At 44.4% G+C, this 71,208-nt stretch overlaps 1 protein-coding gene, 1 long non-coding RNA gene, 2 other non-coding genes and 2 pseudogenes across 6 annotated transcripts; 3 read left to right on the top strand and 3 right to left on the bottom strand.

Moving 5' to 3' along the window:
• Positions 1-5,582: 5,582 nt before the first annotated feature.
• LOC142434845 (heterogeneous nuclear ribonucleoprotein A1-like 2) lies at positions 5,583-6,521 on the bottom strand (annotated as a pseudogene).
• A 2,205-nt stretch (positions 6,522-8,726) lies between these two features.
• On the bottom strand, positions 8,727-16,896 carry LOC142433703 (large ribosomal subunit protein mL39-like; annotated as a pseudogene).
• UPF3B (UPF3B regulator of nonsense mediated mRNA decay) lies at positions 16,799-37,652 on the top strand. 3 transcript variants are annotated; one of them, XM_075538729.1, is made up of 11 exons: positions 16,800-17,050; positions 17,995-18,101; positions 18,288-18,394; positions 21,049-21,147; positions 24,967-25,077; positions 26,083-26,126; positions 26,561-26,743; positions 27,142-27,180; positions 29,063-29,223; positions 31,279-31,579; positions 36,684-37,652. In XM_075538729.1, exons 1-11 carry the CDS (start codon positions 16,895-16,897, stop codon positions 36,831-36,833), a joined length of 1,458 nt encoding a protein of 485 aa, XP_075394844.1. In that variant the 5' UTR covers positions 16,800-16,894; the 3' UTR covers positions 36,834-37,652. The 3 variants fall into 3 exon arrangements, with proteins under 3 accessions (XP_075394845.1, XP_075394844.1, XP_075394846.1); XM_075538731.1 differs by having other exon boundaries at positions 16,924-17,060; XM_075538730.1 differs by lacking the exon at positions 27,142-27,180 and having other exon boundaries at positions 16,799-17,050.
• Positions 34,910-34,982, bottom strand: LOC142435332 (small Cajal body-specific RNA 18). Its single transcript, XR_012781407.1, has one exon.
• An 8,052-nt stretch (positions 37,653-45,704) lies between the features above and the next one.
• On the top strand, positions 45,705-48,615 carry LOC142434504 (uncharacterized). Its single transcript, XR_012781155.1, has 3 exons — positions 45,705-45,885; positions 46,994-47,097; positions 48,386-48,615. It is a non-coding gene; the product is annotated as an uncharacterized LOC142434504 (long non-coding RNA).
• Positions 48,047-48,176, top strand: LOC142435324 (small nucleolar RNA SNORA69). Its single transcript, XR_012781400.1, has one exon. It is a non-coding gene; the product is annotated as a small nucleolar RNA SNORA69 (small nucleolar RNA).
• Positions 48,616-71,208: the final 22,593 nt, after the last annotated feature.

Consider the following 71,208-nt stretch of genomic DNA (forward strand, 5'->3'; position numbering starts at 1 on the left):
ATTTCTCCTCTTTTTTCCCTGAGTGCGTTGATTGCTATATATTGCCATCTGATAATTGCTCTTGCTGTGTCCCCATGGTTTTGGTACAGTGTATTATCATTTTCATTTGTTTCAAGGAATTTCATAATTTCACTCTTTGTTTGATCTATTACCCCTGTTTTTAAGTACTATTTTTTAAGTTCAGTCTCCATGTGTTTTTGTCTCTATGTTTCTGTATTTTCTAATTTTGATTTCTAGTTTTATAGTGTTCTGATCTGAGAAAATGGAGTGTAGGATCAATATTTTTGAATTTGTTAAGGCTTGCTTTATGTTCTAACATGTGATCTTTTCTAGAGTATGTTCCGTGCATGCTGGAGACGAATGTATACTGTGTTGTTGTTGGGTGGAATGCTCTATATATGTGTAAGATGTCGAGCTCATGGATTGTGTGGTTTAGCTCTTCTGTTTCTTTACTGACTTTCTTTCCTGATGATCTGTCTTTCCTCGATAGTGGCATATTGAGTTCTCTTACTATTATTTTCATGTTGTTTATTTCTGTTTTCAACTCTAAGAATTTGATTGATGTATTTTAAGGATTTTTCATTTGGTGTAAATGTTTATAAGCGTTACCGCCCGCCACGCACCCCCACCCCACCCCGTGCCCTGGCCTGCCACGCACCCAGACCCACCCCGCCTGTTTATTGACATTATATGTTCCTGTTATATTGTTCCTTTAATCATTACGTAGTGGCCATTCTTGTCTCTCATTATGTTATTTGTCTTGAAGTCTATTTTATCAGAGTTTAATATTGCCACTGTTGCAATAATATGAATGTCATTGACTTAGTAGATTTTTCACCATCTTTTTATTTTGTCTGTTTTTGTCTTTGTGTTTAAGATGTGTCTCTTACGGGCAGCATATACATGGATCTTGCTTTCTAATCCAGTCTGCTACTCTCTGTTATTTGATTGGTATATTTCATCTATTGTCATTATTGATGTATGAGGGTTTGTTGCTGTCATTTTGCTGTGTTTGGTTTGGTTTCGTTTCTGTGTGTGTGTGTGTGTGGTTTTATTGGTATCTTTGTTCCTCCTCTATTTCTGCCTTCGTTGATTCTCTGTTCATATAAATTTGGCTAATCCTGTTTTTATGAATTCTTTTAGTTTTATCTTGTCTGGAAATACTTTTATTTCTCCCGCACATTTGAGGGATAATTTTTCTGGACATAAGATTCTTGGTTGGCATTTTTTTTTCTTTCATAGTTTTATATATGTTATTCCATTGTCTTCTTGCCTGAATAATTTCTTTTTTTTTTGTCATGAAAAGGTGGAACCAAAATGCATGTTTATTAAGAGGTCAATAATATTAACTAAGAAAAGGTAGCATTGCATTCACTCTCAGTATATTCCCATAATTCCCAGTGATATTTCTTCAAACATAAAATTTGAGTGTGTCTGGAAAGTTTCATAAGATTCAACTGAAAAACCTGGGAGTCTGTATTCTAAATGTTAGTGGTCAGTTCTACTTGTGGACATAAATGTGTGATTTTAATTTTTAAGTGCCTGCCACACCGAGGCAAAACACTAAAGGGGTGCAAGAGAACACCAAGGGAATGGAACGGCGTGGTCCCTAGGGAATGCTGAAGGTGGAATTTTGGGCCAGGGAGTGGTGCCCCAACAGCCTGGGCTGGAAAACACTCCCAAAGGCCAACAAACAGTCCCTGAACCAACCACAAGCTTCTCCTTCTTGTTGTGTTTTTTTGTTTGTTATTGGTTTGTTGATGTTATTGTTGTTTTGTTTTATTTTGTTGATTGGTTTTGTTCTGTCTTGTTTTGTTTTTTCTTGTAAAAAATCATTTTATTAGGGGGTCATACAACTCTTATCACAATCCATACATACATCAATTGTGTAAAGCACATTTGTACATTCATTGTCCTCATCAGCCCCTGGCATCAGCTCTTCATTTTCCCCCCTCCCTCCCCGCTCCCCCCTCTTTCTCCCTGCTCCCCCTCCCTAATGAACCCTTGATAATTTATAAATTATTTTTATTTTGGTTTACATTTTATCAGGGGACCAGACAACTCTTATCACAATCCATACATATACATACATCAATTGTATAAAGCACATCCGTACATTCCCTGCCCTAATCATTTTCAAAGCATTTGCTCTCCACTTAAGCCCTTTGCATCAGGTCCTCTTTTTTCCCCTCCCTCCCCGCTCCCCCCTCCCTCATGAGCCCTTGATAATCCACAGATTGTTATTTTGTCATATCTTGCCCTATCCGGAGTCTCCCTCCCCACCTTCTCTGCCGTCCGTCTCCCAGGGCCTGAATAATTTCTCCTGCGAAGTCTGAACGCATTATTATCTATTTTCCTTTGTAGATGACTTTTCTTTTTCGATGATTGCCCTCAGGATCCTTTCCTTTTCCTTGAACCTGGTGAGTTTGACTAGAGTATGTTGTGACATTTTTCTTTGGGGATTTATCATATTTGAGGGGCTGTCAGCTTTTTGAATTATTTTCATCTCCTTTGTGACAATGGGCAAACTTTCTCCCAAAATTTCTCATACTAACTTCTCTTTAGATTTTTTGTGAGTTTCTTCTTATTCCAGGATGCTGATGAAATGTAGGCTATTTCCCTTCATAGTGTCCCACATCATTCTCAGGCTCTCTTCGTATTATTTTGCTTCTGTTTTGTTGCTGTTCATTGTTTCTCTTACCAATTTTAGTCAGAGTGATTTGCTTTGAGCTCACTCATTCAACTTTCCTTTTCTTCCATTCTATTCCACAGGTCATTTAAATTTATTTTGTTACCTGATTTTGTTATCGCATTACTTATCTTCCATTCCTTTTAGTTTAAGAATTTTAGTCTTCAATTTCTTCCATTGTTCTTATGAGTGTCCTCTGCATTTTTTGAAAGTATGTAACCATTATTCTTCTGATTTCTGTTTCTGGTAATTCCAGGGCCTCTTCTTTGGAGTATTTCATTGTGTTGGATGACTTTCAGTTGTTTTTGTTTGTTTTTCTTGAATTTTTTTTTAAGTTTACCCTAGTTGACTGCTGTTTCCTCAGCTCAGAAGTACAGCTATTCACGGTATGTGGAGTGCTGGATTATGTAGAGGTAGTTGGCTCTACCTAGTGACAGAGGAGAGGTCTAATGTTAGCTGGAAAACATACAGTGGTGAAATGTAGGAAAGTGGAAAAAGATGGGTAATTTGGGAAGGTTTAGGATAGAGCAGTGGGAAGAGAGGGAATAAAATTAAAATAATGATAGTAATAGTAAGTGTCTGTCTGGATAGGACAATAGATTTATAAAAATAATAGGAAAATATATTTTAGGAGGGATAATCATAATTAATAAATTTCATATAATATATTTTACAAGGAAAAAGAGACAAAAAAGAAAGGGAAAAAGAGGGAAAAGACTCAGTTGTGCCTTGGTGTGTGTACTGAACTTTTATGGCTATGGCAGTGTATATATGGGTGTTTCTATGCCCTCCAAGGGGGGGATTCACTTGTTTGGGTGTGTTTTCCAGAATTTACAGACCAGCCTTTTTCCCCCTGGGATGAATCAATCCTTATTCTCAGGAAGAGGAGGGTGGGGTTGCACCTAAAGAGGACACTGCAAGAGTAAGTGGTTGAGAACTAGGAATAAAATGTATTACAATAAGCCCCTAATAAAATGTTTTAAAAATGTATGAAAATAGAACAAAAGTTAAAAAACCCAAAGAAAATAAAACAATGGAAAAACGGAAACCACTTGTGGGTGGGGATTCATGCTTCCCTTGTCCCACAGTAGTGTGCTAGCATGTACTATGTAGGGGAGGTAGAGCAAGTTGGGGGAGGACACAAGGGAACACAGCAGAAAAGAAGGAAGAAGGAGGAAAAATGGTGAGAAGGGAAACTTGGGTACTGCTTATGTCTGCACCAAGCTGCCCACGAAATCTGTTATCCACCCGAGTCCCCAGAAGCCATCAAGGGAAGATATTTGGCTGACTGGGTTGCCTCAGAGGCTGGGGGAAAATTGGCTATGCTGGGGAGGAGTAAGGCTCACAGAAGGGGCTCATGCGGCGGGTCAGTGGTAAAGGGTGTCTATGATCAGGCATTGCTGCCCTCCCAATTTTAGAAACTTTGATCTACATGGCTTTTAAGTTGAATTTCTTAATTCAAGAAAGTGCAGCATACCCCTTCTAGTGGAACCTCGCTTGTAGTTGAGATCTTCCCGGGCTTGTTATCTGTCGGCCATATTTCCCTAAGAGCACATGATAATCTAGGCCATAAATCTTTATGGGAGCAGAAACCCTCATCCTTCTCCCTATGATCAAAGTACTGGCTTTGCAGTCACCAGCCAAATAAACAACCCATTACCCCACCAGGGTTCTTTGTTAATATAAAAAGAGAAGTTAAAAATTTTTCTGTGTGGAGCCATTTGGAGAGGGTCAACAATAATGGTGGTACAACACAGAGTATAATCAATGGCACTGAATTATACATGTAGAAGTTGTTGAATTGGTAAATGTTTTGTTGTGTATCTCTTTGCCACAATTTTAAAAATTACATAACTAACGAGCACAGAGAAAAAGAAAATGTTCTAAAATTGATTATGGTAAAGATTATACAATTCTTGAAATAATTGAGCTATTGAATTGTATAATATGTGGAAGAAGTGCCAATAAAACTGTTTAAATGTTTTTTAATTTGCAACCAAGAGAGAGAGAGAGAGATGTGAATGTTATCATGGTGGTAAGATCTGAATTAAAGAATTGGAGACTCCAGGTATTGTTTGAGAGGATGCTATAGTTATGCATTACCTCTAAAGTTATGAAAAACCAACTGTATATATTGAAATTTTAAACAAATAGTAAAAAGATTGTTTAAAATACGTTTAACCAAAAATGTCTTCAAGAACAGCTAAATTACAGAAATTAGTAATGGAGATTATTTTAAAAAATTAAAATTGAATGATAATACAACACATTAAAAATCCTGTGAGATCTTTGAAACTGAAACAGCATTTCACTAATATTATTATTCTATCTCAGAATATATATTATATCTGAGAGTTTATCAGTATGTTTAAGATAACTGTCATTTTTAATCTAGGTTGTTGTTAAACTACTAGACTTGGACATGTCTTTTAGACTCACAAATCAGTACTTAGCTTACTAGCCACCAACATAAACAAGAACAAACAATTCACTTCCATTGAGTCAAGTCCTACTCACAGTGACCTTATAGAACAGGTAGAACTGCCCATGTGGGTTTCCAAAACTGTACCTTTTTTTAGAAAGACATTTATTCAGCATCATGATCAGACATTTAACAATCAACAGCATGGGTGCAAAAAAAGAGAAAAAAAACTTCATTGAATCCATTTGCTGGAATGCTCTACACTTTCTGTAGAACAGAAACTAAAATAACTTGTTATACAATTATTCACAAATACACTCCTCAAGTTCATTTGCCCATACACATGAGTACTGTCTAGAACATGGCTCCCACCACTGTTCTTGGCAGAGTTCACAAATCTGTTGTGACCTGTAGCTTCCCTATCACTTCTCTGGCCCTCCTCTCCTGCTAAGCTTTGTTTCCCGGTAGTCATTAAAATCTCCTGCCACTGCCATAGCTACTGCTACTGCTTGAACCATCACAGCCACCTTTGTTTCCTGGTTGGTAAAGTATTGACCTTTGCCACCGTAAAGGCCAGAGCTTCTGTCCCCAAAGTTTCCTCCCTTCATCAGTCCAAAATTAGATTGATTGCTGTAATTGCCAAAATCACTGTAGCTTCCATCACCTCCCAAATTGCTTCCATCATTACCAAATCCGTTATAACCATCCCCACGGCCTCCATATCCACCCCTGCCACAGCTGCCACCACATCCACTGAAGTTTCTGCCCCAACCAAAATTGTCATTCTCACCAAAATCACCTCCTCGGCCACCACCACCGTATCCAGAACCACTTCAACCTCGTTGACTGGAAGAGGCACTGGTGGTCTCTGGCTTCAACGGGGCTGTCCTTCCTTCACAGTTGTGGCCATTCACAGAATGGTCTTTCTGAATGACAATCCTATCTATGGAGTCATGGTCATCAAAAGTCACAAAAGCAAAGCCCCTCTTCTTGCCACTGCCTCCATCAGTCATGGTTTCGGTTACTTCGATTTCCCCCGATTGCTCAAAATAGTCTCGTCGGTGGGGGTAGTCAGTGTCTTCCTTGATGGCACCCACAAAGGTCTTTTTCACAGTTACATGGGCACCTGGTCTTTGCGAGCCTTCTCCAGAGACAGCCCTCTTTGGTTCAACATGTCTTCCACCCACCTTGTGTGGCCTTGCCCTCATGGCTGCGTCCCCCTCCCCCACAGCAGAGTGCGTGACAAAGCCAGAGTCTCTGGAGCGCTGGGTGTTTGGCTCTCTCCTGACCACCCAGTCCATGAGGGCCCCCCCGTTGCTCACAATGCCTCCACAGAAGCTCATCTGTGGTTTCTTCGATGAAGACTTTCCGCGGCTGTTCAGGCTCTTTAGGAGACTCTGACTTAGACATGAGCGCAGTGGAGCAGTGGGGGTGCCAGGGACCCTAAGGATGCTCCCTCCAAGGTGTCCCTAGGCAGGAAGCAAGACTGTAACTCTTTACAGGAGTAGAAAACTTCATCCATTCTCCTACAGAGTAACTGATGGTTTCGAATTGTTGACTTTGTGATTAGCAGCCCAATGCGTAACCACTGCACTGCTTGGCCTCCTTTTAATAGGCGTCCGCTGACTTCAATTTGGTCTTGCTTCTCACTAATGTCTGCTTAAAAAGTAAATCCTTTGAAGTAAAAATAACTCACACTAAACATAAGCTAGTCATAGCTCTGCTTTTCATTTTGTGCCTGAACCACTTTAGAGGCTGCTGTAATTGAGGACACCTCCTCAAAATCGTGTTAGCAAACACATAAAATATGTAGGATTGTGAAGGAAGCAAATGTATAGAAAGAGTTGTCTCATAAACCGTAATTTCAAAGTAGTGGGGACAGTGAGATATTTTAAGAGCTTGGCAATGAATATAATACAGGGTGAAAATATCTGTGATTTCAACATAGCCCTCTTCATTTAAGTTGTAAAATGGGAAATTGCAAAGTTGGCGAATCCCTAGGTCTCACACAGAGCTGGTGCAAGGGCCAAAGGAATGAAAACGAATGGCTGTACAGGGCAAAAGCCAGCTTTTTCATGATTGTTTTTGTCATGAGGAGTCACCTAAGTGTCACCTCACTCTCACCAGGCTTACTGGTTAGATAGAGCCTGGTGACCCCAGCACTATGACCTTTAGTCACGCTCCATTTCTGGAACCACACTCATTCCTGAGTTGGAATAATCAAACATTTGGGATCAAAGGGCAGCATTTGCCAAAGGACCAAGTTCAGAGGGTTAGGAAAGAAGTAGGAGTGGAAACAGGAAACACAAGGAGGGAGTGGACCTAAGTGATGGTACAACGCAGGGGATTGCAGTGGATGAGCTGAAACACAATGTGTATGGATTGTTGAAAGAAAACTGAGGATCTGCTCTGTGAACCTTCATCGAATTCACAATAACCAGTTAAAAAGAAAGGAAGGGATCACTATGGAGCACAGTTTTACTCTGACACCCAGGGAGTCACTATGACTTGGAATCAACTCTATGCCAACTGGTATTTTTCTGGTTATGACCTGAAGAGATTTGCATTTTAGAATAGGAAATATACTATAGAAGGCTCTGGAAACGACTGCAGAATCCAAGGGTGGCTGACTGTGACTGGGCAGAGGGAGGTCACAGAGTTTATGTACCAGAACCACTAGAGTGGAGTACTATGGTCCCCTGGAGACCACCAAGCACTTGGGAAGAAGGAAACCAAAGAATGCGATGGTGGATGTAGGCTCTTAGTGTAGGTATAGGAAGGCACGCCTACTTTGTTATCACTGCAGGCCTGGCCTGTTAGAAAGACTGAAGTGCATTCCCATGAGGGAATGGGGCTTTTGCTGGTATTTGCTTCCAGAGACTCCAGGCCAACCTCAGGTTCTCTTCTAAGTACCCTCTAAAGAATAGATAGTTGGGTCCTCAGAGATTTCCAAGGTGCACTGGGGTCTATCAAGGGTAATCTCGGAACTATCCTAGGATTCTTGTGCAAATACTAGACCTTTGTCTGTAGCTGTCAGGTAAACTAAATCTCTATGTATAGATACTAGACTTGGTTTGGTTTTGATCTCAGTACATAGGGATCCAGTAACCAACCTCAAACTTTGAATCCAGGAAGTATTTTGAATCCAAGCTTCACCTACCGCATATGGAGCCAAGCATGACCTGGATACATTGCATCCCTCGTTAATTTCTCATGTCCTGATCATACTCTGTACAGAACTTTCTTAAATTCTGTGACTACACCATGACTTCAAATCTGCTACTCACTCCCCTGGAATAATCTTTCTTTTTTCCCAAGTATGCATGCATGAATAAACAAACAAACAAACACATAAAGTGTATTTCAGTCTCAGTAGATAAAAAGGAACCTTGGTGAAGTGGATAAAGTGCTGCAACTGCCAACTGGAAGATTGGCAGTATCCAGCGGCCTTTGGTAAAGATTATAGCTGTGGCAACCCCACAGTTCCACTGTGTTCCATAGCGTCACTTATCTTTAAGAGAATCAGTCATCTCTCTTGCAGAAGTAATTTGAGAATTAGTAGTAATTTGGGAAGCTTTTACCTCCAAACATGAGTTCTCAATAGTAAAATTAACCCTAACCAAGATTGAACGGATCAATGGCTGCCCTCCTCTCTATCATATAATTGAAGGATCAATATATTTTGAAACTCAAACTCAAGAAAAGCAGGAATGGAATTCCTAAAGTTAGTTTCAAGCCAACCCTGTACCTGTGATGACCTCCTTTATTAAAGGTCAAGATGAAGCTGACTGCACTCATAAAGATTTATAGCCTTGGAAACCCAATGAGACAGAATTAACTTGATGGCAATAGACTTGGTTTGGTTTTGGTCTCAATGCATAAGAACTCTCTAAGTTCACATTAGAGAAAGAGGATTCACCTATACTTATTTTTCCCAAATGTTTTATTGGCATATAATTTATATATCATACAATTTAATAGTTCATTCAGATCAAGAAGAGTTGTAGTACAATCATCTCCACAGTTTTAGAACATTTCTTTTTTCCCCCCAAACCATTTTACTAGGACCTACTCCGGATATCATGTCATTTCATAATTCAATAATATCAAGCAGTGTTGCACAATAGCTACCACAGTTTCAAAACATTTTCTTCCTTCTTGAAACCCTTGATATCAGTTCAACTTACCCCATCTTACCCCCCCAAAAAAAACCCATAATTCTAGTTATTGTCTTTATAGATTCAGCTATCCTGGGTTTCATATACTGAAAAACATAGAATAATACATAATAGAGTCAAGAAGTCTGGGTTAGTCCAGGTAGACTAAAGAAACAAATTCATAAAAATGCATATGTGTAAGAAAAAGGTTTATATATAAGAGGAATTAAACACTGAGAAAACATCCCAGCCCAGTCCAGATCAAGTCCATAAGTCCGATATTAGCCCATATGTCTGTTACCAATCTAAAGTCCTCTTCAGACTCATGAAACATGAGACTCATGCAATGATGTCGAATGCAGGAAGATCATAGGCCTGTGAGTGGAAGTCTTCTGGATCCAGTGGGGTTGTAAGCATCTCAGTGCTGGTAGGCGTCTCTACGTGGCTTCTCCGGCTCCAAAGGTTTGGTTGCATCAGGGCAGATCCATGTGTAGGGCCATGTGTCTTGTCAGTAAAGCGTCTCCAAGGAAGTGAGTAGAGTGAGAGAATTATCTCCCACCTCCAAGGAGGAAAAATCAGATTTCCCAGAATCCTTAGGGGAAACCATGGCCACACAGAAGCCTCATTTGCTATGAACCGATTGACAGAGTAGACTCCACCCCATTCACTCTTAATCCTCTCATGTCCCAAATTGACACCAGATTATGTAACTACCACAGTCTACCAACCATGACAAAATACGACAGAGATAAACCACAATTTGAAGAAAAAAACCCCAGAAAATATTAAAAACCAGATCAAGCATAAAGTTTATCAAAAGGTAGATAAAATGACAAGGTTTTAAACGTTCAGTCCAAATTATATTTTTATTCTACTGCAATCATCTCACCAATACTCTCTGTCTGATAAGCAGATCATTCCCATTCTTTAATTACGGTTAAAGGGAAATCGCCAAAGGATTATTCTCTGTGTAGATCCTGCAAATGTATCTTGGGTTTCCACTGTCATCATAACCTTGTGTACACCAGAATATCGCCATGTTAGCTCCTTTGTATTTTGATGATGTCATTTGCAATCTTTGGATTATGGATGTTGGTATGCTTCTTCCATGTAGGCTTAGTTGATATCACACTTAGATGGCTGCTTGTTTGAAAGCAAGCCTTTACAACTCCAGATGCTATTCTGATAGCCAGGCACCATCTATTTCCTTCAGCACACTTTGCTATAGCACCCATATCTTATGTGTTCCTTTCATGAGGGCAGATATTGAGCAGGGCCATATTGTAAGAACTAATTGTCCTTAGATTGGAACTAGGATTAAATGTGAGCCTCAAATCCATTCCTGAATCTTTGTTGTTTGTTTGTTTTTCTCTGCCTCTGATTCACATTTGAGACATCCTTGTTAATTTGTGGTAGAGAATATTATAGATCATCTCCCTGGAGTACAAAGACCTTCTTTTATAGTGTCATTGATTAATCCATGGTACTAGTTTTAAAACACTATGGAGAAAGAGAGATGGAAGTAATGTAGTTTCACTACAATTCACAATACATGGATTATCGACTTTCCCCGAATAAATCCTTACATGACTGGGCGCTATTTGCACATACATCAAGCAAAACTTGTGATAATATTCACTGGCAATGTCAGACACAGGTCTGCCAGAATAATACATATCTTAATATAGTAAGTAGGGTATTGAAGTAGTAAGTAAATGTTAGTTTGCCTACTGGCAGTTCAATACCCTTGGTATAGCTATCTTCTGCTTCTTCACATGCCATGTAGTTTCAGTCTTAAGTCCTCAGGTGACAGGTGTGTTTGAGGTAGAGCCTAGTACACCCAGTTGGGGTTTCCACATCCCATTCCTCTGGTATAATCTGTGGAGTGTGTTATGTATCTTGAAGATCCAGGGTTCAATGTTCCACTGTTCTATGGCGCATGGCCTGGATCCCCAGTGGGTATACAGAGCCTCGGAACAATGTGGCTTATTAGGAGCATAGTAGCAGGCATACTCCCACCTTAGGGCTCTTGAAAGCATTGTTAGTCATTTTTTCCCTCTAGGAAGTTGGTCCTCCCCACCTTTTCTACCAACAGACATGCACTTGCTTTTCAATGTGGTTGTTCGTATTTACAAGTCCACCAGCAGTGTCGAAGGGTTCCAATCTCTCCACACCTTCTCCAGCATTTGCTGTTCTCTATTTTTTTTTAATTTGGCTATAGTTGTGGGTGTTAGATGCCATCTCATCATTGTTTTGACTGGCATTTCCCAGATGCCTAGTGAACTGAAGTATGTCTATTGGCCATTTGAGTGTCATTCTCTGTAAATTGTCTGTTCAGGTCCTTTGCCTACCTTCTCAGAGGGTTATTAGGGTTTTTTCCTTGTTGTAGGCTTATACTAGACAGTCTATTTCAGTAATCAGTCCATTGTCCGTCATGTCATTGCTAAATATCTTTTCCCAATCTGTGGGCTCTCATTTTACTCCTTTGATGCAATACAAGTGCTTTATTTTTAATAGGCCCCTTATCTATACTTTTTGTTTGACTTTAATATCTGTGAAAGTTATATGATTCTAGGGTATTTTTAAGCTTATTAGATTTACTTACAAAGTTATAAGTGTGATATTTTTCACTCAGAATTAATGTGACCCCTCCAAGGATCCTATTTTACATTAAAAACTTTTTAAATTGAGAAATTCACCTTTATTTCCCATGAAATTATATTCTGGACTCATATTTTTTATTATCTCCTGATTAATATCATCAAAACAAAATTAAAACCAAATCTTTCTCCCAAATTGCTGACGTTATGGTTAGCAGGTTAGTAATGCACTCTGCCCCCATGGCTCTTATGTCGCCAATGTGGTGGCTGTAAGGTGCAGCCCTGTGGACAACAAAATGAAACACTGCTTGGTCCTGCGCTATCCTCAGAAGTGTTCTTTTTTCTATATTAAAAAAACCTTTTCTTTTGATTTCCTATACATATTGAAACTGCAGGGAGTTTCTATGTAGACGCACTTTCCTCTGTAGGTTTGGTCTGAATTTCAGTTACCAATTTCGGAGGTCTTATCCCATTGTAAAATGTGCTCTTAAGTGAGTAGGTAAGGAGAGACTGTGGAATCTCAGTACAGGACTTGGCTGTGCGGCTTGGAGATTGTGAAATGCTTACACTTCATTCTGGAAACAATGACTTGTTCTTGGAATAAGAGGGCCCTTTCTAACAGCTATGAAGTCACCAAATCGGTGTAACTTGACTCTTCTCTTGGGGTTCGGAGATGCTTTCTCTTTTTTTGCAATCTATTTTGCACTCATTGTGCCAACATCTTTCTAAAGCTACTTTTACATTCACTTTCAACATTTCAAAGGGAAAATCTTTGTACATGGAAGTTTGAGCATCTTTTGTGAAGGAAGGAACCTCTTTTTCAGGCCTCTGATCCAACATCCTAGCAGAAGGCTCCAGCAATTACAGGCCTCTCTGGAGCTCTGACCAAATTGCCCACAGACTCCTCTTTGAATGTTCGCCCCATCACATCACCAAAGTGCCAATAAGCCTCATTCACTTCTCTTGGATCTCGATCTTTAAAAGTTAGAAATTTAATTTCATAGGACTTGCTCAAAGGCTCCTAAGGCTGTCCGTCAACAAGAACCGGGGAGGGACTTTTTGCAGTGCCACTTACTTAAATGCATGGCACAACTATAAGGGGTTGAGAGGTTCTTATTCATCACAGAGACAGTGCCAGGGTAAATTTTCCCAGCAGGTTTTACATTCAATCTTCTCAATTCTAGGAACTGCCTGCTTCTCTCTATATTAAAGAGTACGTTTCGCATTTCTGTCGATTTGGTTGGTGACAGCTGAGAAGCTGATGAAGTTGCTCTCAGTCTCCAGCCTGCCCCATTACCGGGTTCCAGACCCCCAAAGTTATTGCCTCCACAGCAGCCAGGGAACTTCTCACAATTGTTCTCATGTTTAAGCCCTTTGTTACAGCCACTGTGCCAATCTATCTTGTCAAGGGCCTTCCTCTTTTTCATTGCCCCTCTACTTTACCATGCCATCAAGAGACGCGGAAAACAGCTGGTTAGCATCTTCTGTTGTAGTCCTTGACGGTTGGGAAAGTATTTCAAATAGTAAGTCTCCTTTTCACAGATGAGTCTGAAGTTCTCAAACACATATTTAATGTGGATAAGGTAGAAAATATTACCCTTGTCTTCACAGGTAGCAGTAGAATCAGCAGTCACTTATGTGAAATAATTTCTTTCTTTCTAATTATATGACTCCTTTCTTAATTGTTTAGGATTAGGGTAATTTCAGATCAAGAATTGTTTTAAAGAAGATTTAAGTGAAAATTACATTTATCTTGAAGCTGAATGTTATATTACTAGTTATCATGTCTGTATATTGAACAAATTAACAGGGAAACTGGATTATATGACATAGAGGAACATGGCATCAGGATTGGAGGAAGGCTCATTAAGAACCTGTGATATGCAGAGGACACAATTCTGCTTGCTGAAAGTAAGGAAGACTTGAAGTCCTTACAGATGAAGATCAAGGATTGTAGCTTTCAATATGGATTGGAACTCAATATAAAAACAAAAACAAAAATCCTCACAACCAGATTAACAGATAACATTATGATAAATGGAGAAGAGATTTGAGTGGTCAGGTTTTTGTCTTCGTTGGATCCACAATCAGTAGTTACAGAAGCAGGAGTTAAGAGATCAAAGGATGCATTGCATTGGGTAAATATGCTGCACAAGACCTCATTAAAATGCTCAAGGAGGTCACTTTGAGAACTAAGGTGTGCCTGACCAAGCCACCGCAGTATGCATCACCGAGTATGCATGTGAAAGTTGTACTATTGAATAAGGAAGATGGAAGAATCATGGATGCATGTGAATGGTGGTGCTGGAAAAGAAGATTGAAAGTGCCATGAACTGCCAAAAGAACAAACAGATCTGCCTTGGAAGAAGTACAGCCAGCAAGGAAGTACATGGAATTTCGTCCTGTGTACATTGGACATGTTATCAGGAGAGACCAGTCCTGGGAAAAGGATATCATGCTTGGTGAAGTAGAGGGCGGCCCTCAAGGAGATGAATTGATGTGCTGGCTGCCTCGGTGGGCTCAAACCTAACAAATGTAAGGATGGCGCCAGAGCAGACAGCATTGTGATGAGCGGGAAGCAACCCATCAGCAGTGAACACTACCAGGCGGAGTTGCATACCAGGCAGTCGGTCCCACATGCTGCCCACAAGGAGTTTCATTTGTGAAATGAAGTCATCGAAAAGGGGCAGTGAAAAAGAGGAAGACTTTTGACAAGATGGATTGCTACAGTGGTGGCATTGAAGGGTTCAAACATAAGGAAAATGGCGAGGCTAGTCTAGGCCCAGGCAGTGTTTCGTTCCATTGTGCAACAGGGGTTGCTATGAGTTGGAGTGGACTCAATGACACCTCATAACAATCACAGATGTATTGAAAGCAGCCTGCTCAATGAAGGCCAGAGTAACACGTGAGTAGAGAAGTCTTTCTTCTGCTTTTCTAGGATGGAGCCCCCAACTTGATATTGCCCACCTTGGAAGGTGGACCCAGGATTATTACATTGAAATAGCGAGGTGCTTTGGGGTTTCTTTTGAATCCGTCCTTTCTTCTCAGGTTGGGTTTTTACGAATAATATAAAATTCGACTTTTTTTTTTAAGTGGAGAGGAGGGTAATTCTTAATCAAATCATGTTGGGGTTTGCTTTTTTCACCCTTTCCTTCCTGCAGGGCATCAACACTACGATAAAACCAAAAACCAAACTTACTGCCATTGCGATGATGCTGACTCACAGCAAGCTGATGGGGCAGGGTAGAATTGCCCTTGTGCATTTTTGAGTGTGTAACTCTTCCCAGGAATAGAGAGTCTCATGCGTCTCCCCACAGAATGGCTGGCAGTCTTGAAGTACTAGCCTTGCAGTTAAGGAGCTCTGGTGGTCTAGTGGGTTACATGTTGGGTTGCTAATCACAAGGTCAGCAGTCCAAAACCACAAGCCGCACTGAGGAGTGAGAAAACTGAGGCTTTCTACTCCCAAGAGGAGGACAGTCTCCTCAGAAATTCACAGAGGCAATTCTACCCTGTCTTATAGGGGCACTATGAATTGACATCCACTCATAGTAATCAGTTTTTTGTTTGAGCCTTGTAGTTAGTAGGTCTAATCTACTAAGCCACTGAACAAAATAAAACAAAAAACTCACTGTCATTGAGTCAATGCCAACTCATGGCGGGACCCTACAGGTTGGGATAGAATTGCCCTCTTATCATTTCCCTAACCCCAAGATGATGAAAATAAATCCCATACAGTTTAGTCATATTAGCCCACAACACACCCTGATAGAATGGATTCCATATAAACCAAAAAAAAACAAACTCACTGCCATCGAGTCAATTCCGATTCATAGCGACCCTATAGGACAGAGTAGAATCGCCCCATATAGGTTTCCCTGTAGGACAGAATAAAACTGTCCCCTTTAGTTTCCAAGCCTGTAAATCTTTATGGAAGCCGACTGCCACAATTTTCTCCCACTGAGTCATATGAACAACAAAACAACCCACTGCTATCAAGACCATTACGACTCAAAGCGACCCTATAGGACAGGGTCCAGCTGCCCTGTGGCTTCCCGAGGCTGTAAATCCTCATGGGGGCAGAAAGCCTCATTTTGCTCCTGAGGAGCTGTTGGTGGGTTCAAACTGCTGACTTGGCGATTAGCAGATTTTAACTTCACCACCAGTGCTCCTTTGCTTAATTATATTGCATCATTTAAATATCAATATCTTGGGAGTGTTTATTAAATATGTAAATTAACTATGAATCCTAACCAATATAAGAAAAAAAAGTAAAGCGTCTGCAAGTGTATTTTCAAAACAACCATCTCACTGCCATGGAGTCCATTCCGACCCCTAGCGACCGTATAGGGCAGGGCAGGACTGCCTTTGTGGGTTCCCAAGATTGAAACTCTTTAAGGGAGTAAAATGCCTTGTCTTGCTTCAGCGGAGTGGCTGGTGGTTCTCGAACTGCTGATCTTATAGTTAGCAGCCCGATAGAAATCATATTCCTAATGAGGTAACTTTGGTGAAGGTTGAGCTTATCCGAGGGGGCTGGAAAACGAACCACAGCCTGCAGAACCAATAACTTGCTCTGAAAAACACTCAACTTTCCTGAGGAGAAGATTCCGTTTATTTACAAATAGGGACTCTTGAGTAATCCCAGCCTTTGGCCAGAAGCGTTGTAAGCCGGGATTTGTAGTCCAGAAAGAATCTGCCTATTTCAAGATGGCAGGTAAATAATGAGGTACGGAGGAAGGAACGCCGCGGGAGTGGGGGCCGTGGAGGGATTGGGGGCGGACGGGGGCGGGCATTCAATTCGCGGGAAGTAAAGATCAGGTGTTAAAATCTACGGGGGGCGGGGGGGGGAGGAGGCTGAGCCTTCTGAAGTGTCGCGAGATCCTGGCGCGGCCCAATGGAACGCGTGGCCGGGCTGGTAACTAGGATCGATTGTTGGGGGCGGAGCTCTGAGGGAGCTGGGCGGGCTTCGTAGCGGCTCTGCGGCCCAGCGGCGGCGGCGGCGGCGGCGGCGAGAAAGCCAGCCAAGACCATGAAGGAGGAGAAGGAGCACAGGCCCAAGGAGAAGCGAGTTACCCTGCTGACGCCCTCGGGGGCCACGAGCAGCGGCGGCGCGGCTTCGGGCGAAGGCGGCAAGGGAGACGACAAGCAGGACCGCAACAAGGAGAAGAAAGAGGCGCTGAGCAAGGTGCTGGCGGGTCGGTGATTCTCGAGAGGGTGGGACAGGTCTGCCGCTCGGAGGGGATGGGTGGGAATCCTCGGCTCCCCTTCCCGCCCAGTGGCTCCCTCAGCCCTGGGCTGAATGAAAACCGCAACCCCCGCCTCAGCCGAGCGCCCGAAAGCCGCGAAGCCCCTCCCGGCCAAGCCTCGCTCGGGGTGGGAGTGAGGGGAAAAGGGGGGCTCCCTGGATTGGGGAAGGCTTTCGGGGTCCAAGCTCGGAGGGTGATTGTCGGGGATGGGGCAACTGTGGCGAGAACGCAGAATTAAAAGGCTTATTGGGGAGCTTATGAAGACGAGAAGGGGGCGGTACTTGGCGATAGTATTGGTGGGGGCCGTTGAGGGAACGCGCCTGAGGAAGACCAGTGGTCGCGCGGTTGGGGGATGGGTGGGGGAGGCGCGGACGTCGGGAGCCTGCTGTGTGGGGAGTAATCGGAATTTTTGAGGTAATCTCACGTCTTTATAAGAGTTTTGAATTCTTGAAACTGAGCGAGGAAGGATTTGGGTTTAAGATGTGTAGAACGCGCGGCGAGGGGACGAAATACGGTATCGAGAGTTGGTGACACTCCCTGACGACCAGAGTTTGTTTCCTGGGTTCTTAACAATAGATCTGGTGACAAATGGGTGATTAGAAACAAAAAGGCGTGGAAGCCTCCTAAACTGCTGGGGCTGTGGGTTCAGAAAGCTGACTGCCTCGCGTGTAAAGAGTTTGGGGTTGGTTCCTTTCAAATGTAACGCCTTCATTAGGTTTGCTTGATTCTGCCCTTTAAGCTTGCGAAGGAGATTGTTACTGGTTTTGGTTTTGGTTTGCGCTTTAATAAGCCAAGCACTTCGTTCAAAACCCAGCAGGCTTCTCTCAGGTACGCAGGGGAAATTGCTCTGCAATTGCTTGATTGTCCTTATTCATTTCTTAAGGTGGTTATTCGGAGATTACCTCCCACTTTGACCAAGGAGCAGCTTATGGAACATCTTCAACCTATGCCCGAGCATGATTATTTTGAGTTCTTTTCTAATGACACTAGGTAAAGGGGGGGAGGGGGCAGTGTGTGTGTTGGGGGGAGGGGGACTCCATGAAAAGGATGCCTTCTATGCTTTGCAGCGACTAATTCATTCCATTTGGGATTTGAGGCTGCCTATTTAATGTGTGTTATTGTGATTCAGCCAGACTCCCTGCAATCATATTTACATAATTGCTCTCCTCTCTGTAGTCTGTATCCTCATATGTATTCCAGAGCATACATCAACTTTAAAAATCAAGAGGACATCCTTTTGTTCAGGGATCGCTTTGATGGTTATGTATTCCTGGACAATAAAGGTGAGTCCTTGGAACCAAACTCCAGGGTAGGTTCTTTGTTATTGAAGGGTGGGGTGAGACTGGGATGCACGTGTCTCTTCTTTATAGCTTTTTGAAAATTTTGGGTGATAAAGGGTTTTTACACATGTGAGAACACTCAGAGGTCCCATGTCAGAGCCCTGTAGGATTTATTTACCTGAACTGTCTGTGGTTTAAACAACTGGATGCAGTTGCCACTGTTTTCCTGTGTGACTCTTGTTTTGGGGCCCTGGATCCAGATGGTAATGTTGTTTTGATTATTTACTGGTTTCAGCAGTGATAACGTAAAAAAAATGGCCCTCCAAACTTGGGTGGCAAGTTTTGCCTTCTTTCTTCTCATGTGGGCTTCCATCCTTTAAGACACTAGTCCCCAGTGGGATATTGGGACACATTTTCACTCAGTTGTATGTAATTAGATTATCAAACCTGGTGATCTTCCCCCATTGTATCCACAAGGGCGCAGTCTACAGGGAAGAACAATTTCTGCTGTAACTCTTCAAATTATTATCCACAAAACTTGGGACCCCTGGTGTCACATTAGGGTGCTACCCAGGAGGTAAGCAGTTTGAACCCACCAGCCATTCCACAGCCGAAAGATGAGGCTGTCTGCTCCCATAAAGATTTACAGCCTAGGAAGTCCACAGAGGCAGTTCTACTCTGCCCTGTAGGATTGCTATGAATTGGAATTGACTCCATGGCAGTGAGTTTGGGTTAGATGGCTTAGCGGATTGGCATGTTGGGCTGGTAATCTCAAAGTCAGAGGTTCAAACACACCAAACCGTCTGAGGGTGAAAGATGAGGTCCTCTGCTGCTGTAAAGATTGACAGGTGCAGAAACCTAAAGGGGCACGCCTGTTCTGCCCTATAGTGTCACTGAGTCGGAATCAATTCAGTGGCAGTGAGTTTGATTAGATTGGGTACCAGATTTAGTCAGACTGTCCATGCTGCCATTTGCCACTTTGCACTGTACAGTCAAGCCGAGCAAACAGTGTGCCATTTTCTTTAGGGTTTTTTGTTGCCCCCTGCCCAGAGTCCTCCCTGCAAACCAACCTGCTCTTCCACTCCAACTTTGCTCTTCCAGCAGCAGTTAGCAATGAGTTCCATATTGCTTCGCTTAAGTTTTCATCTTTTTTCTAGCCGCCTCATTTCCAGTGATGACTTATTTTATTATGTTTTAATGTGTTCATCTAGACCAGGCGTCCTCGAACTACGGCCCGCGGGCCACATGCAGCCTGCCAAGGACATTTATCCATCCCGCGGGGTGTTTTTGCCCCGTTTGATTTTTTACTTCAAAAATAGAAGTGTGCAGTGTGCATAGGAATTTGTTCACAATTTTTTTAAACTATTGTCCGGCCCTCCAATGGGTCTGAGGGGCCGTGAACTGGCCTCCTGTTTAAAAAGTTTGAGGGCCCCTGATCTAGACTCACTAACACGTCACAGTTGATGTCCATGCCATCTAATGTTGGGGCAACCACTACCTCTAGACTTAGAGGATTTTCCATGTTTTGTGTGACCGCAGTCTACTATATTGCTATGATACAATCAGTTCACTGCCACAGAATTGATTCCGACTCACAGTGACACTATAGGACAGAACAGAAGTGCCCCTTTAGGTTTCTGCAGCTGTCAACCTTTACAGCAGCAGAGAACCTCATCTTAAAATAGTGATTTTTAAGATAACTTTAATTTTTTTTTATGTCCAAACTCCTTTGCCTAGTGTTAAGTGTTCTCCATGGTCTGGCCCAATTACGGTTGTTCACACTTTTTCCAACTTTGACCTGATTTATGAATTCCTTTATGAATCTATCATAGTTATTAAGGTATTCTGCTTCAGCATTCGTTAAACTTACTGCCACCAAGTCAACTCGAGCTCATAGCAACCTTGTAGGACAGAGTAGAACTGCTCCCTAGGATTTCTGAAACTCCAAATCTTGACGGAAGCACAGCCTCATCTTCCTCCCTTAAAGCAGCTGGTGGGTTTGAACCTCTAACCTTGCAAGTAGCAGTCCAAAGCTTATCTCATGGCACTATTAGGGCTCCTTCAATTTTTATTAGGATTTGCAAAATCGTGTTTTTTTCCATGATTGTTTTGGGGTACTGTCTAGCCATCAACCATCTGATTCCAGGCTTATGTATATATGCCATTGGTCCAAACCTAGGATTTTAAGTGCTGTGCGACATTTTTCTGTGGCAGAGAGCTGATGGCTATACATACTAACAGTCTATCAAGATAGCATTAACATACCTAAAATTTGCCCTTTCAAAGGATAATACAGTTCACTGGCTTTTAGTATCTACATACACATGCACAGCAATTGCTACAACCTAATTTTAGAACATGTTCATCACCCTCCCCCTAAAGAAGCCCCTAGCCATGAGGTGTCACTCTTCATTCTCACCTTCACCCCACTCCCAAGCTCTAGGCAACCACTAATCTACTTCCCGAATCTCATCAATTTCCCAATTATCGGTTTGCACTTGGGGTGCCTTGGAAAGCACTCTGACTACAGCTGGTCCAGTGTTGGTTGTGCTCATGAGAAGATCCTCTTCAGGTGACTGCCCTCAAAGGAGGTCTAGAGAGCAGTCGGCTGACTCCTTCGTCACCACTTTCATGTTGTTGTTGCCTTTTCAAAACAGGTCAAGAATATCCTGCTATAGTAGAATTTGCACCTTTTCAAAAAGCAGCAAAAAAGAAGATTAAGAAAAGAGACACCAAAGTTGGAACTATCGATGATGGTATAGTATTGCTGTCCTGCTGTTATTACTGTGGGTTTTGTTCTAACATTGCTCCGCAGGTGGGTTATTAACCAGTATTTGAAATAAGAAAACGTGCCAAACAAAGCTAATGAGAAAAGTGACTTGCTAATGGAGGCTTTGCTTCTTTGTTAGATTGGAAGTGGGTTTCTTGTAGAGTTTCTCCCCTCGGCCAGCAACATTGTGTTCCTCCCCCATTGAGCAATGTGAGATTACCTAGTGAGGAGTAAGCACCAGGGGTCGATGGACTTGACAAAAAGCAGATGTTTTCCAAGTCTACAACAGCTGCTTCTTGAAACCTCCTACCCTGTAGAGGACTGCCGAGTTAGCTTTCTGTCTTCAGTATCTTTGTAAATAGAAATGTCAAAATGCCATCAGTCAGATGACTCAAGGTGCCTCGGAAAGAATTACCTCACCTCTGGTGGCACACTTCGCATTTGCCCCCAATTTGACCGGAGACAACTGACATGTATATATTGATGGAAAAAATAGTGTGAGCATTTGTTATAAGAGGTGTAAAAGATGTGGACTATTATATTCATTGCCTGGGATTTGGGTGAAAGTTTACAGAGCCCATTGGTTTCCTCCTCCTCATGCCATTGATGGATCCAAATAACTCGCTGCCATCGTGTGGATTCCAACTCAGCAACCCCATAGGACAGGGTTGAACTGCCCCTGTGGGTTTCTGAGACTGTAGCTCTTTACAGGAGTAGAAATAGAAAGCCTCATCTTTCTCCCTCTGGTGGTTTTAAACTGCTGACCTTGCCCATAGCAGCCCAACACGTAACCACTACACTACCAGGACTCCTCACCGTTGGTTACAGTCTCGTCAGTGTAACAGCATTCTTCCCACTTCCTTGTGTTTCCTATTTCTAGTTGAAACTTTTTTTCCCCTATCCCTTCCTGCCTTCTGAGCTTTCTCTCTTCCAGTCTCGTCTGGTTGGTAGTCCTAAGGAGTATGTACGTGCATACATACTTACCTCTCTGCCAGTATTGTCATCTTCGGTAACTCTGGTTTAAGTTCTTGCGCAACTGTCAGACTAGTGTCCAGTGTGGCTGCACCATTGGACATTCCCATCAGTGGTGTATCCAGGCTCCACATATGCCCTAGTTCAGCTCGGAATGAGTGTTGTCAGCTGAGTCCAGGAGGGCATGGGATATTGTATAAATGGCAGGGAGAGAGTTCATCTGACCTCCAACTTCACAAGAGAGGGAGGAGAAGCAAGATCAAAAGCCCAAGGCAGATTCCTGTGAGGTGGAGGTTGGGCATACTCTTTCCCCAACCTACCCCACCCCCTACCAATTCTGACACCAACTGTCCCATGGCACTCTTTAATTGGTTGCAATGGTTGCACAGAACTCTCAGATAACCGCATGGCTGTGGGGTTTATTTAGAAAGTGGCAAGTTATGATTCGGGATCAGGAATAATAGGCTACAACTTGAATGTTGGAGCAAGATCAGGAAGCGTGTAGGCAAAATCTCCCTTCAGTGTAGATCTCTCTCGGGGGTTTGGTGCCATGCAGAGTTGCTCTCGGGCCTCTGAGGACAGCCTTCTCCGAATAGTCCTCTTCTTGATCTCTCAAGACAGGCCTTTCAGCCCTCTGCCCTTAGCTCAGCTTGGTTCTTACCTCTGCCCTGCTTGAAGAGTGTTAAGTTCTTTAGCTCCTCCGACAAGTGCCTACAGACTTCTCTGCCAGGAAGCCTCTAGCCTGAAGGTGCTGGGTGCTCAGTGCTCTCTTTTTTTCTTTACTACTTCTGCTGCTGCTGCGTGCTTAGTGCACTCTTTTTTCTTTACTACTACTACTTTTATGTCTCACAGGCCTCTGGTTCTGCTGTTGCTATTTCTCTGCTACTCCTGCTTACACTTCTTGCCTTCCCCAGTGTTAAAGCTCTCCATCTTCTGGGTCTAAGAGGCTCTCAACTCAGATTCTAAGTCCAAAAAATGTGCTCCATTCTCAGCTCCTCTTCATTGATGGTGGTGGGAAGGTTCGAGTTTTCCGCCTCTGGGATGGCTCCTTGTAAATCTTGCAGGGTGGAAAAACTGACCAATCCCCTTCTTAGGGTTCCATGCATCTTATTTGCATGGCCCTGTCTCCACAAAGAGGAGCCCTGGTGGTATAGTGGGTTAACCCACTAACCACAGAGTCAGCAGTTCAAAACCACCTGCCACCCGGAAAGAGAAATCTGAGGCTCTATTCCCATAAACAGTTACAGCCTCAGAAATCCACTGGGGCAATTCTACTCCGTCCTATAGGCTCTCTATGAGTAAGCATCAACTCGGTGGGAGTGAGTTTAGTGACTATTCCCACAAAGGTGCTGTACACTTTAGATTGCATTATTAGCAAATTGTCCATTCCCCTTCTTGGGCCACAAACACCTTATTTGCATAGTCCTAGTCAAGTGTTGGGAGTTATAAAAACCATGGCAAGAAAGATCATATAAAAATGATCTGTCGTAGCTCAGTTGAGTTCGTTTAAAGTGGGGTATACCCATACAGAAATATTTTGAGCAGGTCTCAGTCCTTTATTTTGCCTTCTCTCGTGTGAATAGTTTTATGTTCAGTAGTGTGTTTATGCCTTGTTTTAAGGTCCTTAAGTTTGTCCCTACTTTTTTTTGTTGGTCTTTATGGTTTTGTGGTTTATATTTAGGTCTTTGATCTAGCTTGAGTTCATAATTGTATGTGGTGTGAAGGATGGATACTGCTTTGTTTGGCAGGTGAAGATCCAGGTTTTCCAGCACTATTTGTTAGCAAAGCTCTCTCTTCCCTACTTGTTGCATTTTAGCCATTTATCAAAGATTTCGTGTCTATAGATACTTGGTTATATTTCTGGATTCTAGGTTCTAATCCATTAGTCTTCATATCTGTCGTGCCATTATCAGGCTGTTTGGATTACTGTGGCTATTTAATAGGTTATAAAGTTGGAGTGAAAGGCCTCCTGTGTTGTTTTTATTTTTTAACAGTTTTCTTTATCTTGGGCTCCTTTCCTTTCTATATAAAGTTGGTGATGCGTTTTTCCGGTTCTTTGAAAAACTGTAGTGGGATTTGGATATGAATTGCATTGAATTCATGAAGTATTTTTGGTAAATTTGACATTTAAAAGCAAACTGTGTAAAATGAACATTTGTCTAGTCAATTCTGAATTGAATCACAGTGACCATATAGGACCGAGTAGAACCACCCTTTAGGGTTCCAAGACTAGTGGTCTAAGACTTGGGATACTAACCTCAAGGTCAGCAGTTGGAATCCACCCAGTGCTCTGTAGGAGAAAGACAAAGCTGTCTACTCCCTTAAAGAGTTACAGACATTGAAACCCACAGGGGCAGTAGGGCCAGTTTGAGTTGAATCAACTTGCTGGCTGTGAAACCAAACCTTTGTGCTACCAGACTGCACATCTGTCTCGAGTCTGGGTTAGCAGCCAAGCAAGCGCTCAGCCCTTGCACCACCAGGGCTTCTGAAAATGTTAATAATTTGTCATGCTTGTTTCAGAACAAAAAGACTACATAAATAAGGACGAGGTAGGCACTATCCCGGGGGGTTCTGTTCTAATGTGTGGCATCCTTGTCTTCCCTGCCACCTCTGTTTTTCCTATGGTGTGGGGACCAGCAGCAGAAGGCCTCGTAGTAAGTAACCTGTGGAGCCCGCAATAGTCTGACTTGCATGGATAGGGTTTTTATCTATTTTCAATCTTCCATGAAGTATAAAACTCTTGTGTGATAAATAAAATATCTCAAATAGTACAGTATTTCCTATTGTGTTTTAAAGTCAGCTCTGTTTTCTGTTTGTTTAACTGATCATTTAGATCCAGAGTATAGGAAGTTTTTGGAAAGTTACGCAGCAGACAACGAGAAGATGACCTCTACTCCAGAGACACTGTTAGAGGAGATAGAAGCAAAAAATAGAGAACTAATCGGTAAGCCAGCAAAAAGAATGACAGGGAATGGCTTTTTAAAATCAGAATACCTAGCTCTGACTCTCACTTTCAATCCCTTGCTAGCTGGTTGACCTGGCTGAGGAATTGGCTAGCTTCTCTGAGACTCTTTAGCCTGCTGTCAAATACGAATGCTATTACCTCCCTCCCTGTCTAATGAGGTGAATTGACCAGATGAGAGAAATTAGTTCTAGGTGACCTGTTTAATGCCACACTGATGTAACATAAGTAGAAACTACAAAGACCAATACGGGACCCTTGTGTATTGCCAAGCCTTTGAAGATAGATTAATATTTTCTAGTAATAAAAAGTTAATGTTCTGACAATTGTTACTTTCCACAAAATTTGAAATCCTCCTGAGAAATTCTCATTTGGCTGTTGTTTCCCGTTGTAATGGGCTGCTCCTGTGCCAGTACTGCAGAGCGTGAGCACAGTCGGGGGCTCAGCCGGATTTCCACTTTGAGCAATTTATCCTGCGGAAGTATGGGTTCAAAACTCTAGAGTCCAGGCTTGGTAACATGACGCAGAATGTTGAAACGCACCCTTAAATAATCAGCTTTCATGACTGTATCAGATAAAACCGTCTCAGAGAATTCACTTAGAATCAGTTTCTAGAAGTGGAATTAAGGGGTCAAGAGGATTCGGTATTTAACTCCCCTGCCCAAAATTCTTCCCAGAGACAGTTGGCCTCGTTCATATGCCATCAGTTAAACAAACAATGCTCTCTGTACTTAATTCTCACCAGCATCACTAATTACTCTTAGGAAAATTGTTCATTGTCTGAATTTGAGCTTTTCCGCGTCTTTAAAAGTATCTTCAGCCTGACCAGTGAAAAGAGAATGCTGTAAAGCCTCTCATTGTAGAGTTGGGAACTTTCTGCTTAAGGGGTGTTTTTTCCACCCTGGGAGGGTGGCAGGGAATGTCAGAAAATGAAATCCTTTCTAGGGGTCGATAAGTATTATTAATAATCTGTTTACATTTGTGTAGCTAAAAAGACAACCCCACTTTTGAGCTTCCTGAAAAACAAGCAGGTAAACCTTTTGATTTTATAGTTTTCTCAATACTTTTTATTTCCGTGGTTGACATTCTCTGAACGCTTTCAGAGCGTTGGGGGTCTGTAGGAAGAATAGGTGCTCTTCTACCGTCAATCCTTACAGATTTGGCTCACTGATCGTACTCTGGCCCTCTTCTTCCCTCTGGTTGTTGGAATCCCTTTCCAGAAAGGGATTCACTTTTGCAAACCTAGAGAGTCCTTCGCTTGTCTCAATGATGCTCTTGATCTCCGGAATGAACAGGCTAGCACTGGGTGACCTCTCTCAGGTTCTGAAATGGGGTGGGGTCGGGTTGAAGAGGCAGGGAGGAAAGATGATCCAGTGTAGTGGGGGCCCACCATGCCTTCGGGACTTGGTTAAGGTTTTGCTGAGAATGATCTCATTTGAAGGCGTGTGTTGCTTTCTCTTCCTAGAGAATGCGAGAAGAAAAAAGAGAAGAAAGAAGGAGACGGGAAATAGAAAGAAAAAGACAAAGAGAAGAAGAGCGACGTAAGTGGAAAGAAGAGGAGAAACGAAAGAGGAAAGATATAGAAAGGCTAAAGAAGATAGACAAAATTCCAGAAAGGGACAAAATAAAGGAAGAACCAAAGATTAAGGTATGAAAATACATGTACCAGACTGCATGTTCCTGAAAATCGCATGTATCTCTTTCTTTAGATATGCACGCATCTTGTGTTGTTGTAAATAGAGGTTGGTTTTGGTTCTGGTTTGGGGGTGGAGGGAGGGAGATGAACCAATTAAAAAAAAAGATTTTCTGCACAGTGCTATTAAATTTACAAGTTAAAATCATTTAAAAGGATGGTGATCCGTTCTTTAGGGCAGACCTATGTTGTTTTTATCAGGGGTCATTTTTAATTGGGGTATTAACTATTCTCTCAGTTCATCGTAAATAAGGGCTTAGGGCTGGCTGGCATTATTTATGGGTTGTATTCAGCTTTGCCTTCATATTTGATACATGAAGTTGCCTCATCTGTTTGTTTTCCACTGTCTTCAGGTACACAGGTTTCTGTTACAAGCTGTGAATCAGAAAAATGTAAGGACCAAGTTCATGATACTGAGCACCTAGTATCATGTCATACACACAGGTCTTAAGTCCTTTTGGTGGTGGTGGTAGTGTTACCTGTGGAAAGCCCCTTGGGTCTTCTTAAAAGCTGAGCTATTTATACACCTGCTTCAACAGAAAGCCCAGGTGTCTTCCCCATGCTCTGTCATGTACCCAGAAGCTCCAGCAACGTAGAACAATGTACCATATCTCATCTCCTTCTCTGCCTCATAACTGGCCGCTTTATTGGAGTCCAAGAGATAAACAGCTTGGATTTCTCTCTCATGCGATTCCTGTGGTATCTTTTCATCTAGCAGGGAATCTGAGGAGCAGGTTCTGGTCTATGCATTGCATTTAGAAGAGGAAAACCTGTAGAGCATCCCAAGCTCTCAGCTGCCCTTCTGGGACTAGGGCTTGGGCAGTGCTTGCTCCAAGGAGCTTCCTGGGGAGTGGCTGCCCTGGTGCTTTGGAAACTGTCCGAGAGCAATCTCAGAAATGGTGGCATGGATCTTCCTGTTTCACCTATTGAAAGTTCAGCAGTTTATGTGACTAGGGTTTCCCGCGTCTCTGTGGGGCTTATTATTGATGCTGAGGGACTGTGGGGGAGGGGAAAATGGTTCACATCTTAACACCCACCTGCAATCTCTGTCTGCCATGTCACTAGTGACTTGACTTGCTTTCCCTTATTATTACCAAGACAGAAAGAAGGTTGAGCTAGCCATACTAGGACATTCATTCATGTTCTTGTGAGAGTAATGAACATCTTGGTTGCTGATACAGATGTTCATTATAAAGCTGCAACATGGAATTCTCCCTTTGAAACATTGGTGCTTTCTTAGTTTTCAGCTCGGCCTCACCATTAGCAGTGGCTGTGTGTGTGCTTCATGCCTAAGTCTCTTGTTGGTGCTTTGTCTTTTGCTTGAAGACTTGTCTGTTGCCTTCACTCTGAGATTTGCAATACTTCTATTTTGCCTAAAATCTCTCTGAATATCCAGCACTTGTGGATATTTTAGAGAGATTTGTAGCAGTGGTCAGAATAAGGAGCTGTCTGGTTAGCAATTTGGATTTGATAAAACACTTATCTGTGTGTGTATATATACATATGTGTATGAATTTATATGTATATTTATATATATCCAAGAGGGCTTCAATAAGCTCATAGAAAAATGGAATTTGCCCACAAACTTTTGAAGCCCTCTCATACGTATGAGTGTACATATCGATCTGTATAAATAACGAGCAAAGAGTTGCTATTCAGTCAAGCTGGAACTCCATTCCGCTGTAGAAGCCATTTGGAATTTTAAAATCAAATGCCAAATAATTCTTGCTCTTTGTCTCTGATGGTCACGCAATTGTTCCACCATCAAGAAAGTAGATCATTCTCAGGTTCAAGGCAAACTCTTTCTGCAATGGATCTCTCCTTTAGTGACCAAGGTATTTGTCACTCCAAGTACTAAATAAAAACAGCCTAACATGAAGTATACCCTGCCTTTTAAATTGGTGGTACATTTCCACATGAAGTTTTATCCACATGCCAATTGGCTGCAGAAGACATACTTGGAAGGGTGCATTGGTTCACTGAAAGGTCGACCTACCTGAGCCCAAAGAAGTCTTGATCCTGTTGCCACAAAGTGATTACGCTGCTCCATTTGCATATATAACACTTTCACGTTAATGCATAGCAGCCTTTTTAGCACATCACTACTCTTGTGCACTAATTGTTCACCTGCAAGTTTAAGGGCACCTGTAGATAGAGGGGGCCTTCTTATAATCCTGAGTTTTAAATATTTAGTAAATTGTGGGGGTTGTTTGTAATTTAAAAAGAAGCAATGTTCTACTTTTCGAAATAAAAATTAACCTATTTGCTTTAAAGCTGCTCAAGAAGCCAGAAAAGGGGGACGAAAAAGAATTGGACAAAAGAGAAAAGCCCAAGAAATTAGACAAAGAAAACCTGAATGATGAAAGAGCCAGTGCACCGAGTTGTACCATCACCAAGCGTCCCGATATGGAGCTGAAAGATGAAAAGCCCAAGAGGTCAGTCATTAAGGGCGCTTTGATACGTCTGAGTTGGACATGTTTCTAGATGGCAGCTAGGTTTGCTGCTATGTCCTACTCATGTGCCTGAATCAAGAAAAGCAATGCTATCAGAATGTGTGTTGGAATCAGCTTAATGATAACGGGTTTGATTTAGGGGGTCTTATTTTACTGGGGGCAGGGAGGATGAGGAGAAAGGGAATATTTCAAATAAACTAATATCTTAATCTGGGTGAATCATTCTAGATTGCTGTTTTTATGTAAACATCAGTAGTAGTAGTTGTGCGCGTGCGCACACGGGCGTGTGTAGAAACATTCCATTATTTTTTACTGCCTTGTTTCTATGAATGTTTTTAAACTTTCTACTCAAATTCACATTACCTTAGGGAGAGGTTTACAGAGTAAATGTGCTTTACTCTGTAAACCTCAAGTCTATCCAACCAACCAGCTTGGTCTCTTTTATGCTGTGCAATTTTGTGCCACAGTCTTCTCCCACTCTCTCCAAGACCTCCTTTTCAGAGCTGTTGTTAATGGTCGTTGGGCACCATCTCCTTCTGGTTTCAAAGAGGCTGATATTTGCGTGGCCCATTAGTCCAGCGGACCCAATGTCTTTCCTTCTGCCTTGCCATTGTCATTGTTCGTCTTTGCTCTAGACGGAGAGAGATCAATAGTTGCACTGCAGATAGCTGTTCATGAGCTTGGAAGAACCCAGTTGTTACTCATCCAAGTAGGGTGGAGCACATTTGTGAGCTAGCGGTATTTTGTCAGTTGACCTTGATGTCCCACAGAGACTATGATCCTCAGTCCCAAGGTCCAGTGAATCATTCCCTCATGGTGTCTGACCTGGGCTGAAACGTTTTGGCAGCTTTGCACCCTGTGTGCTCCTACACACTGAGTATATTTGCAGTACAGGTAAATATATGCAGGCAGATGTCTTCTGAAATCTTTATGCATTAGTGAGTATAATCCTACTCTCTTATACCTAATTAGCCTGTGTATCTACCCCAAAAGAAAAAAAGGAGTTGTGGTGTAGTGAGTTATGCTTTGGCCTGCTAATCACACGGTCAGCAGTTCAAACCCACTAGCTACTCCACAGGAGAATGATGAGGCTGCCTGCTCCTATAAAGATTAACAGTCTTGGAAACCCACAGGGGGCATTCTACTCTTTCCCGTAGGGCAGCTACTATGAGTCAGAATCGACTCCAAGGCAGCGAGTTTGTTTTTTGTGTTTGGATCTATCCAAACATCTATTTGTAGGTCACTGCTACTACAGGATTGAGTGTTAACAGTATTTGCCTCTGTTGCCTTCGATGCTTGCAAAACTTTTAGTGTCCTGTCTGCCTCCATAATTTTTTGCCAAACCCTTTTATTTCCCATTGCCTTCTCCACCCAGATTAACATTTATCTACCCTCTTGCCCATACCATCCCTTCCTGCTCTTCCTCGCCATGCCTGGTAATCATCTTATAGTGTGGAAACCTCCTCTTGAGGCTTTAGAATAATGCTCGCATGCGATATTTGTCGTTTTGTGAATGGACTAATTTATTCCAGGTTCATCTATGTTACATGATGTGTTTTACAGATTTACTATTATACTTTGGTCTTGTGGACTAGTCCATTGAGTCGGTGTACCACAATTTATTTATCTATTCTTCCACTTACGGGCATTTGATTTGCTTCCACCTTTTTGCTGTTGTGAAGTGCTGTGATGAACATAGGTGTGCATGTCTATGCCTGTTGTAGCCCTAATTTCTCTAGGATATATACCAAGGAGAGGGATTTCTAGGTCATGTAGTATTTATATTCCATTTTTTTGAGCAAGCCTCATATCATTTTTCACTGTTTCACTGTCCCACCCGATGGGCGATAGAGTATAAAGGTTCTGGTCTCTGCACCCTTGCTAGCATTTGTTGTTATTTTTCTGTTTCTTTGGGGTTTTTTTGGTGTGCTCTGAAAATGCAGCCTCACCGCAGTGGCTAAGCAAGAAACCGAATATTCCTGCATTTGTAATTACAAGATCTTTGAACGTTCATTCTCACATTTGCTTTTCCTACAGGGCTGAAGATGAAATTTGCAGAGACTACAGAGAGCGGGAGAGGGATTATGACCGAGAACGAGATCAAGAGCGGGCTCTCCGGGAGCGAGAAAGGCTGAAGAGGCAGGAAGAAGAACGCCGTAGGCAGAAGGAGCGCTATGAGAAGGAGAAGGCTTTTAAAAGAAAGGATGAAGAAATGAAGAAGGAGAAGGAAGCATTTCGTGATAAAGGAAAAAAGAATGAAAGTGCAGAGACATTAGGCAGCTCCGAAAAAACTGAGAAAAAAGAGGAAGTGATTAAAAGAGACCGAATAAGAAACAAGGTATGCTGGTTTTGGTTAAACTTGTTTGTTTCCATGAAGACTTAGTTTTTTAGTTAGTTTTTTTTTTTTTTCAAACCCTTCTGTCGAGGGCTGACTCTCAATAGATCGCAGCGAGGGAGCTGCTCTGCTACGTACGAATCCCCGACCCAGAAGCAGGTCATCTATGAATGGTTTAGCACCAGGCTCCTCACGAACATTCGGTGCGTGACGGGCGAGGGGGCGGCCGCCTTTCCGGCCACGCCCTGTTTCCAGGGACAAGGGGCACTCCGCACCGGACCCCAGTCCTGACGGGGGAGTTAGTTTGTTTTTATGAAGACTTTGTTTATTGGTATTTTAACCCCCTGCAGATGTAAAGGAAAGAGCTCGCTCATGGTTTGTTGTAGTATTTTTTAAAAGGAATTTCAACGGTCTGAAAGCTTTTGGTGGTGGTGACCACATTGTTTATTTGCGCATGGACAGTGTCCTGTGGAAATTTGAGAGGCACACAACAGTAGGGAGGGTAGCGAATGAGCCCCCTGTGCCCAGCACATTTCCACACCCGTCCGCTCACTCTCCGCCTCAGGTCTGTTCTCCTCCAGCCCATCTTTCAATGTATTATTGTAGAGCAACATTTTTCTTTTGTGTGTATATGTGTGTACCACAGATGCATGGTTACTAGTCATTACAAGGGACAAAGGGGGAGATAAATATGGGGAGCTATTATTTAGGAAGCTTTCAGTTGTTGATATAGTGATGTGAATCTCGGTAACAGATATTGGTGGTACACAATGTGATTAATGCAATTTATGTCACTAAATTTTGCAGATGAAAAATGTCATGTTGGTAATTATTGTGTTTTATATATATTCATGTATAGAATGCATATCCACACATACGTGTGTGTGTATATAGAGAGAGATAGGACCTGATAATATTAAATCATTATTTCCCTTGAGAGAGTGCTGGGATATGGAACCCTGAGAGAAATGGAGACTGGACTAATGTGCCCTTCTCTTTAGTTAAAAGAGATCTTCTTAATACAACCCTATTCGCATGTTCACATCAAAGACAGTGAGCAATAATACCTTGATAACATATCTAGTCAGTGTTGAGAATTTACCCAATGATCTCATGAGTGTCTTTTTAAAAAATAATTTTATTGGGGGCTCGTACAACTCTTATCACATTCCATACATATACCCATTGTGTAAAGCACATTTGTACATTTGTTGCCATCATCATTCTGAAAACATTTGCTCTCCACTTAAGCCCTTGGTAGCAACTCCTCATTTTCCCCCTTCCTCCCTGCCCCCCTCCCTCAAGAACCCTTTATAATTTATAAATTATTATTTTGTCATATCATACACTGTCCAACGTTGCCCTTCACCTACTTTTCTGTTGTCTGTCCCTCAGGGAGGAGGTTATATGTAGATCCTTGTAATCTGTTCCCCCTTTCCACCTCACCTTCCCTCCACCCTCTGGTATTGCCACTGTCACCACTGGTCCTGAAGGGGTGGTCTGCCCTGGATTCCCTGTATGAATGTCTTTTACATGAAAGGATTTCAACAAGGTTTACAAATTTGCATTTCCTTGAAACATCTCTTAAGTCTCTCTTCATCTAATCCCCCCCCCCCTTTCCTACCATTTGTTTGTGGTAGAAACCCCTTGGTGCTGTGGTGTTTGCCATCTTCCTCTCCGGTGTGGCTGAGTAGATGTATCTAAGACAGGCATTGGCCAGCGTTTTCTGCCAAGTGCAAACTGGTAAAGACTTTCGATTTTGTGAGCCTGAGAGTCTCTGTCCCAGCTAGTGAACTCTGTACAGAAGTGCCCACAGGTGGCTTTGTGCCATTCAAGCTCTGTTGATCTTAATGACATTCAGATGCAAGTTCGGGGCAAGAACATTTCCGAGGTAGTTCCGTATATGAGGGGTAACCCCCCTTCCCCCAAAAAAAGAATTGCACAGGGCGAAGCGGAGCTTTCATAGTACTCATTTTCCTGCTAGGCTAACATCAACTTGCTCTGAATTAGTGCACCAAGGAGTGTTGCCTGAGAAGGTTCTCTCTGGTCACAGTGAATTTTTTCATAAAAGCAGTTATGTTTTTTGTGGTGGCCGATTTAAGAGAGCAGCATGTGGCTGTGAAATTGTTTCCTGCTCAGAAAAAATGCCAGTGAAACTTGGGGATGTTGAACACAGCTTACAAGGACAGCACTATGGGAAAAAGTCAAGTGTACAGTGGTTTTCTCATTGCAAAAAAGGTAAAAGGTCGATTGACGACAAACCTCTTTCTGGATGTCTGTCAATTTCCCAAAGGGATTAAAATGTTGACTGTAGTGCATTTGGAGTTCAGTCCACCAGGTCAGACAGCTAAATTTTCCATTTAGAGGTTCTGAAAAGATTGTGTAAAGTGTGACAAAAGCCTGATGTGTGGCAGACGGGGGACTAGTTTTGCCACCACGACAATCCACGTGCTCATGCAGCCAGCTCAGTGTGCCAGTTTTTGGCAAAAAAAAACCCCAAAAAAACAGCATGCCTCACTTGCCCTATACACCTCTCTCACCTGACCTAGCTCCCTGCGACTTTTTATTTCCGAGAATGCAGAGGGATATGAAAGGACAGCGATTTGACCATGTAGAAACCAGCGATTTGACAAAGAAAAAAACGAGGGAAGCGTTGTGAGCCATCCAAACAGATGAGTTTGAAAAATGTTTCCAAGAATGGAGTCACAAATTTGACAACTGTATTAAGTGTAATGGAGAGTAGTACTTTGAAGGTGATAAGGTTGTTTTGTAAAAAAATTTAAATACATAGCTTTGAAAACACAAGTTCTGGTTTTTCGGGGGATACCCCCTCATACTTCTTACCATATCACACTATGAAGCATAGTGAGGACTTCAAGAAGTTCGTGAAAACAATTCCATTATTTTTTCATTCCATTTTCCCCTGATCCTCTTAACAACGTATAATGTTAGGATGGTGGGGCATTTTGTTTTGTGTGTCATAGGACTTCATCAGTGTCCATCTTATTGTGATTCCTAATAGAATGTCCTTGCTCTTTGGCAAGACAAGTTGAAGTATTTAGGGATGAAGCTCATAATATCTAACTTAATTCTCATGGTTCTGTAATCATAATAATGTGTGTGTGTGTGTGTGTGTGTGTGTGTGTGTGTGTGTGTGTGTGTGTTAGAGAAAAAGCGAGTGTGGCCAGAGTGTTTAACAGTTAGGGGTATATGAGTATTCCTTGTGTGATTTTTGCAGTGTTTCTATGGATTTGAAACTTTTTATGATAGAAAAACCAATAGGTTCAGGCATGGTAAGCCTCATGTATCTGCTAGAAATTTGTTGTTGTTTTCCGGTCTCAGTCTGTGCTTAGCTTATCTGGTTTCCAAGACTCAGATTGCACACTGGTCACGTCATCACTGACCAGAACTCCAGTATGCTCGCAGAGGCGCCCCTAAACCTCCCCTCTCTCTGACTTAACCGGCTGCCCATCACCTGCCCCATGCCCAATCCCTGGCCCCAAGTTGGCTAAAGCATCTCATAATCCTCTCAGGCTCCCAGCAAGCGGGCCAGATCATATAAGAAAAATATCGAAGGCTCAGGTAGGGGCTGTATTGGGGATTGCAAAGCACCCCAACCCTACTCCACCCACCCGCTGCCTCCCACCTGGGCCACCCATCTCTTTAGAAATGTGTTTTATCAACCTTTCTCCTAATAATTTGCCTAGCTTCATTATTTCATTGAGAGTTGCAAAATGGTGACTTAATAATTCTGCCTTTCCTTCTGCGTTTGTTAGGTGAAGTTCCTTTATAAAAAGAATCACCCCTCCTGATGTATTTGGTTAGCCTGCTGAAGTGCAGTTTGTACAAGAAAGGCAAGAAAAACACTTGGTCCCTTCCCTTTATGTCACCAATGTTCTGAGGAACTACTAGGAGATATCAATGCATTGTTTTTGTTTGTTTTGTCTTTAAGAATTCATCAACTTAGAAATCTCTGTGGTGTATTAAAGTTCCTATTGTCGATGCTCAAACTGCCCCACAACTTTTCACAGTGGGAGTCCGATCTTTTCTAAGTATATAGGAATCTCATCTGTTTTAGTGTTTCAGTGTTTGAAAATAACAAAATGGTTTCACTAGAGTCATTCTATTAAGAATGCTGTCCTAAGACCATTCTTTGTGCACCTGATAAACTCAGAAAGTAAGGATGATTCCCCTCCCCCGACAGTTTTAGTTTCATATAATTCACACATCATGCAATTCAATAGGTCAATCACATTATGAAGAGTTGTACAATCATCACCACATTCAGTTTAATTGTTAGTAGTTCCCCATTCCCCACCCACCTTCCCTTGCCACACCCCCAAAGCACCATCATTCCAGTTACTGCCTCTCGAGATTTACGGGCAAGTAAGAATTCTTATTTCAGCTGTATACATTTGCATCAACCAGGGAGAGAGGGTTTACAAAGGTTCATGCTGGGTTGTTGTTGTTTTCTAAAATGTGACCTATGCAGTTATCTTTGCCAGAATCGCACCATAAACCACACTTTTATGGCTTGAACCGAACAGCCACAACTGCGGAGATTCATGAGGGATTTCACACTGGCTGTCGCGTAGCTCCATCAGAATACAAATAATCTTTTTGTGACTGGAGACATGGAGTCGAAACTTACAACTTTCGGAAGTTCTGCACTTCAGAGCGTTTACTTTCTTTATTATTAATTTTCCTCCTACATTTTTTTATGTGTGGCAGTGCATTTTGAAGCTTGGGAGAGATGAGGGAGGGGCATCCATGAGGGTTGTAGTTTCTAAATTAAAAAAATTTCGAGTCACTCCAGTTCATCCTGAGAAGATTAAGAATAGTCGGCGATGGAGCACTCCAAAATTGACTTGCGGCAGAAAAGTGATTCCGAGGAAATGATTACTCCTCTCTGGGTGTGAGGGAGGGGAAGCGGGCTGTCGCAAGCCAACTGCCCATCAAGACTTGCCATCCTGTACCACAGCCTCACATTTTTGGTGCCGGCTGAGTTGTTTTTGATTATGTTTTACTACAAGTACCTAATTCAGGAATTCCTACGTGAAAGCTTAGTCCTAATGTTGTAACGTGCACTCCATTCATTTTCCTGCAGGACCGCCCAGCCATGCAGCTGTACCAACCCGGCGCCCGGAGCCGAAATCGCCTCTGCGCCACTGATGATGGCACCAAACCTGCTGAGCCAGCAGTAGAAAAAAAGCAGGAAAGTGGTATTAGCCATAGAAAAGAAGGGGGAGACGAGTGAGATGAGTCCCGATGGCCTTCAGTGTCCTGACTGTGTGGGCCGCCAAAGAGCAGGAATTAAGCAATCCAGAAGTGCCTTCAGGGCAAAGGAATAGAGAGAAAGAGGTCGCTGTGCTGGTGGGGTACATTGAAGAGGAGTATGTTTTGCGTCAAAGCAAGAATCCGATTGCAGGTTCAGATTTTTGAAGTACAATTTTGTTGTTTATGCTGTTTCTACAAATCCATTTCTAAGCCTCGGGCAAGGCGGAGGGGAGGTACCGTGCTGGTGCACTTTGCAGGAAGGACTTCATTATGTCTGACCCGAGCGCAAGCCAGAGAACTGCACCTCAAACCCAAGGGTTCTGTTCGTCCAGAGCTGAGTATTCTTAAGTTCGAGTGAAGCCGAGTCCGTGTGCAGCCTTGTCCAGATTTCGCCCTGTCATGTTGCCAGTTGTGAAGTGTTGCGTTTGTGTAGTGTAGAAGCAACACGCTTGTGATCATAGTGCAAGATCGTGGCGGTATAGAACCAATCTGTTTTGAGTCGCGTTACCGCCTTCATTCTCCTGCAAAATGTTAGGATCCGTGTGAGTGTGTGAATTGTTTGTGTGAGCATAGTATAAAGACTTTTCTTTCGTATCCTCTCAGCTTGTCGTTAGCATTTTGTAATGCCCATAGGTAAAATCCAGTCCTTACTTGATTCTTGACAATCTAGTCTTTCTCTTACCTTAGGTCAAATGATCTGAGTGCACACCATCTCCACATGAGAAGAAAACGTCACCAGTGTTTGTTCCCGTTAAAGTGCAGCCTCGAGCTTGTTTTGTAATGAGTGTCAATAAATATTAATAGCACTCAAACGTGGCATTACGTGTGTTGATTAAACTTGGCTGAATTAAGTTCCTAAGCCCTTTTGAAGGGGGCGAATCCCAGGAGTGTGTGCCTCCACGGGCATCGTGCCTTTATGTTGCCCACCGAACGAGGAACAAGCCGGGGTTGATTCCTCATGTTCCATGAAAGCCAAAATGTTCAGAGGACAGCTTGACCTGCTGCTTCCTTTTCCTTCTGTTGCTGCTAATTGGTGTCAAATTGTCTTTACTTAATAAGTCATGGCTTTCTGTTTCCCTTGGTTTCTTGAAACCAGTAATCCCAAGAGGCAGCTTGAAGAAGAGCCATGGAAAGTGATGGACAAAGAATAGTCCTCACCCGGGAGAGCGTCTTAAAATAAGGGAAGGGCAAGGCACAAGAAGGAATGGTCAACTGTTCCAAGCCACAGAGAGGTTAAAGGAGATTCTTCTTCTTTTTTTAAATCTTTTTATTGGGGCTCATAAGGCTCTTATCACAATCTGTACATACATCAATTGAGCAAAGCACCCTTATACATTCGTTGCACTTGTCACTCTCATAACTCACCTTCCACTTGGGTTCCTGGAATCAGCTCGGTTTCCCTTTTTTCCCCCATCCCCCTCCCTCCCTGATCCCACCCCTGGTCCCTTGACAGTTTATAAATAATTATTATATCTTATCTTACACTCCCCGGCGTCTCCCCTCACCCGCCTCCCCCTTGCCAATCTCCCAGAGAGGAGGTTACACATAGATCTCCGAGATCGGTTCTCCCTTTCTACATGCCCTTCCCTCCTGGTGTCGCCACTCCCACCGCTGGTGTTGAGGGATTCGTCTGTCCTAGATTCCCTGTGCCTCCAGATCCCCACTGCACCGCTGTACATCCTCTGGTACAACGAGGTCCGCAAGGCAAGGTAGGATTGGGGACATGATGATTGGGAGGGGAGGAAGCGTTCAGAAACTAGAGGAAAGTTTTGAGTTTCATTGTTGCTACACTGAACCCTGAGTGGCCCATCATAAAGGAGATTCTTCTTTAAGTGGAAGTGTTCATTGGGATTGGCAACAGTGAGGTCATCCGTGATGTGGGCAGAAACCATCCTACAGTGAGGGATGTATGGGAGGTCAGTAGGAAATACAGTGGAAGCTGTTGAAGAGATGGATGTTGACAGTCTGAGGAGAGATTTGGGCTGGAGATAACAGGAAATCCATCCATTTTTTTCAGGTTCCATGGAAACCAGGGGCCTGGACTCAGTGGCAGGGAGTGGAGGTGGGGGAGTAAAGAGAAGAAGTAGACCGCAGGGCCTAGCGTTGAACATTCAAATCAGTATGCAGGTAAAGTGATTGACAATGACAAAGGCAGCGAGAGAGGGGGAGAAACACGAGAAGTTTCTGGTGTTACTTAAATCCATGAGAAAACTTTCCAGAAGTGGAGGGAATGGCCAGCAGGGTTGGAAGCTGTGGGAAGGCCTTGTCTGAAAATAAAGCCAATGGAGTCAATGACTTCAAATGACCAGTGACATTGGAGAACAGAACAGATGCCAGCCTAAGCTGAAGAATTAGTGGGAGATGGGGAAATGGGAATAGTAGGTGTTAGGTGCTGACTTGGAATGAGACAATATAGACATGTTGAGATGCTAAACGCTCTGGTAGGGAGGATGACTGTCCAAGGAAAGTGATAAGCAAGAGTGTCGGTTTCAGACAGCAGGTGAAAAAGGAAGCCATTTAGGAGGAGGGTACTTGAACCATGAGTCATGAGTTGGCATGGCTTACCTCCTTACCCACCCAACTCTTTGGCTGCCACTCCAAAGCTGTTTTGCTAGTCCAACACTGGGTTAGCCACACCCTGCTTCAGTCTCTTCCACTCAGGCAACCATTTATTAATCACTGATGGTCTGCTAGGCTTTGGTGGTCAAGGAGTTAAACCAGCCCTTGTCCTTTGAGAAGTCATGGCCCAGCGGTAGCAAGCAAGAAGAAAGAAATACCAGCATACTGTCTAGGATTGTAGTGGCTGCCAAGGGCTGGTGGAGAAAATCCCCAAACCAGAAGAACTGGTGAGACTGGAACGCCCTCCCTCCTGCTGGAATTGGATTGACTTCGTTTTCCAACAGCGCCTCCTCCACTTCATCTCTTTGCTCCGGGCCTGGAGTCAGGGTTGGTGGGTGACTACTTCCTCATCAATCATAATTTTGTATTTAGAAGAAATGATAGATCTGTTGTTAGCAATAGAAAAGGACATTCCATTGTCACCTTCAGTTAAACAAGCTTGATTTCTTTCATCTGGAATATTGACAGGATGGATGTCTGAACATAAAGCGCCTCCTACTATGTGCTGAGAATATGGGAATCAAAACATGATCCCTGCCCTAGAGCTTCCACTCACAAGGGATGGGCTGCTCTGGTGCAGAGGAGTGATGCCAAGGGAAGTAGGGAAAAATTCAAGGGGTGCCAGGACTTGGGGAAGGTATGTCCAGGGTATGTGAAAAAGGGATAGTTTAGGGAATGAAACAGGACCCATATCTCACATCATGTACAACAACAAACTCAAGATTGGGTAGAGACCTAACTTTAGAACCATAAAAGGAGCCCTGGTGGTGTGGTTACACATCCTATTAACTGCAAGGTCATCAATTCAAACCATCAGCTGCTGCTCAGCTGGAGAAAGATGAGGCTTTCCCCTCCCCTAAAGAGTTACAGCCTTGGAAACCCACAAGGGCAGTTCTACACCATTCTATAAGGTTGCCATGAGTTTGAATCGATTAACTGGCAGTTATTCTGAAAAAATAAAGACCATCAATGACAAAATAGGAACAAACTTAAAGACCCAAATACAAAGCATAAATACAATATCAAACAATGGAAAATGTCCACCCTTCACATGACAAAATAGGCTACTGAGACTTTCTAAAATTATGACATTTATGCAAATCAAAATGCCTCATCCAAAGTTAAAAGAATCCACAGACTGGGAAAAACTAGCACTGCGAGAGAAAGGACTAATTGCAAAAATCTATAGAAAATGACAACACCTTAGTAAAAATACAAGTTAACCCAACTGAGAAATGGGCACAAACAAGGCATGAGTAGACGAGTTACTGAAGATGACATTTAAGTGGCCAACAAGCACATGAAAAAATGTTTGCCTTCACCAGTAATAACAGACAAAACAAGGAGATGCCACCTTACTGATAATTGCAGCAAAATTTATTTTAGTTGCTAGAGAAGATGTAGAAAGATTGGAATGCTTACACATTGCTGGCAGGATTGTAGATTTTTTAAAAACCTTTTTATTAAACATTTTATTAGGGGCTCATACAACTGTTATCACAATCCATACATATATATACTTCAATTGTATAAAGCACATCTGTACATTCTTTGCCCTAATCAGTTTCTCTTTTTTTCTACATTTTATTAGGGGCTCATCCGACTCTTATCACAATCCATACATATACATACATCAGTTGTATAAAGCACATCCATACATTCCCTGCTGCAATCATTCTCAAAGCATTTGCTCTCCACTTAAGCCCTTTGCATCAGGTCCTCTTTTTTTTCCCCTCCCTCCCCTTTCCCCACTCCCTCATGTGCCCTTGGTAATTTGTAACTCGTTATTTTGTCATATCTTGTCCTATCCGGAGTCTCCCTTCCCCCCCCCCCTTCTCTGCCGTCCCTCTCCCAGGGAGGAGGTCACATGTGGATCCTTGTAATCAGTTCCCCCTTTCCAACCCACTCATCCTCCACTCTCCCAGCATCGCCCCTCACACCCCTGGTCCTAAAGGTATCATCCACCCTGGATTCCCTGTGCCTCCAGCTCCCATATGCACCAGTGTACAACCTCTGCCCTATCCAGTCCTGCAAGGTAGAATTCGGATCATGGTAGTTTGGTGGAGGAAGCATCCAGGATCTGGGGGAAAGCTGTGTTCTTTATCGGTACTACATCGCACCCTGACTGACCCATCTCCTCTCCTAAACCCCTCTGTGAGGGGATCTCCAGTGGCCGACAAATGGGCTTTGGGTCTCCACTCTGCACTTCCCCCTTCATTCACTATGGTATACACACACACACACACACACACACACACACACATATATATATATATTCTTTTTGCATGATGCCTTATACCTGGTCCCTTTGGTACCTCGTGATCACACCGGTTGGTGTGCTTCTTCCATGTGGGCTTTATTGCTTCTGAGCTAGATGGCCGCTTGTTCACCTTCAAGCCTTTAAGACCCCAGACACTATCTCTTTCGATAGCCGGGCACCATCAGCTTTCTTCGCCACATTTGCTTATGTACCCGTTTGTCTTCAGCGATCGTATCATGGAGGTGTGCAGTCAATGATATGATTTTTTGTTCTTTGATGCCTGATAACTGATCCCTTCGGGACCACGCGATCACACAGGTTGGTGTGTTCCTACATGTGGACTTTGTTGTTTCTGAGCTAGAGTCCGCTTGTTTATCTTCAAGCCTTTAAGACCCCAGTCACTATCTCTTTTGATAGCTGGGCACCATCAGCTTTCTTCACCACATTTACTTGTTCACTCACTTTGGCTTCAGCAGTTGTGTTGGGAGAGTGAGCATCATACAGTGCAAATTTAATAAAAGAGAGTATTAATGCATTTAGGGAGTGCTTGAGTAGAGGCCCAAGGTCCTTCCGCCACCTTAATACTAAACCTATAAATGTAGACACATAGATCTATTTCCCCATCCTCATATATATATTTGCATGTGTCATGTCTTTGTCTAGACCTCCATAAATGCCCCTTGACTCCCAGCTCCTTCCTACATCTCCCTTGACTTTCCTCCTGCCCCACTACCATGCTCCGTCCCCACCTGGGCTACAGCTATACATCTTCTCTACGCAAACTTACCCTTGATCATTCCCCACCAGGCCTACCACTCCCCCTCACTACCATTTTGGGTCCCATGTTGTTCCCTTGTCCCTGTGTTTGTTAACACCACTTCCTTACCCCCCTACCCAACCCACCCCAAGTCCCCCCGGAATTGTCGGTGCCGTTGTTTTTCCTCCAGATAGTTCATCCAGCCTGTCCTATTCAGACAGACCTGTGGAGACACTAACATGCACGAAAACAAGACAGGAAAACAAAGCAACAGTATACAACCAGACAACAAAACAACAAAAACAAACCACTGACAAAGAACAAAACAAAACACTTCACTAAAGAAAAGCTTGTAGTTCGTTCAAGGATCGTTTGCTGGCCCTTAGGAGCGTTTTCTAGTTCAGTCTGTTGGGGCACCACGCCCTGGCCCCAAAGTCCACCTTCAGCATTCCCTGGGGACCTTGCTACTCCATTCCCTTGCTGTTCCGCTGCACTCCCCCAGTGCTTTGCTTCAGTGTGGTGGGATAAGGTCAGGTGCAATTCCCACACTGTGTCTCCGGTGCTGTCCCCTGTATCGCCCTTAGTCACTGAGGGGCATCATGTCTCATAGTGGGGCCAGCCATGTTCTCTCTGTGGACTGGCTGCTCTACTTAGGAACATCATCCTCACAGCCTGGTGGGCCAGGCTGTGCTCCACTCTCTCCTCCTGCCCCTTCATCTGCTCCCGTGTGCTGTGATCAGATATGTTCATCTCCCGGAGCTGCAGAATCAATGTCATCCTTTGAAACAAATTCTTTTCGGGGGAGGGGTAAAAGCATTTTATTGAGGGCTCTTACAGCTCTTGCAACAATCCATCCATCAATTGTATCAGGCACATGTGTACATAACGTTGCCATCATTATTTCCTAAGACATCTATTTTCTATTGAGCCCTTGGCGTCAGTTCCTCTCCCCCACCCCTTCTTCCACCCCCCTGCCTCATGGAACCTTGATAAATTATAACTTATGTTTATACGTTACACCGACTGCTGTCTCCCCTCTCCCATGGTTTCTGTTGCTCGTCCCCCCTGGGAGGGGGATGTGGTTATGTGTCAATCATCACGATCTGTTACCCCTTCGTCCCTTCCTCTCCTCACCTTCCCCCTGCCTTCCTGGTATCGCTCCTCCCATTCCTGTTCTTGGAGTCTGTGTGTTGTGAGCTTTTATGTCATATTGAACCTGTCCACGTGCTCTGGTCTAGCCCGCAGTGAAAGGCAGTACTAGGGTCATGGTAGTGGGGAGTGAGGAAGCCTCAAGGAACCAGGGAAGTATTGTGTTTCATCAGTGGAGCCTGATTGACGCAGGATTGTAAAATTTTACAACTGCTATGGAAATCAGTATGCTGCTTCCTTAAACAAGTGCAAATACCTTATGTTCCTGCAATCTTGCCCCTTGGTATACACCCTAAAGAAATACCAAAACACAGACATAGGCACACATATTTATTGCAGCAATTTCTATAATAGCCAAAAGGTGGAACTGATCAAAAGCCCTGACCATAGAGGAATGGATAAAGTCAGATACATCCTGAGTTTATGTATCATTGAAAAACAATGTATGGAAGATTATGTATCATTGAAAAACAATGGTGACTTTTTTAAACACCATAAGACATGGACAAAATTAGAGCACATTATGTGCGCAATCCCATAAAAATAAATATTTTGTGACACCATTATCATAACAAAAAAATAAAAATGTTTTTGTAACAAAGGATAAGACTGTAATGACTACAAGGTGGTCTAGGCGAGGGGCAAGGAAAGAAAGCTGGAGGGCGGGGGTAAGGGGGGTCAGAAACCCCACGTCTATGGGCAGAGTTTTATGGGAAACCGTTACGGACTTGATTTGCTGGGAGGGGCTGTGCAACTACATCCTACATCGACTGTGTTTGTCTTTGTAACATTCTGTCACCAAAAGAAAAATAAATACATTAAAAAAGAGAGTGTGAAGAATCATAGCCTTAAAAACACCTCCAGATTCCTTACCCTTCAGATCTACACACTGGTCCTCTGTATCCTTCTGCCACTAAATTCAGGCCATCATCATTCATTCATTCGCTTTTTCAAGCGGATGCCATGTGCCATTCATGTTCTAGACAGCGTTTCCCCAAACCGGTGACCCCACTCCTTTGGAGGTGTTGGAATGAGCCAGAGGGTGTTGCACAAGCAGATAACGTAAACTTTATCCTGTATTGGGGTTTATATAAATAAATAAATAAATAAATAAATAAATATATATATATATATTTGCATTTTCAGTAGGGCACTGAGTAGATCCTCTTCTGAAAGGAGGGTGGGAGGCTAAATAAATTTGGGAAACTATGTCCGAGGTTTTGGGATTATTACACCAGTGAGGGAAATTGACAATTCGTGGGGCTTAATATTTAAGTGGGCAGAAAAGCAGCCAATAAGAAAAAGATGTGTTCTTAGAAAAGGGCAGGTGTGTGAGAGGGGAAAAATTCAGGGAATGGGGAGATGATGTTCATAGGTGAGAGCTGAAAGGCCTCAAGAAGGGGATTTGTTTTTGCTCTTTGTGTTGTTTTCTTTTGGAGGGGGGTGGTCGTTTTTATAGTAGTTTGGGTGAAAGTTTACAGAACAGATTAGTATTCCACTCTACAATTCCCACATTTTGTTTCCTAACATTGATTTCGGTCCCTCCATTCTTCTTTCCTGCCCCTTCCTGCCTTCGGAGCTCTGTTCAGCAACTATCTACCTCTTTTGGTCTAGGATGGTTGACTGTTCTAAGGAGTACATTCCTCCACCCCGGTGCTTTTATTCAATTAATAGGACTATTGTTTGGCTTGGAAGCCCTGGTGGCCTGGCAGCTCTTCTGCAAAGATGGAAGCCCTCCACTCCCCCTAGCGTTCGTTTCAGAAGCTACATGGGCGTGCTCGCTTCGGCGGCACATATACTAAAAAAAAAAAAAGAGCAGCAGCTACATGGGCAAGTCTCCGCAGAGATCTCAGACAGTGCCCCTGCCCGCGCTTCCTTCCGTGCAAAGGACCGACGTCCTTCAGCGTGACGTCTCTCCCCTCTGTCCTATCTCTGCAGCCGGAGGGGCTTACGCGTTGGCACTTACTACGATTCTCTCTTACACCCAAACAGGGGTACCCCTCTCAAACTTAGACCATTCCGGAGGCCATCTGTTTGTGGCAGTGGAATCAAAGCAAGTTCAATTTCACATAGTGACCACAGTTTCTCACGGCCCCATCGCGTCACAGTTTGGAGACCGGGCCGGACTGCAACGTCACTTCCCAGGATCCGCCCTCTTTAACCCGCCCAAAAACGCACTTCCGTCCTCTCCTCCCTCTCTCCGTTTCTCTGCCACCCTGAGTGCGGTGGTGCTCCGACTTCACCATGGTAAGTGCATCGGCCCCCATCGGCGTCCGTGGCGGGTTCCCGCGACCAGAGACCATGCCAGGGCGGCGAGATGCGGGGGCCCTTTGTATATCTCCCCAAGAGAAGGTGGAGTTTGGTAGTAGTGTGGAACTGCCGCCGCCCAGGCTGATTGCAGGAGTCCCCACCTTTCTGTCTCTTTCTCTGCATTGCCCGAATTTCTATGGTGATTCTGGGGCCCAGAGAGAAATCGGGTCTCACGGAATCGAGGCCTCCCCGTGGACCGTGTGACTCGGCCGGGTGCGAGAGGAGGAGGTGGGCTGCTGGGTTGAGGCAGGAAAACCAGTAACTTGACTCGGAGGAGCCAGCCGCAGGGTTGTGGGATTTTCTAGTCGTCATTTTTTTCACTTCGTCTAGGAACCCGAGCGGCCACTTGTGGACGCGCCTGGTACAGGCATGCGGGCGGGGGGTTCCATGTGCTCCTCTGTTCTTTTTGTGGCTTACTCATTGGCAGAAGCCTAGGCGGGACGGTTGTCGCCGGCATGTCACATTGTATGCAAGGGTTTACTGGGACAGATTGCCGGAGAGTATTCCAGAGGTAGCTGGGCGAAGAGCGACCCGGATCCTTAAAAAGGCACAACGGAAAATTGAGAGAAAAAAACACCCGGCCTAATAAATACACGCTAAAGGTTGGGATTCACTGCCAAGGTGGTGAGGAGGGCGGAGTAGTGGGCTAAATATCACGGTGCGTGTCTAATCTTCGTGGCACTTGGAAGTAGTTAACCAATCCCCATTTTACAAAGTAGCGCCCTGGGCCTCATGGGCTTGGAAATAATGGGCAGTTACAGGTAGCTGAAATCGGCTGTTTTCCCAAGAAACCAATTGCGCTAGCACTCGCTTCCCTCCATGTGGTCTGCGCAGCAGGCTAGCCACTCCTTGCTGCGCTGTCGCTGCCCTCTGATTGGTAGTTGCGCGCTGGGGATTGGGCTGACCGCCTCCAGAGCAGGGTCACAGGGCACACTTAATGTGCTTCACCTGAGGTTACGGTTTGGTGTGCACTGAAACCTCAGACGGGATGTTAACTGGATCAGCTGGGTGGTCTTTCTAAATGGGTTTTCCTTTCCCATCCCAGTCGTCTCATAAGACTTTCAGGATCAAGAGATTCCTGGCCAAGAAACAGAAGCAGAATCGGCCCATTCCCCAATGGATTCGAATGAAAACCGGTAATAAAATCAGGTAAGGCTACCCGCAATCCAGTTCCTTCTTGTACCACTTTTTTTGAGTTGTTCCTTGTAACAGAAACTCTGCTCCCTAAAGTTTGGAGCGAACATTTTTTAGTTGTCGATTTGCTTCCATGGAGCTAGTCCTTAATCGAACATAATGTTCTAGGCAGAGTGGGTTGTGTGTGTTAAGCTAAACAGTTGTTTGGTTCTGAGGCCTTCAGCGAGTGCTTTTGGTTTAAAGTTTGAAGATGATCATGGGCAGCAGCTGAGGGGGTTCCCCCAGCCTCCAGATTGCCAGAGAACGTGATCCAGACAGGTTTTGGTTTTGAGAGGTACAGCTCTCATTGTATAGGGGTTAGATGAAACTAGATTTTAAAGTTCGGGTCACCTGATTCATAACAGTAGCAATTTTAGTTATGAAGTCGCAACGAAAAGAATTTTATGGGTTGGGGGTTGGTCACCACCGCATGAGGAACTGTATTAAAAGGTCGCGGCATTGGGAAGGTTGAGAACAACCACTGTTCTAGACGTCACTGTTGTGAGAGTATCGTGGTTCTCCATAGCGACTCCCTGCCATTGAGTCCATGCTGACTCATAACAGCCCTATGGGACAGAGTAGGGTTGCCCATGTTTCTGAGACTCTGGAAGTAGAAAGGTTCATCTTTGAAGGGCAGCTGATGGTTTCGAACTGCTGGCCTACAGTAAGCAGGTCAGTGTGTGATCACTGCCATCAGGACTCCTGGGCCTGCAACAAAACCTTTGTGCCTGCCCCCCCTTTTTTTCCCTCTTGCTCAGCCTGAGCATCAGTTGCCCCGACAGCTGGGAACTCCCTTGCCGTTGGTTGTGAGGAATGAAGGCACTGCCTAGAAGCCCAGCCCAGTTTGGCTGGAGTAGCCTGGTGTGACTTACCCAAGGGCCCTTGGCTTAGGGTGGTCTCAGAGCTGGAAAGGTGATTTGTGTTGAAAGCAGGCTGCAATTACAGTGCTTCAGTTTGTGGAAGTACTGCCATTATCCTGCTGAGAGAAAAGCCATGTTGGCCGGCTCTGGTTTTGCCTCTTCCGGTGAGATCATGACTGGTTAGCACGTACAATTATGACTTGACAGTAGCTCCTGGCCACGCTATTGCTCTGGGGGTGGGAGTGTTGAGCTATATGAAAATTGGGGAGGGGGCTTCCATTTTGCTGTCCTCTAAAAAGGAAAAGGGGGGCTTAGAATCAAGACCCAGTGTCTGAATGAATCCAAGCTGTTAGTGGGTAAATGGAGTTGGTACTGACTGTAACAAGCTGTTTCCCTCTGTGTAGGTACAACTCCAAGAGAAGACATTGGAGAAGAACCAAGCTGGGGCTGTAAGGAGCCCCCTGAAGGGTGGCACGCATGGCTGCATTTTCCCAGGCTCAAATTTTGTCCCCATCTGATGACTTGAACTTATATTGGCAAATAATCTGGTTTATTCCTTGGTTTTTTGCTTCCTAATCAAGTTTAACAATAAATGATGTAAGGCTGTTGGTGTGAACTGTTGTCTTCCGATTTGTTCTCAGTAAATAAACTCCAGAGCCAGATGGTCTAGCAGCCCTGTGCACACCAGAGCTTAGTTGCCAATGATAGGAATGTTCTGGGAGGGCTGGGTTTGGACATTTTCTGTAATTGTGGCATACACCAAGCACATGGCACTTCAAACCCATCTAGAAGTGCCTTGGCTGACACAAATTAGTCACAACTTCTAGGTCACCACCCTGAAAACCCCATGGGGAACTTTTCTGACCCACAGGGGAGTGCTGCGAGCTGGACTCCACTTGATGGCAGCTAACTGAGTCTAGTGGAGTCAACTCCATTACCATCCAGTCGATTCCATCTCGGCAACCCTTCAAGGCCGCAGGAAGCCTGTGGGTTTCTGAGGCTGCCGCAGCCTGCCTCATCTTTCCCCCTCAGAGCAGCTGGTGGTTTCAAATTGCTGGCCTTGGCCACCAGGAGCCCACCTCATTTGAAAAAGCTGGCCCTGATGTTAACAAGTTCACTGGCCCATAAAAAGCTTAATTGTTGACATTGGAAGTATCAAATGGAAACCAAACTCACTGCCGACTCGGACCCCATAAGACAGTAGAGCTGATGCAATGGGCTTCCTAGACTCTAGAAAGCTCCATCAGGAAGTGCTAATAGGCCCCAGACATGAATCATTGTAAAGTTCTATGGGAAGAGTTCCCTAATGGACCTTTTGTAATTTAGGGTTAAATCTGCAGCAAAGTGGTCGCGATCAGATTTGGAGGTAGCTCCCCATCCAGCTCCTGGGACTCAGCTTGGTAACAGAGTGCAAGTGGCAAGGCATGCTGGGTGCTGGCTGACACATACAGCAGGACCAACCTCAGTCTCGCTGGACCGGAGCCCATTGTTACAGCCCTTGTCAATCCAGCTGCTTGAGGGTCAGACGCCTCTACCAAGCAACATGTTCTCCAGAGGCTGGTCCCTCCTGATTAATTTTCTAAAGTAAGTGAGACCAAGTCTTGTCATTTTCCCTCAGGATCATTCTAGCTGTTTTTGTTCCATAACAGTTTTGTCTGTCCCAGCAGTACAGCGTGTATGCAACATTTGCCGTCTCTAGCATTTAAGGCAGCGGTTCTCAACCTGTGGGTCGTGACCCCTATAGGGGTCAAATGACCCTGTCACAGGGGTAGCCCGATTCATAACAGTAGCAAAATAAGTTATGGAACAGCAACAAAGATAATTTTATAGCTGGGGAGTCACCAAAACATGAGGAACTATTATAGGGTGGAGGCGTTAGGAAGGTTGAGAACCACTGACTTAAGGGCATCGACTCTTCGGTGCTGTGTGTGCATGGGCTGGGGCTTGTACAACTGCTTACATGATTGCAAGCCTTAAAGGAACCAGTCTGCTCACCAGTACTTTGAGGGAAGCCATCGCCTCAGCCAACCGGAAGCTTGGGAAGGAGATTTAGAGCACATGTGTTAGCAAGCCGCTGCATTATATCGCCTTTACATCTAAAAACAGCTGCCACTAAATAATAGGTGGTAACTGTTAAATCACAAATGTTCAACTCCGAAGTAGAAGGACTTGAGAATCAGCCAAGTCATGTTAAGGACAGGTGTAGCTATTGAGTCTTAGCAGTAACTGGCCTCCCTACTGAATCACAAACCCAAAAACTCTTGACTCCACTCTGACTCAGGGATCTGTGGGTTTCTGAGACAACCTCCTCTGAAGGAGTAGAAAGCCTTGTCTTAGGAGGTGCAGCTGGTGGTTTTGAACTGCTGACCTGATATGGCAGCCCAAAGCTGAACCCACTACACCAGCGGGGCTCCTCACCAGTGAGTCCAGGGAGGCTAAAGATGAAGGTCACACAACTACTGTAGTCAGCGGCAAGGGGTCTGGGAGAGCCTGTCACTGTATAGCCAAAAACATGCCTGTAAGCACTTGACAGAAGGAAAACAGGTTTCTGCTTCTGGGTTGGTTACCAAGATCCAGTGAGAATCGGGTTACTGGGATCTGCTCCAGAATTCCTAGCAGTTTAGTGGGCACAGTTAACACGTTTTACAAAGATCAGAAGATTTTCATGCTATGGGACCAAGGGAGCAAGATTCACGGGAAACAGTTTACATTTCCCCAAGGGATTATCAGACCATCAATTGATATCTTGCCTACTCCAGAGGCTGTCAGACCAGTACCCCTTAAGATTTTAGCCTTTGCTTATCCGAATGCCTCTTTCCTGCATCCTGGATAATTTTTCAGCCAATCCAGATGATTAGCATTCCCCAAGCATGGTCATTTAAATGGTCTGCTAGCTTTTTTTCTGCTTCCTGAAGCGTGAACAAGTTTACTATTGAGGGGGCTGTTACAGCCTGGGTCCCCTAGAGCAAACTAAAGCTCCACCAACTAGATGCCAAGTTATGTGATGTTTCCAGAAGACTCTTTCCCCGCCTGCATCTCTAGCAGAGCCCAGCCGTCGCCAGCCCTTAGAGAATGGAGAGAAAGTGATGGCCTGGCTGACAGACAGCGTTAGTAGGCCCCATGAAAGGGGTTGCTTTTGAGCTTGGGTGTCTGGGCCCTGGATTCTGGTGCCAGTGGCCTCTCCTTAGCACTCCCTGTCCAATCCCTCATCTGTGACGTGAGTTGGACTGGATCGGAGCTTCCTGGAGGAAGGCATACTGGGAGCTTATGAGATTGAAGATTTCCCAAAGTGACTGAAAGGACCTACCTACCTGCTTCTGCAATTTTGTGGTAAAATGTGTAATACAGGAAAAAACCTTTGCCATCTCAACATTTCTCTATGTACAGCTCAGTGACATTAATTATATCACGCCATCCAACCATCACCCTACCTGTTTCCAAAATTGCTCTAGCACTCTTCTCAGAAGCTCAGCAGCACCGAAACATTGAGTGACCCTCTTCTCTTCCCTCCTGCCTTCCCCGAGCGACTATGCAGAACCGTAGGTCGGGCTGGCTGTTGTGCGGTATTCGTTCTGACTCATAGTAACTCAGTGTTTAACAGAAGGAAGCACTGCCCGGTCTGGTGCCCAGCCTCCACACTGTTATGCTTGAGCCCACTCAAACATGCTGCAGCCACTGTGTCGATGTGGGTCCTCGAGGGTCTTCCTCTTTTTCAAGGACCCTCTCCTTGACCAAGCCTGAAGTCCTTTTCTAGGACTGGTCCCTTTTGATAGCGTGCCCCAAGGACATGAAGAATCTAGAATAAGCACGTGTGAGGCGGATCATATTTCATGTCTGGCTTAATTCAGCCTAATGTTTTCAACGTTCAGTCATGTGGTGGTATGTATCAAGACTTTCCCTTTATAATGGAGTCATCTTCCCGCATCATCTGTTGAGGGAGATACAGGCTGTTTCCATCTTCAGGCGGTAGTATTCTTTATAAGGCCTGTGCTTGGTTCAGGACAGCTAGGTAGTGGCCTTCCATCTGACTCCCACCTCCTGGCACCCTCGCACTTGTCAGCAAAATGACGGCAGGCATGTTTGGATCCATCATGTGGTTGTGGTACCTGCCCATCTCACTGAGAGGCCCTCTGCTTCACCAAATAGGACGTTTCAAAGCAAATGTATCCACCACGCTCTCTTATGACCCATAGGGTTTTCATTGTGTGACTTTTGGAAGTAGGTCGCCAGGCCTTTCTTCCAATATACCTGCTTTTGAAAGACTTCAAGTGTACCCTGGTGATACCGTCGATCCCTAGCAGGCAGCAGCAGGCTGGAGACAATTCTGTGGTCCAGAGTGCAGCCAGCCTAGATTCCGATCCTCTTGCCCAGGGGCTTGGCAAGCTTCGGAAATGGAAGAACCAATCCTGTCCCTCACAACAATTAGAAAAAATGATTCCAGGGCCATAAATATATTTGTTACAAACAAATGAAATCACGATTTTCTGAATAATGGTTGTTTTTTTCATTTTCAGTTTTGCTTCAGAGCCACGCGCACATCCCGAAAGAGCCATATCTGGCTCGTGAGCCCCAGCTTGCCGACCCTTTCTCTTGACCATTCACCAGCTACAAGCTTCGGTGTCTCCATCTGCCACGTGGAGCCTATAGAACTTTCCTGCTTGAAAGCATCCCGTTGAACAGTTGACAGTCAGCAGGGATGGTGGAGGCCTAGCTCACATGTTCCCTCTGCTGGACAAAGCTGAAACAAGGCACGTAGACAGACTGTGGCAGAGAGGGAGGCCTGGGGGAAGACTGCAGAAGTCAGGCAGAGCTCGCAGAGTTGATTCTCCATGCTGATTTCTAGGTGGTATTCTGATTTTAAAATAATGTTGTTAACTTTTTGCTGTGATTTAGGTGACGGCTTACAGATGAAAGCATCAGGTATGTACCCAACAATCCGTAGGCATTTTGTTTCGGCTCCTTCATTGAAACCCCCTCCATGCACCGTCACTTGGCCACCTTCCTCCCAGTATTTTCTGTTCCCATTCCTCCTTCTCTATTTATGTATTTATTTCCTTTTTCTTTCTTTTTTAAAAATTATTTTATTTTAATCGTTTTATTAGGGGCTCATACAACTCTTATCACAGTCCATACAGACATCAATTGTGTAAAACACATTTGTACATTCATTGCCCTCATCATTCTCAAAACATTTGCTCTCCACTTAAGCCCCTGCCATCAGGTCCTCATTTTTTCTCCTGCCTCCCCGCTTCCCCTCCCTCATAAACCCTTGGTAATTTATAAATTATTATTTTGTCATATTTTGCCCTCTGTGACGTCTCCCCTCACCCACTTTTCTGTTGTCCATCCCCCAGTATTTATTTCCTTTTAAAACAGTTTAATTTGCATAAAAACTTTCCTCTAGTTCTTTAACGCTCCCCTCCTCCCAACTATCATGACCCCAATTCTACCCTAAAAATCCACCTAAACCAGAACATGTACACGGGTACAGATAATACCTCTCGACACACAGGGGATCCAGGACAGATAAACTCCTCAGGAACAGTAATTGGAGTAGTGATACCAGGAGGAGAAGGGGAAGGTGGAGGGAGAAAGGGGAGACCTGATCACAATGATCGACATATAATACATAAACAACAGAAAAGTGGGTGAAGGGAGACAGTTGGTGTAAGACATGAAAAATTTTTTATATAAATTATCAAGTGTTAATGAGGGAGGGAGGGTGAGGGGGGGAATGAGCTGATACCAAGTGGTCAAGTACAAAGAAAATGTTTTGAAAGTGATGACGGCAACTAGTCCGGGTAGACTAGAGAAACATATCCAGAAAGAATCATATGTATATAAGGAAGAGGTTTATATACAGGAGCAATTGAATATTGAGAAAACATTCTAGCCCAGTCCAGATCAAGTCCTTAAGTCCGATATTAGCCCATATGTCTGATGCCCATCTATAAAGTACTCTTCAGACTCACGAAACACATGCAACGATGCCAAATGCAGGAAGATCACAGACCAGTGGGTGGGAAGTCTTGTGGATCCAGTGGTATTGTAAGCATTTCAGCCCTGGCAGAGTCTCCACATGGCTTCTCCAGGTCCAGGGCTCTGGTTGCATCAGGGTAGGTCCACGTGGCTTCTCCTCAGGGATGTCTCTCAGGGAGCCAGCCAAGAGAGAAAGTGTCTCCCGCCTCCAGGGAGGAAATACAGGAGTTCCCAGAATCCTTAGGAGAAGGCCATGCCCACACACAGGCTTCATTGGCTATATCATGATTGATAGGCTAGACTCTACCCGTATACTCTTTTTATTAAATGTAAAGAGCAATTTATTCTTCTTATGAAATATTTCCTAATAACTGAAGGTTAATTTCTTTTTTTTTTTAGGACAGAAAATCATTTTATTTTCCGTTGTTCCCCTCACAGAAGCAGGTAAGGGCTGTGATCCAGGGGCTAGTGCATGTCAGGAAGGGGCTGCTCAGCTCTCCCTCTCCAGCTGGCCAGGTTCCAGATTGCCTTTCTCCCTGGACCTTCAGAGACCCCATGGGATATCCTTGGGGTGTTAGAGATTGCTTCCTCCCAGTGGTCTTCCGTTTCAGGAAGCTCAGACCCGCCTGGTTTCTACTCGTGCCCACTGCCAATGACGCTTGCAGGGGGAAGGCTCAGGCCTAATGGCTCAAGTTCACGTCCTAGGAGAACAATTCTGGGGTGAATTCTTCAGAGAGCAGTTGAACCAAATCGGCGAGATGAGCTTCCTGTCTGGAGCCTACAGCGCTGGGTGTTGGGGCTGGGGCAGCCAAGTGCTTTGTCCGATTCTGTTGCACATAGATGTCTGTTGGAAGCCTGGCAGCTGATCAGGAGACTGACTGGGGGTTGGCTCCCCTGCTCTCATGTTTGCTGGGGGGGCAAGAGGAGGGTCCCCAAAGCATCGGTAGCCTCCTACCAGGCAGTTAATCTCCCCATGCCAGGTAGCTTGAGGACATGGTAGTGCTGGGGATCGGTAGGTCAGTAGGAGCCATTGCTGGTGTCGCCAGTCTGGGTGAGCAAAAGGAAGACATGGGTTGCTCAGGACACTCAGCAAGCGGAGACGGTTTGGCCGAGCCTGCTGGAGAACCTCAGCCAGGCCTCTCTGCCTCCTGTATTGGAGTTTAAAGTCTGAGCCCCAGGTTTCTAGAAGGCGACGAGAGCCAGTGGAAGCTCAAAATCCACTTGAAGAGTGGATCCAACCTCCACTCGAAGGTTAATTTCTTTTTTTTAATTGTATATATATTTATATAGAGAGAAAACATACGAAATAAACAGTTAATTAATCTATAATGCAGTGCAACTCACTTCCATGAGACAGCTAGTACACTGGCAGTTCTTCAAGTCTTGAAGGCCACCAGGTAGTCCTCTATAGAGCAATTCAGGCTGTCCGGCCAAAGACAGCAAACAGCAAGGCAGGTCACCAACAGTCAGCTAGATGATAGGGTCCGACAGACCCCAGCTCAAGAGATATAAGGCGAAGCAGGTCTTGAAGGAATCTCAAATTACAGCGACAGTCCACGGGTTAGGTGTCCCACAGGCAGAGTAGCTTGCAAATTGAGGCACAGAACAAGCAAGGTAGCCGCACACTGGTCCGATCATCAGAGTAAGAGATAAGACAGGTGAGGCTCACCCAGCCATTTATCTCTCCGCCCTTCAATTAATCCCACATGTGTTTATCGGCCAGGTTGGCACAATAAACCTATGTATCACAAGTAAGATAATCACACAAAGCATCTTACTCTACTGACCTTCCTTTAAGGCACTGAGGGCCGAATGAAATGAATGGGTCACAGAGGCATGAGTCTCCATTGCCAATACAATGGACTCAAACATAACACAGATGATGAAAAGTGAGCAGAACGTTAGTTTTATACATGGAGTTGCCACGAGTCTGAGTTAAACTGGTGGCAATTAATAAGAATAAAACACACAAATGACTAAAAAGAAATTTGTTGATACCAAGGCTATTTCAGTCACTATGCAGTCATGCTACACAGAACAGCCCTAATGGATGTACACATAACAAGGGCATCTCCAAGGAAATGCCAAAGGCAATCAGGTTTGAGAACCACAGCTAGCATGCTTTCAAAGAGAGGCAGGAAATCAGTATCTTCAGTTCGTCAGAAAAACGTTCACTTGGATTCCTCCGAAGAGTCATAACACATTGATTCGGGTGGATAATCTGGGATCATTTAGGATCAGATACTATTCTGTCCTTCGCTTGGCTTTGGGTTATATGGTTTCGAAGGTTAATTTCTTAATACATATTTTAGTAGATTTAATTTTCTTTAAATTATATGTTTTTTTGTCTTTTTTATATCATTTTATTAGGGGCTCATACAACTCTTATCACAATGCATACATACATCAGTTGTGTAAAGCGCATTTGTACATTCATTGCCCTCATCATTCTCAAAACATTTGCTCTCCACCTAAACCCCTGTTATCAGCTCTTCCCCGCTCCCCCACCTCATGAACTCTTGATAATTTATAAATTATTATTTTGTCATATCTTGCCCTGTCCAACATCTCCCTTCACCCACTTTTCTGTTGTCCATCCCCTAGGGAGGAGGTCACATGTAGATCCTTGTAATCGGTTCCCTCTTTCCAACCCACTCTCCCTCTACCCTCCCAGTATCGCCTCTCATACCACTGGTCCTGAAGGGATCATCCTGTGTTTCCAGTTCCTATCTGTACCAGTGTGCATCCTCTGGTCTAGCCAGATTTGTAAGGTAGAACTGGGATCATGATAGTGGGGGGAGGGAGAGAAGGGGGAAGAAAGCATTAAAGAACTAGAGGAAAGTTGTATGTTTCATCGTCGCCACATTACACCCTGACTGGCTCGTCTCCTCCCTGAGACCCTTCTGTAAGGGGATGTCCAGTGGCCTATAAATGGGCTTTGGGTGTCCACTCCACATTCCCCCCTCATTCACTATAGTAAGATTTTTTGTTCTGATGATGCCTGATACCGGAGCCCTTCAACACCTTGTGATTGCACAGGCTGGTGTATTTCTTCCATGTGAGCTTTGTTGCTTCTGAGCTAGATGGCTGTTTGTTTACCTGCAAGCCTTTAAGACCCAAGATGCTATATCTTTTGATAGCCGGGCACCTTCAGATTTCTTCGCCACATTTACTTATGCATCCATCTGTCTTCCAGAATCGATCGTAACAAGGAGGTGAGCACAAAATGATATGATTTTTTGTTCTTTGATGCCTGATAACTGATCCATTTGGCACCTTGTGATCTTGCAGGGTGGTGTGCTTCTTTCAACTGAGCTTTGTTGCTTCTGAGCTAGATGGGCGCTTGTTTACCTTCAAGCCTTTAAGACCCAAGACACTGTATCTTTTGATAACCAGGCACCATCAGCTTTCTTCACCACATTTGCTTATTCACCTGCTTTGTCTACAGCAGTTGTGTCAGTAAGGTGAGCATCATACAATGCCAATTTAATAGAAGAAAGTGTTCTTGCATTGAGGGAGTACTTGTGTGGAGGCACAATGTCCTTCTGCTACCTTAACACTGAACCTATACATATATACACATAGATCTATTTCTCCATCCTCATATAAAAATATATTTGCATATTTAGACCTTTATTTAGACCTCTATAAATGCCCTTTGCCTCCTAACTCTTTCCTCTATTTCCTTTGACTTTCCTTTTGTCCCACACCCATATACTCTTAATCCTCAAATTGACACCAGATTGTGTAACTACCACAGCAACATATGTACAAATGTCCTTGGCACAATGGATGGATGTATAGATTGTGACAAGAGCTGTAAGAGCCCTAAATAAAGTGATTAAAAAACACCCCCCCCCCCAAAAAAAAAACTCATTGCTATTGAGTCGATGATGATGTATAGCAACCCTATAGGACCGGGTAGAACTGCCCTGTGGGTTTCAGAGACTGTAACTCCTTACGGAAGTAGAAAGCCCCATTTTTCTCCCTCGAAGTGACTGGTGTTTATTGGCATATAATCCACATATCATACCATTTGGTAGTTCAATCATATTAAAAAGAGTCATGTAATTATCTGCACAATCAATTTGAGAACATGTTCTTTATTCATTGTTAGCAGCTCCCCATCCCCCCCCCAACCTTCCCTGCCAAGCTCCCAAGAAACCATGAGTCCAGGTAGTGTTTCCACAGCTTTACCTATCCCAGATTTCATCTACAGAAAAACAAAACAACACCACCAACTTCAAAGAAAACAGAAAATCTCAATTGAAAAGAGAGCAGAAAAAACATTAAAAACTAGAGAAAACTTAAAATGGGATAAAAGGGGATGTCCTAGGATAAAGTGTTCGTTTTTAATTTAATTGCATCTGCAATAATCCATTTCCCACTGCATTTGGCTTGATAGGAAGGCTATTCCCATCCCTGGTCTGTGGTCACAGGGGCTGCACTGAAGGCTTGGTCCAGCCATGTGTGGATGCGACAAATGGATCTGGGGCTCCCACTGTCATCCATCGCCTTCTGCAACCCAGGTGTCCACAGTTAAACTCTGATACCATCCCTTTGGGTTCCTCCTCCCTTCTATCCTTTTAAACCTTGTCCGTTACCTTTCTGATAATCTAGAATGGTCAATTGCCCTAACTCAGGTGTGAGTTCAGTTCCACACCTGATGGGTGACTATGGGTCAGAACCTTGGGTGTTCTGCCACTCTCTATCTGACCAGTCAGCCTGCTCTCTTTTAGGATTTTCAGTTTTACTCCACACTTTTCTTCCACTCTAGTCAGGACCTTTTAATGCAGTGGTTCTCAACCTTCCTTTCATACAGTTCCTCTGACCATAAAATTATTTTAATTGTTACTTCATAATTATAATTGTGCTACTGTTATGAATTGTAATTTAAATATCTGATATACAGGATGTGTTTTCACTGTTACAAATGGGACATAATTAAAGCCTAGTGATTCATCACAAAAACAATGTGTAATTATATATTGTGAAATATTTATTTCTAGTGACAAATAAATGAAAGTTTGTCTTGAAGCATGGTGTAGCATGGCTAGCAGTCTTCACACCAGGTACTCATATGTGGGCGTCTCTGTATGTGGGCGGACCCACCTGGAGACCGATTGAGGAGCGGTGTCTCAGTTCCCAAGACCTTCAGAAATATGTGTTTTCCGATGATCTTAGGCAGCCCCTGTGAAAGCGTCGTTCGACCCCAAAGGGGTCATGACCCATAGGTTGAGAACTGCTGTTCTAATGGGATCCCTTTCAGAGTATGTGGTGGTGGTAGTTGGCCACCATCTAGTTCTTCTGATCTCAGGGTTTGGGAGACTGATGTTTGCATGGTCCTTTAATCCAGTGGACTCAATGTCTCCATGTGACTTTCAGTTTTCATCCAGATTCAAATTTGGAGAGGTAGAAGTCTCACCTTCCATGCGAGAAACCCAAGTTCAATTCTTGACGAATGTACCCCATGGGCTGCCAGCCACTCATCAGCCAATGGAAGCTTGCATGTTTATATGATGCTGAAAAGGTTTCAGCAGAGCTTCCAAATGAAGACAGACCAGGATGAAAGGCCTGATAATTTATTCCCCAAAATCAGTCATTGAAAGCTCTATGGAAGAAGCAATCATTGAAACTCCTAAGGGCAGCCTTTACCCAGGGACAAAGTCCAGAGGGTTGGGAAAGGAGGAGGAATGGAAACACAGGGAGGGTTTGGGATATTTGATGGTAGTTGAATGAGTTGAAGCAAAATGCGTATGAACTGATGATCCACTCTGAAAACCATCTAATTCACAATAATAAAAGCAAAAATACTGAAAAATCAAAAACCCAACAACAGGGGAACACAGCTCTCCTCCGACACACAGGGGCGTCACCACGAGTAGGAATCTACTTGATGGCAACCTTTTCTGGTTTGTTTGTTTGGTTTTCTGGAGCCTTCCAGGGAGCTGCTGTTAAGAGTAGGAATGAGAAACAGATAGAACAGAGGATTGATTGTGTCCTTTCTTGGAAAGAGCTGACTGACATATTGGCCACTCTCACTTCTGCAGTGGTGTTATTGTCTGAAGTTTTTATCCCCCCCACACAAGACCTTGCCTGTGGACAGAAGTTGTGGGTGTTCGGGGAACCAGCAGTATATCTGACCTTCAAGAGGGTTCCAGTAAAAACCGTGGGCACATCAACCATCTCCCACTTCGCACATCAACCATCTCCCACTTCATCCACACTGCCTGCCATCAAGTTGATTCCGATTCACTGTACCCCTATAGGAGCAGAAAGCCTCATCTTTCTCCCAAGGAGTAGCTGCTGGGTTTGAACTGCCGACCTTGCAGTTAGCAGTCCAACTCATAACCTACTGCACCATCAGAGCTCTTTCACTCTTTGGGCCCAAAGGAGGATTTAGCCACACCAGTCTCTACCCTCACCTCAAACTTTACTTTGCCTCAGAGTCATCTCACTGGCGACTCCCCCAACTGCCTCATCTGGTTCATCTCCTTCATTCTTCAGCTCTCAATGGACTTTTCCTTCCACCCGCAGGCCTTTCCTGACTGCCCTCCCCCAGTCTAGCCAGGTCTTGCTGCTTCCTTCACCCCTTACTGCCGAATCCACTTCCAACTCAGGGCCTCCCCCGAATAGAAAACCATATGCTGCACAACCCTTAAGGAAAGCCATATGGCACTGCCTCAGACAAGTGGGAATATGAGCTAGCATTCCATATGAGCTAGCAATCCCTGTGCTGGGTATAGGCAGATACGTTGGGGTAGCCAACCCCTCACAAATCATCATTGGTCGGGTAGACAGTGATAACAAGTAAGATTATAGTAAAGTCATAGAGAATAAGGGAAATAGAAGAGAGATTGAGATAATGGAGTCAGACACATTTCATGGTAGCACGCTCACCTCAGCTCCTCTTGGTGGTACAGGGCAGGAGAGCAGGCAGGAGAGAGGGGGAGGAGAAGGACAATGGGGAGGGAGGCAGGGGGGGAGAGAGCTCTTTATTTCTAACCAAGGCTTATATATCTTTGTGGGTGTGCAAGCCTCCTAATAATAGGTAAAGACATACGTCACTGGACACAGGAAGGAGTTGTACTATAGGTACGACAGTAATGGGAGGGGGACAATCTAGGAGTATACACGCAATAGGAAGGGAAAGTTTTGGGGGTACACATGTGACAAGATGGGCGGACCCTAGATTCATGATGGTGGCCTAACCTTGATTGCCCTTGAGTTGAAGATTCCAAGCTTTCAGGGGAAGCAATCCATTGTCCCTAACAGCAGGGAGTGAGCCCCACCTACAGTGGACCAGATGCCTTCAGGGAGAATATCTTTGAGCATCCGACCTCCCACCAAGTGCTGGCAAAGAGCCTCTAATGTTTGGCATATCCTTGGGGCGACAAAGCTGGGGAAATCTTTTTATATCCCACACATGTCTATATGTATTATGTATGTGTTTGTATATCCTAAAGTAGGAGTCCTAATATGCTCACCCATGGTCCTCACAGCTCTAAGCACAATAACAAGAAGTTGGAAACAGCCCTAATGCCCATCAGTAGAAGAGTGGCTAAAGTAACTTCGGTGCATGTGCACAGTGGAACACTGTGCATCGCTAGAAAACAATGATGAAACCGCAAAACACCTCGTGACATGGACAGCCCTGGAGAACATTATGCCGGGTAAAGTTCTCACTGCCATCGAGTCGATGCCCATGTAGACTCATCCTACAGGGCAAGGTAGAACCGCCCCGGTGGGTTTCCGAGACTGTAACCATTTGCAGGAGTAGAAAGCCTCGTTTCTCTACCAAGGAGCAGCTGGTGGCATCCAATTGCTGACCTGCTGTTTAGCAGCCGCTGTGAAACCACTATGCCACCAGGGCTCCTTAGAGTGAAGTTCGCCAATCACACAAGGATCAATATTGCATGGGGCCACTCCTACAAGAAAAAAAAAGATTCAAAACCAAGACAAAGACTTGCAGACCAAAGGGAACAGACTTGGGAGGTTCCCAGGGCAGGGAGGGCACGGAAGGGCAGATGAAGCAGCATTTGGGTGAAAGGGAGGATGGAGGTCTAAGAAGAGGAAGAAGACAAATCAGAGGAACTGGGTGGGGTAGAATTAGGGGAGATATTTGTGAGTCGTTTGAACTGTTGGATGCAGAGTTCATGGTCTAATTTCTAATAAAAATTTTATTAAGAAAAAAAAGAGTAGACACAAGCTCAATAGATATTTTAGTGCCTGATTTTTCAGAAGGAGACCGGTGGGTGAAGGCCCTTCTGGGTGAACTTTAAGTTCTAACCCTTCAGTTAGCAGCTAAGTCCCTTTAACTGTTTATGCTCCCCAGGAACTAACCCTGCAGGTTTCTCCCCACTTGTCATTGTAGAATCATGTTAATTAAAGATGCCTGCCTCTCTCCTATGCCTAGCGACCCTGTGTACAACGTTTGAAACACTGCCCAGCCCTGTGCCATCCTCACAATTGTTCTTATGTTGAGCCCAGTGTTGCAGCCACTGAGTCCATCTACCTCCCTGAGGACCATCCTCTCTTTCACTGCCTCTCTCTTTTACCAAGCATGGCGTCCTTCTCCAGGGAGTGGTCTCTCCTGACAACATGTCTAAAGTCCATGGGATGAAGTCGTACTCTCTTTGCCTCTAGGGAGCGTTCTGGCTGTCCTTCTTCCAAGACAGATCTGTTTGTTCTAGAAGGTGAAATTTAAGAATGTGCTAAAGACAAATCTGTCTTAACTCTTGCTCTTTGACCTCAGTATCTGGCACAATCCCCCCAAAGCCCACGGCCCTTAAATCCATTCTGACTCATCGTGACACTCTAAGACAGAGTACCTTATTTGGATTCCAAGACTGTAAATCTTTAAGGAAGCAGACAGCCTAATTTTTCTCCTATAGGCGTGGCAGATGGGTTTGAACTGCTGACCTCTTGGTTGACTCCTTGTCCTGGCACAAATAAATCCCTAGAGTGAGCGGGTGACTGACAGAGTGGAGGAGGAGAGAGACATACATAAGCAATAACAGCACCCAGTGAGTGTCTTACAGGAGATGTGAAGGAGCAATGACTTTCGTCCCTGGGAGTCAGTCACCGGGATAGGGATGTGTGCATCCACATGCAGGGGATGGGTGGCCAGCATGTAAGCCACCAGGAGAGGGATTTAGAGAAGCAGGTAGGAGTGGATCCCTAAAGCTCAGGTATACTGGAAGTTGGGAATGGCCTTGTTCTCTGGGGCTCTGGATTGGGGTGCCATGTCCTGCAGCCCACGCTCTCTGAGAACCCCTCCCTGCCCTTGAAGTATGACCACCGGCAAAGCCGCTGCTGAGGACTGTGGCAGGACTTTTCCACACAGGCTCCTCCTTCCACAAACCCGAGTTCTCATCATCCATCTGAATCATGTCCACGCCAGCAAGCACAGCTGAGAATACAAATGGTCCAGAGCACTTTCCTGGCGATGAGAAGTGGATGGAATAGAGGGAAATCCCACCAAGAAAGCAAGCAGCCAGAGCCTAGGGCAGCCCAGGGCCCTTTTCTAAAGGAAGCAGAGAAAAAGAAGCCTTTGAAATGCTCACTGCCTTCTCTTGCCAAGAAAGAAAAGAAAACAACGGGCTACTATCAATGCGGAGTCCTGGTGGCGCTGTGCGGCAAGGATTGGGCTGCCAAGGACAGTGCCAGCCTTTTCCCACCCAGCAGCTGCTCTGAGGGAGACACAGAGGCTCCCAGGACACATGGTGACACCAACCTCGCAATCGTTCTAAAGGTTTACATGGGGTTTTTAGGCGGTCACTCTAAGGACCGCATCCTCGACGAGCCCCTTGTTGCAGCCCATCCATCTCTTGTTCATGGCCCCTCTATTTTACCAAGCAGCCATCCTGCTCCAGGTCTCTCCGGATAACATGGCCCAAGGATGTGAGACAAGGCTCTCCGCACCTTGCTTCGCAGCAGCGCTCTGGCCATACTTCTTCCGGACAGATTTGTTTGCTCTTTGAGAGTACTTGGAACAGTCTTCGCCGGCACCATAATTCAATCCCAGCGATTCTTTTAGGGTCTTCCTTATTCAATGTCCACATTTCACAGGCCGATGAGACCACGGAAAACCCCATGGCTTGGGTCAGACCCACCTTAGGGCTCAAAGTAACATCCTTGCTTTTCCGCATTTTTTTGCTTTTCAGCATTTTAGAGAGGTCTCATGCAGCCCAAGCATGATGAAATCTTTGACAACATCAGCGTTTTCTCCATTTATCATGATAACATGGATTGGTCCAGTTGTGAGGAGTCTGGTCTGCTTGCCATTGAGTTGTGATCCCTATCACAATCCTTGACCTTCATCAGAAAGTACTTTAGGTCTTTACTTTCAGCAAGCCAGGTTGTGTCGTCTGCATATCCCAGGCTGTCCTAAGCCTTCCTTCAATTCTGATACTGCATTCTTCATAGAATCTGATTTACATGCACTCTCTTAAACCCTAGGTAGGGTTGCTGTAAATCAGAATCAACTCAATAGCAGTGGGCTTGGGGTTACTATGGAGACAATTTTTTTTAATTCCACGAAAGAAACAAAAAAAAATCCACTCATCATAAGTGATCACCTGGTCGAATCTGCAGAAGGTGAATTCACTTGTGTTCCTACCATTCAGAAAATGAGCAGCACCCCATGAAGCCCTCCTTCAGCGACCCCTTTCAAGTTCCTGTCACCCTCCCTGAATGCAACTCTTTTTAAAAAAATCATTTTATTGGGGGCTTATACAACTGTTATCACAATCCATACATCCATCCATTGTGTCAAGCACATTTGGACATTTTTTGCCCTCATCATTCTCAAAACATTTGCTTTCTACTTTAGCCCTTGGTATCAGCTCCTCATTTGTCCCCTCCCTCCCCGCAAGCCCTCCCTCATGAACCCTTGATAATATATAAATTATTATTATTTTGTCATGTCTTACACTGTTTGATGTCTCCCTTTACCCACTTTGCTGCTGTCCGCCCCCCAGGGAGGAGGTTATGTAGATCCTTGTAATCAGTTTCCCCTTTCTACACCACCTTTCCTCCACCCTCCCAGTATCGTCACCCTCACCTCTGGTCCCGAAGGGATCATCTGTCCTGAATTCCCTGTATTTCCAGTTCCTAACTGTACCAGTGTACATCCTCTGGTCTAGCCAGATCTGTAAGGTAGAATTGGGATCATGATAGTGTGTGTATGTGTGTGTGTGTGTGTGTGTGTGTATGTGTGTGAGGGGTGGGGGTGGGTAGAGGAAGCATTAAAGAACTAGAGGAAAGTTGTGCTTCATCAATGCAACGCTGCACCCTGACTCATCTCTTCTCTGCGACCCTTCTGTAAGGGGATGTCCAGTTGCCTACAGATGGACTTTGTGTTCCCACTCCCCACCATTCACAATGATATGATTTTTTGTTCCTTGATCCTTGATACCTGATCCCATTGACACCTCGTGATCCCACAGGCTGGTGTGCTTCTTCCATGTGGGCTTTGTTGCTTCTTGCCTAGATGGCCACTTGTTTATCTTCAAGACTTTAAGACCCCAAATGCTATATCTTTTGATAGCCGGGCACCATCAGTTTTCTTCACCACATTTGCTTATGCACCCACTTTGTCTTCAGTGTTCCTGTCAGGAAGGTGAGCATCATGGAATGCCAGGTTAATAGAACAAAGTGTTTTTGCATTGAGGTAGTACTTGAGTAGAGGCCCAATGTCCATCGGCTACCTTAATACTAAACCTAGATATATATATATACATAAATCTATTTATCCATAATCATATATAAATATATTTACTTTTGTACATGCCTGTAGTTAGACCTCTATAAATTCCCTTTGCCTCCTAGTTTTTTCCTTTACTGAATGCAACTCACTCTTATTCTGGCTTTTGACAGGGCAGATTCGTTTTGGACTTTATATAATAAGCATGGCTATATTTGAATCTGATCTAAATGAATAATAAACCCTGCACTCCTGAGTGTCCTCTCCGGCTCATCATCCTGTGAGATCGCTCCAGGTCGCATGTAGTTGTCGATTGTTTTCCTTGCCGTCAAGAATATACCACAATTTACTCTACCTTGACCCCTATTGGTTGGCAATTTGGATGTGTTGTCAGAAGAGACCAGTTCTGTAAAAGGACATCATGCTTGGTAAAGTGGAGGGGCAGTGACAAGGAGGAAGGCCCTCACCCCGGGGAATTGACACCATGGCTGCGACAGGGAGGGCTCACCCATAAGGAAATTGTGAGGGAGGATGGCGTAAGACCCGACAGTGTTTTGTTTTGTTGTGCATGGGGTCACTATGAGGCAGAACCAACTGGAGGGCATCTTACAACAACAACAACAGATGCTTGGGTAGTTTCCAGCTTGGGGCCTGTTTTAGCCTTGGGGTTACATTAGAGCCATTCACAGAACTGTGTTCTTTTTAAAGCGAAAGGCATTATGGAGTTTATTATGGCCCTCAAAATTATGTGCTGTAAATTTTAAGGAGTCCTGGTGGCATAGTGGGTTACATGTTGGCTTGCTAACTACAAGGTCAGCAGTTGGAGTCCACCCGCAGCCCTTGGGGGCGGGAGCATGAGTGGGGGCAGTGAGGGGGAAGGGGGAGATGAGGCTTTCTTCTCCTGTAAAGATTTATTGCCTTGGAAACTGTGGCAATCATCTAATCTGGTGTCGATTTAAGGATTAAGAGTGTAGGGGTGGAATCCAGGCTGTCAATATGGAGATAGCCAATGAGACTTCTGTGGGCATGGCCTTCTCCCAAGAATTCTGGGAAATCTGGTACTTCCTCCTTGGAGGCAGAAGTCTCTCTCTCTCTCTCTCTCCTACTCTTTGGGCGACATTGCAGACGATAAGCCACATGGATGCAACCAGACTTCGGAAGCCGGAGAAGCTACAGAGACCCCTGCCAGCGCTAAGATGTTTCCAATGACACGATCCAAAGACTTTCTACCCACTGGCCTGTGATCTTCTGCACTCGGTGTCATTGCATGTGTTTCATGAGTCTGAAGAGGACTTTATAGATTGATATCGGACATATGGGCTAATATCGAACTTATGGACTTGATCTGGACTGGGCTAGAATGTTTGCTCAATGTTCAGTTATATAAATATAAATAACTTATATATATATATAAATCTCTTATACACGTGTGTCCATGGATTTGTTTCTCTAGTCTACCCAGACTAACACAGAAACCCACAGAGGCAGTTCTACTCTATCCTGTAGGGCCGCTCTGAGTCAGAATTGAGCTTTCTGTTTGTGGCTACCATCCTCTTTGGGAAAGGGTTGCCTTTGTAATATCAATGAGGCAGGATTAACGTAGGGTGTGTTTCAAACATTCTCTTTTGATCTATAAAATATTCAACAAATAAGTGAGCCAGCTGAGATGGCAGAGAGATGCCAAGTCATGTGAAGATCACTAAAGAGCCAGGACGTTGTGCTAGAATGCACAGACAGGCAGACAAAGCCTTTCCCTAGAGCCAATGTCCTGAATTGAGTCATTTAACCTCCTAAACCGAGAGAATAAATGTCTGTTCCTTAAAGCTAGCCACGGTCCGAGCAGTACTAGATAACTAAGAAGGAGCCCTGGTAGTGTAATGGTTACGGATTCGGCTGCCTAACCCTGAAGTCAGCAGTTCAAAACCAATAGCTGCCCCATGGGTGAGAGATGAGATGTTCTACTCCTGTAAACAGTTACGGTCTCAGAAACCCACAGGGGAAGTTCTGTCCTGTCTTACAGGGTTGTTATGGGTTTGGTTTTGAGTTTGGGAGATAACTGAGACAGAGGGGAAATGCGGTAAAGTGGAATGGCTTGGTATGGCTCCTCTGGCCACAATCTTTGTAATAACCATGCCTTTAGAAGTGGTGACAGAAGCTGAGGAACCAGAGGCACCAGCACCAAGACCACGGGACAGAGCACCAAGTTTCCTGGTCTACACCATGAGTAAAACTGACTGTCTTTCCTCTGGAGACTTCCTTGCAGCGTGCGGTGCCCTTTGGGGGTTTCTCAATGCTAAAGGTGCTTTGTTACATAAAAGAGGAGGATGAGGCCAAGAGGCTGTAGGGCTGAGGCAATGGACCAGGGACAGCCATGCCTGCCAGCATGGCTGAGATAAGGTGTTCCTGTAGTCAAAGGACTGTATCCTTAATGTTTTCTGATCCTGACTTGTGGTAACCCTAACGAAGCCCTGTGATTCCATGTGATTATAGAGCCCAGCGGAGAAGCAGAATGCTGCGGGAGGAACGGTTGGTGTCAGAATAGGGTAAAAGGATGGAGGGTGGAGGCCGCCTATCTGATCTCTGCCCTCATAGCAGGTGCAGGCAGGTCTTGGGCAGGTGTGGAGTTGGATTCCCCTTATCTCTTGTGTAGCCCGAGGAGGTCCGAGAAGAGCCGCCAAGCCATTTCAACAGGAATTTAATTCACAGCCTTTGGGGGATGGGGGAGTGGGGAATCGTGGCACTTAAGCCAAGCTGCCATAGTTCCCTGAAGTGGGACCTCTGATTGAGGTGTCAAGCAGGCCACACACCTTCCTTGAGTCTCACAGTCTTCTCAGCTTCCTTCTGCATGTCTTCCAGCTTGTCCTTCCTGGCAGCCCTGCTCCCCCTGGTTCTGTGAACGTCTGGGCAAACCTGGCCAGCTCCTAGGCCTCAGGTCAGTCATGCAGCACAAATGAGTGGGCACTTCTGCGTCCCAACAGAAGGGTCATGGCAGGGAAAGCCTGATTGGGCCAATGTGGGTTATGTGTCCAGTGGAGACGATCTGCTATGGCTGTGGCCACAGAGTCATAGTCTGGGTGACCTAGTGCCCAGAGAAAACCGTGTGTGCTGAGCAGCCATTCTCGAGAGCATCTGCTTCAGTGGGGCTCCGAGCCTGTGTGCCAGGCCTACTATTACCTCAAGAGGCCTGTGTGCCAGGCCTAGGCTTACCTCAAGAGGCCTGTGGGTCAGGCCCGGTGTTACCTCAGGAAATGCCTTCCCTCTCTCAGCCTCATACAGGGCTTTCCACCAGTCTTTTCTGTGGAAAGAGGCCGAGTGGTGTAGTGGGGTACTTGTTGGGTCGCTAACAGCGAGGTCAGCAGTCTGAACCCACCTGGGCAGATTGACAGTGTCAGAAGCCCTAGGCTGCAGCTCTACTCTGTCCTACGGCATTGCTGTGCATCAGAAGCGACTCAATGGCAGTGGGTTTGGTGCTTTGTTTTGTGTCTGTCTGTCTGTTTGCTTTTCCGTATTTTCAGAGGCTTCCAAGACTGCTAATACCTGGGAGAGATGACAAAGCAAGTTAAACAGGGACAACTCTGACGAAAATGAGACAAGCTGATCAGCTGTGGGATTGGAAAATGGTGGGCTCTTTTCACTTGAGATCACATTCTTGGCTCTTGGTGCAGGTCAGTTGGTTCAGGCTGGAATCCAATGTTACCCTTTGGAGGATGCGACTCCCACGTTCTTATCTGGAGACGCCCGTTCCAGAGGACGCCTCTATGACTGGCTGGTTCGGTACTGCCCAGCACCTGTCTCAGCGGCTGCCAAGAGTCTTCTTAGGGTTCCTTTGCTGAGATCAGATACATTTTTTCCTCTCTCAAAAAGCTGTTTAGAGGCAAATCTATAGGTAACTGTGGGGTGCCAGCCCCCACAATTGAATGGGTCCAAGTGCGGCTGTGTAATTGAGTGGTACAATTGATAAAGCGTGCGAGTGCTCACCCTGGGACCATCATGAGCTCAGGAGCCAGGTCCGCTCAGAGAGAGCGAGTGTCTTTCCAACCAAGGCTTACGTACACTCTAGGGGCGTGCAAGCTCCCCTGATTGCATACATCCATAACAAAGTGGGCTATACGTTAACCGTAAGGTCTCAGAGTACATTGGAGGAGTAATCTAACACCAGTGCCCAGGGCAGGTAAGGGGGTGTGGCTGTCTTCAAAACCTAGAGAGAACTAGCACATGTCTGCTTCTATTAGCTCCGGCTAAATAGCAATCGGCCGTGTGCTTATAAAGGTAACTTACAGTGGCACTATTATGGGAGGATATATTAGGGAACAACATTAATTATGAGAATATGATTGGGACTCACCTCCAACTCACAAGGGTGAAGGCCTCCTTCCATCCCAGAAACCCAGCCTGCTAGGCTTCTGAGTATATGAGAATAAAGGATTCACCCATATACACTTTCTTCCCAGTCTCTGCTCCTCACAGGTCACAAAACATTTGCCATTCCAACATTCTTCACACGCGCACTTTAGTGACATTGGGTGCGTTCATCATCATTCACTGGTTCTGTTTTTCCATCGCCATTAATTGATGTTCAGGGAGCCTGCCTGGTGGCATAGAGGGTTGCACGTCAGGCGGCTAACTGCAAGGTCATTCGTTTGCAAACCACCAGCCGCTCCTCTGGAGAAAGATGAGGCTTTGCACTCTCATAAAGAGGTACAGTCAGCAGTGGGTAGTGGGTGTTGACAACATACACGGCAAAGGAACACACGTGCAGTTCCATGACATTGGTTAAAGGCCATCATTCTCATTTTCCTTTGCTGAGGTTTTCCTCCCCGTTGATAAACTCAAGGCCTGTTCAATGTCCTGTCTTTTGAGTCTGCTGTCAATTTGATCTGAGATAGCCAATTATCTGGATGGCAAAGCAGAAAGATGGAAGGATTCTGTATTTTTGATGGCAATGCTAAACTGTTGAATTAGCCAATAATAATAATGATAATAAAGAGTCAGTCTTAGAAACACTCAAGGGCAGTTCTATCCTGTCCTATTGGGTCACTATTAGTCCTCATCAACTCGATGGCAGTGGATTTTTATTTTTAAATGGGAGCTCTGTCCTCCCTGAGCTACGTTTTGGGGGGTGGTTTCTAAACAGCATAGGGCAGAGGTGATTTTTTCTATTGTTATCAGTTGCTGCTGAGTTGATTCCAACTCAGATGGTTACATTGGTATTAATTCACTATATACATATTTCTTTCTGTGAAGGATTACAAAATTTTTTAGGCCCCTAAACTGTAAGGCAATGTCAATAGTGGTCTTGATTACATGTATTTTATCGTGAGATTCATGCAAAGAACACATGAAAGTTTCCAGAAAATTGCTAACTCTCTCTTTTTTTTTAACCTTCCCTCCCCTCCATGTTAAAAGGAGGAACAAGACCTTCAGACACCCCTTTTCAAACCAGGCATGAACAAAGAAACCCTCCCACCCCCAATTCCAGCTGCAGTGAGGAATTTAATAGCCATCTTCCTGATACTAGCCAGACCTGTCAAAAGATGGCGG

The sequence above is a fragment of the Tenrec ecaudatus genome, chromosome X, assembly GCF_050624435.1.
Source record: "Tenrec ecaudatus isolate mTenEca1 chromosome X, mTenEca1.hap1, whole genome shotgun sequence".
NCBI classification, from domain to species: domain Eukaryota; kingdom Metazoa; phylum Chordata; class Mammalia; order Afrosoricida; family Tenrecidae; genus Tenrec; species Tenrec ecaudatus.

Bases quoted from the DNA above. Each gene is read 5' to 3' on its own strand.
- UPF3B (XM_075538729.1), top strand. From the start codon at position 16,895: ATGAAGGAGGAGAAGGAGCACAGGCCCAAGGAGAAGCGAGTTACCCTG. The intron at 26,744-27,141 runs GTATGAAAATAC...CACTGTCTTCAG, and splicing joins AGGAAGAACCAAAGATTAAG to GTACACAGGTTTCTGTTACA. The intron at 27,181-29,062 runs GTAAGGACCAAG...TTTGCTTTAAAG, and splicing joins AAGCTGTGAATCAGAAAAAT to CTGCTCAAGAAGCCAGAAAA.